This window comes from Prionailurus viverrinus, chromosome D4, assembly GCF_022837055.1.
Source record: "Prionailurus viverrinus isolate Anna chromosome D4, UM_Priviv_1.0, whole genome shotgun sequence".
Taxonomy (NCBI): Eukaryota; Metazoa; Chordata; class Mammalia; order Carnivora; family Felidae; genus Prionailurus; species Prionailurus viverrinus.
The window spans coordinates 53,592,296-53,664,384 of NC_062573.1; the positions used below are offsets into that span (position 1 = coordinate 53,592,296).

General features: G+C 37.0%; 1 long non-coding RNA gene across 1 annotated transcript; it reads right to left on the reverse strand.

The window, feature by feature from the left end:
• Positions 1-20,192: 20,192 nt before the first annotated feature.
• On the reverse strand, positions 20,193-55,823 carry LOC125150541 (uncharacterized). The gene is made up of 3 exons (XR_007146371.1): positions 55,742-55,823; positions 42,337-42,525; positions 20,193-20,371 (listed from the first exon to the last, which is right to left on the reverse strand). It is a non-coding gene; the product is annotated as an uncharacterized LOC125150541 (long non-coding RNA).
• Positions 55,824-72,089: the final 16,266 nt, after the last annotated feature.

Below are 72,089 nucleotides of genomic sequence, written 5' to 3' on the forward strand. Positions count from 1 at the left end.
ATATAGCTGTAATATTTTTAGTAGCTATTGAACTCAAATACAGAATTCTAAGAACAAAACAATAAAACATGCTTATGTGGGTTAAGATAATGTTATAATGAGAGCCAATCCTCTCTCATTTGCTGACCTCGATGCATTTAAATTTGTAACCTCAACATCATATTAGGATGTTTTGCATATGAAATCTGGTGCATGATTTTAAAAGTTAGCAAGCTTCTAGGGACTTTTTCAAAGGTGTTATATAAACAGAAGTGATTATTATTTATGGCTAATCCAGACATATTTTTACTGGCTTTTCAACTAAGGCTTTTCACATAGGTTAGGCTATGACCCAAGGAGTAGAGTTGATGTCTCCATATAAATAAAAGAAAATAACTTCTGGGTGAAGTCTAGTCTTAATAATACAACATTTAATACCATAAATTATTTATATCTTTCTTAACATTTTACCAATTAGTTATTCTTTATGGAAGTGGAAACAAGTCTTATTACACTATTCTTATAAACAGTGCTCATGTTGGGGGAAAACAAAAGCAAAAACAAATAATCCACACCCTGGAAGCCTTGGCTAACCATATCTTTCTGTGACCCAAATTGCTTTTATCATGTCATCTGTTATCTTTCAAAAAACATCTCAGAATTGTTGCTTTACCCACCCTTTTCTGTTCCTTGAGTCACTTATTCCATAATTAGGTAGCATGTAATCTAGCAGAAATTGTGAAGGATACAAAAATTATAAATCCTATTAATAAGATAATTCATATTTTATGGCTTATTTTTGTGCCACTAAAAAGGTGTTCTCTAAAGTAAGTTCCAAAAAATTCCATTGCCACAATCAAGTAAGAGCTATATTATTTCGTTTTATCCAGAAAAAGGAAAAAAAAATCCCAATGGATACTAAGGGTAATCAATGATACCTTTGAAGATCCATGGTCATGGTAGTTACGACCCTGGTCTCTCTGGGTATACTGTCTGGACAGAACTCCCTGGTGCATATCCTTGGTCAATGATAATAGTAATTTTCAACTCATAGGTAGTTGTAAGGATTAGTTAAGTCAATAGAAGAAAAACACTTAAAATAGTGTCTGGCATATTACAATTCTTCCTTAACTATGAACTATTATTATTATTTTGCCAAAGGTGCTTCTGCTGTGCCCTGTCACAGCACCTTCTTCTTGAGATCCATGGAAAGAATACATAATATGTTCATACAGCAAACTGAAAATTGATTATCAGCTGAGAGATATACCACCTACCCACCCAACACAAACAAAATCACAAAAAGCACAGAACTCTAAGGAGTTCATCTGGAAAACATTTCCTATGCCAGCGCAGGGTGAATGTCCTTGGATATTAATAGGCTGAAAGTCATCTTGGTTACTTTTTCTAAAGCCAAATCCAGTACTCAGATCTTACCATACTGACTTAAAGATAAAACAAAATAAATCCACATGTATACTAGGGAGTAACAGAAGAAATGTCAGATGTAGTATAATAAAGAAGGATTAAGGGAATAAGAGAAAGAAAGAAACAGAGATGCATAAAAACAAACAAACAAAAAAGAAACAGGCATGTAAAGAGAGAAATAGAGATAGGAAAAAGGAAAGAAAGAGAAAGAAAGAAAGAAAGAAAGAGAACAGATGGATCTGAAGAGAGAGACATAAGTAGACAGAGATTTAGAGAGAGAAATACAGAAACCAATAGAGACAAAGAGATAGGATTGAGGCAGAAAGAGAATGATAAAGAAAGAAAGAGTCCAAGTGTCAGACACTGAGCATGAAACACAGGTCTATGCAGGACCTCAGCTAGTTTGCCTTCTCTAGGCTCCTGGAAGGGAGTAGACTAGGGATCTGTTAAGAACACACTCATATGTGGAATTTAAGAAACAAAACATATGAACACTGGGGAAGAGAAGGAAAAATAAGATTAAAAAACAGAGAAGGAGGCAAACCATAAGAGACTCTTAAATACAGAGAACAAACTGAGGGCTACTGGAGGGGAGGTGGGTGGGAAGATGAGCTAAATGGGTGATGAACATTAAGGAGGGCACTTATTGGGATGAGCACTGGGTGTTATATGTAAGTGATGAATCACCGAATTCTACTCCTGAAACCGTTATTATACTATATGTTAACAAACTTGGATTTTAACAAAACTTAAAAAAAAGAACACATTCCCTAGTTTCTTGCCCTTAAACAAGGCACAGTTAATATCGCCCTTCAGTAGCACTCCACTTCTTACAGTTAGAAGAAGCAAGAGTGGTCAGGGGTGAGCTTTGCACTTTCCTTGATGGCCAATCAGCTATCACAACCAAGCTCATGCTATATGGCAAAGGCCTTCCATGAATGACATGATTTAATCCTTTCTCACATTCAGTTTGAATACCCCCATAAATGACCTGAGTTGAATATGGGTTAAGTGATGTTCTTTAAGACACAAAGAGGAGATAGCACCCCCAAAAACTATACTCCACTGCCTCCTTGGAAGAAAATTTCTTCTTTGTAAGTTTTTTTTTTTAATTTTTAAAATTAATTTATCTTTATCCTTGAAAACTTCTTTTAGTTTTCTGACAGTGAGCACAAACTAACACCAAAATAAGGAACAAAAAGCAAGTGATATTGGTGAAAATTTAAGAATAGCTACCTGATGATATTGATTTTATATTTTTCTTGAACACATAAATGCACTTGGTTACTATTTTATATTGTGTAATAGACACATATTTAATCACTTTTTGCTAGAAAGTATATTATTAGTTTTGTATGAGCAAATTAAATCATTATCTCATGCTCTTTCTACAAGAGGAACATGACCTAGGAGTACTCTCCTAAAGGAACAAGTTTGAGAAACCCTGAAATATCTCTAGGCTAGAAGAAGAAAATATTATAAGAATTAAGAATTTTAACATAAACCTGTAATTGTTCACTGGCTTACTTGGAGAAGGTTTCTTGAAGGGAATAGGTTGAACTAGACGTTTAAGAAGATATAGAATTTTGCTTAGCTGAAGAAAGAAGACTGCAGTCCAGGTGGATGGGACAGTATGTCCAGATGTACAAAGGCAAAGATGAGTGGGGTATATATGAACATCAGCACAGATAAGATTGTGGAATCATGTTGCTAAGTAACCATGATCAAATTGGAAAGATAGAGCAAGGTAAACTAACAGAATTTGAATGCCAGCATGTGGAGCATGGATCTGAATCAGTTACTAATACCTTTGCAAGAGAGTATCATAATGAAACTGTGTTGTAGGTAGATTCTAATGCATATAGTGGATTGCTGTGGATGACTAGGTACTGAAGTGATATAACAGTGAACATGGAGAGGAAGGAAATAACTGGAAATACAGAAAAAAGAAAAACAAAGGAACAAAAGGACAAGTAACAGAGCTGGCAGTGAGAGTCCAAGAGGGAAAAATATTTTTTTAAACTCTCTCTGACAAATTATTCATAATAAAGCTAATGCCCAGAATCTAAATATGCATATTGATCAAGGACAAGCATAAGGAGATCACTTATATGTAGGGGAAAAAATGTCAAACTCATAAATAGAGAGTAGAAAAGTGGTTAAGTGGTTGCCATGAGCTTGGGATCAGGGAAATAGAGAGAGGTTGGTGAAAAGGTACTACTGACTTTCAGTTATAAGATGAATAAGGTGTGAGAATATGAGATAAAACATGGTTACCATGGTTAATAACAATGTGTTGCATGATTGAAGTTTGCTGGGAAGTTGGAACACAGATGTTCTCCCCAAAGGTGGGGATCAAAGAGAAGGAGTGGATACTTAAGGTCATAGATATGTTAGCCTAGAATCCTTTCACAGTGTTTACCTGTGTTGGGTTACCATGTTGTGCACTTTAAATAGCTTACAATTTTAGTTGTCAATTATACCTCACTAAAATTAAATTTGAAAGAAAAATAAAAGAAAGAAAAAGAAAGAAAGAAAGGAAGGAAGGAAGGAAGAAGAGAAAGAAAGAAAGAGAAAGAAAGAAAGAAAAGAAAGAAGGAAGGAAGGAAGGAAAGAAAATCAGGGTTATCCCAAACCATTGACTTCTAAATTATTTTCTTTTTTTTTTTCCTTTTAAAAAAATTGTTTCAGGGGCGCCTGGGTAGCTTGGTCGGTTAAGCATCCGACTTCGGCTCAGGTCATGATTTCATGGACCGTGAGCTCGAGCCCCGTGTCAGGCTCTGTGCTGATGGCTCAGAGCCTGCAGCCTGTTTCAGATTCTGTGTCTCCCTCTCTCTCTGCCCCTCCCCTGTTCATGTTCTGTCTCTCTCTGTCTCAAAAATAAATAAACGTTAAATTTTTTTTTTAATTTGTTTCAGTTGTATGTTGTTGTGCTCAATCAAATTGGAGATCTTCTAATAATAGGGATGGAATTTTCTTGCTTCTTGCCTTCCCTCAATGTTAATTTGTAACCACTGTTATTTTCATTTTTCTCTGAGAAGGATTTGTCCCTCACTACATTCAGTAATGTGTTTGATCCCGTCACTACCAGCAAGTATAGGTGGCTGATGGAGGCTGGTTAGTGACCAGCCCTCTGTGTGCCAGATCAAGATTTAATGTCCATGTGACCAACCAGGTGAAACACTAATGCTGTGTCCCAAAAACAATTTGACACGGTTAGGCCAGAAGTGATAACTTGTACCTATGTTAGACTAGCTGTATGAAAGAAGTTAAACTTAACAGTTGCAGGAGGAAATATATTGATAAAATATATTATTAGCAATGGGGAAAGTGGGCATCAGATTTTAATTTCAGCAATTGATCAAAGTGATGACAGCCAGTTGAATTAAGACCTTTATTATCTGTTTCCTATTGAACAGTTAATTAAGCAAGTCCTATTTTTGCTGTGGTCTTTGTCCAATTTGTAACATTCACCTTAACTCACTGACAGGTAGCTTTCCTTCAAAATTGTTTTAGCTGTATTTATTTTTCCAAATGAAATATTATTGCTGTTCACTAGTATATTACTTTGAATTTACATTTTCAAATTTAAGCTCAGTCTTCACAACAACACTGTAAAGAAATATTTCCCTCATTTTATAAAAAAAGGAAAGAAGTTAAGTGAGGTTAAGCTACTTATCCAAGGTCTCACAGCCAGGATTAGCAGCGCCAGGACCTAAATACAGCTCTCTTTTCCTAACCAATATATTTAAAATTATATATAACTATTTTATTAATAATTGTACACGTATCCTTTTTTGTTGGGTGTTAAATCTTTTAATAGATGCTTCCTGATTGATTTAACAAGCTTAAATAGAAAAATGTAACCAGACTTTTATTTTAGTTTTAAATTTTATTTTAGCATAACAGAGATGTTTATGAACAAAGAAAACATAAAAGGCATGTGCAGCCCAGCCAGGTCAGGTAAAATTCTACAAATGACACTCTCAAGATGGATTTATCAGGAGTTCCTGATGAGTGACCACTGCTGTGCTAAGATAATGTCTAAGTCTTCAAGCTGAAAGCCATACCTTCAGTCTATTAGTATTCATTTTGTTTTGTTTTGTTTTGTTTTGTTTGCTTGGAACTAAATCTTATAATCAGTGTAAACTGGCATGAGGAATGTTGACACTAGGAGTAGAATTGGTCACTAAGATAGGGCTGGCTGATGGAAATCATCAGGATCATGTTATTGTTATTGTTAGTATTTTGCAGTGGTAGTTTTGTGAAGAGACAGCAAGATCTGTCCAAGGCATGGTGCCAAAAGGGGTATTGAAGTGAAGTGTATTCATTGTCAAGAAATGTCGACAAGCATAAAGTGAACAGGGTCTCCAACCAGCTGGTCCACCACCGTTTCAAAAAAATCCTTGTTGGGGGTGTCAGTGGCCTTCCTAAGTCAAGGTCAGCTACTGAAGTGTTGGATATAACCTGTTCAATAAGAAGTCTGCACTTGCTCTTCACTAATATATTACTTTGAGTTTACTCTTTCAAATTTAAGCTCAGTCTTCACAACAACACTGTAAAGAACTATATCCCTCATTTTATAAAAAAGGAAAGAAGTAAGTGAGATTCATAGTCAGTGGCTATACCTATGAGGAGTAAATTTGTCTTGGGGAAAAGAAACAGAGGCAAAATAAAATATAAGAGACTAAGCAGATGGCCTGAGGTTGAGTTTAGTGCCCCAGCTCTTATGGACTGAGAGTGGGATATTGGGCTTTCTAATTCCTCAAAACCTTTGTCTTTACAAAAATTAAATACTCTTTTTTTACAAGTCTATTTGTAATTACTCAAATACAGAATCGATCTAAGTTTAAAACTCTAATACTTTAACCTATTCTGATTTTTTTTTGCTGCCATATTTAAAAGAGGCCCAAAAAATGCAAACTGGTATAGCCACTCTGGAAAACAGTGTGGAGGTTTCTCAAAAAAATAAAAATAGAACTACCCTATGACCCAGCAATAGCACCACTAAGAATTTACCCAAGGGATACAGGAGTGCTGATGCATAGGGGCACTTGTACCCCAATGTTTATAGCAGCACTCTCAACAACAGCCAAATTATAGAAAGAGCCTAAGTGTCCATCAACTGATGAATGGATAGAGAAGATGTGGTTTATATATACAATGGAATACTACTTGGCAATAAGAAAGAATAAAATCATGTCATTTGCAGCAATGTGGATGGAACTGGAGGGTATTATGCTGAGTGAAATAAGTCAGTCAGAGAAAGACAGATGTATTATGGTTTCCCTCATATGTGGATCTTGAGAAACTTAACAGAAGACCATGGGGGAAGGGAAGGGGAAAAAATAGTTACAAACAGAGAGGGAGGGAGGCAAATGACAAGAGATTCTTAAATACAGAGAACAAACTGAGAGTGGGTTGGGGGGGAGATGGGCATTGAGGAGAGCACTTATTGGGATGAACATTGGGTGTTGTATGTAAGCCAATTTGACAATAAAGTATATTCAAAACTAAAATAGAAGAGGCTCAAAGACATACGTGTTAAATAACATTTTTTCTGAAGAAAATTTTTTAAAAAAATGAATGAAAAGTTTAGGAAAACTATTATTGGGTACATACCTAACTGATCCTCAATCTCCATATTATCAGTATTTATCATATTGGTTTGCTTTAGTTTCTATTTAACCTAATCAAATTTTTGGGTATTTATAATGCAATATGAAAATATTCTTAGCTATCTTCCACAATCCTTTGCCATAGAAAAGAAATATTCTCGTTTTTTTTTCCAGATTGCCTTTTAATTAGATTTGGAAAGATTAGCTGTGCAGACATAATTGCGAATAAACAGGTGCATATTAGTATTATTATTTATATATCATAGCACATACATAGATAAACAGAAGAAAAGCAAATACATAGATTATAGATGAAGTAGGGCAATATAATGTATTATCTTCACCAATTCTATGTATTTTATTTCCATAGTTCTTGATGAAGGGAAAAATGTTTCTTGGTCCCAGTAAATAATAGAACCATTTTTGAATATTACAGAAATTTTTAACTTTCAAAATGAAGTTAGGAGTATGCGTCAGTCTATCTGTTCACTTAACTAACCGCCTATCCACTTGATGTACTTACTCCCCCACCTCCATCTAAAAAGGCTTTTGAGTGTCTCCAGAGCCTTAAAAAATATTCTAGGTATTTTCTTCCTTGCAAGCAGTGAAGAACACAGAACCTAAATGAGCTGTTCAAATAAATATCAGTGGCAGTAAGGGAAAGTATCTCCATTCTTAGAGGATGACAAAGAGTTCCAGTGGCAATAAAAGATAAACTTAAATCATCACCAGGTACAGTAGCAACATTATTATACCTATTAAGAGATTCTGAAAGGGGCGCCTGGGTGGCGCAGTCGGTTAAGCGTCCGACTTCAGCCAGGTCACGATCTCGCGGTCCGTGAGTTCGAGCCCCGCGTCAGGCTCTGGGCTGATGGCTCAGAGCCTGGAGCCTGTTTCCGATTCTGTGTCTCCCTCTCTCTCTGCCCCTCCCCTGTTCATGCTCTGTCTCTCTCTGTCCCAAAAATAAATAAAATGTTGAAAAAAAAAATTAAAAAAAAAAAAAAGAGATTCTGAAAGACCGTGCAGTATTCTAAATCCTTAATCATATAATGTACACTCAAAATTCAATTACATATTCAAAAAATAAATGACGACCAGGAATGCTTAACATACTTCAGTAATTTTAGGGCAGTACTGTGAGAACCAGCAACCTCAGACAGACAGCTTCTATGTGATGTAACCATGTTGGACAAATGTTGAGTGTGTAATAATTATATAACAATGAGGGAAGAGGGCATTTGAACTTGTCTTAATTAATATGCTAACTAAGCTAATGTCTTTACTGAAAGCTTAGGCAAGCTTAGCTCAAATTTGCTTTGTTAAAAATTTGTCCACAAAGACAGTGTCTTGGGAAGAGATTAGAATCTTCAGAGTAAAGGTACTGATATTTTTAAATTCATAGTGGACTCTAAACTGAGAGATGTTGTCCCCTAAGAAGGATCATTTTTGTCCTCCACTTAAATGCTGTCAGATTAAATAGCAGCATTTTACCAATTTGCAATTATGAGGTAGTATGTACCTAAATACTTTATGCACTATATTAAATATTATGGTAAATGTATTTCCAAACTATAAATCAAGACATATATCCTCACAAGTTCAGGGATACTTATGAATCAACAGAGAAGATTCCTAGATATTGAGTTATTGGGATAGATTTGGGCAGCATGACTGCTGTATTTATTATGTGATTATAATATATGTTATACCTCCTATATTACATATCCTAGTAAATGGCACTATCTTTCACCTAGCTCAGCAATCTAGCTGTGTTTTTAATTCATTTCTTTGTTCTCTCCCTCCTTAGCTCCCTTCACTCCCTCTCATTTCCAAAATCTAATCAGTTACCAACTCCTACAGATCCTTCATCTTTAATGTATTTCTCATCCAAATACATCATAGTGTCTTGGCATTAACACGTTGATTACCCTGGACTTTTGTTAATTCTTATGAATGTCCTCCTCTTTTGCAATATGATATATTATTAAAATTGTTCATTTGTCTGCCTCCCCCTCTATACTGTGAACTTGTTGAGAACCATATAAAATTAAATATAAACTTTTCTTTTTTAAAAACTAAGTATATTCTAGGGTTGCCTGAGTGATTCAGTCGATTAAGATTCTGACCCTTGATTTTGGCTCATGGTCGTGAGATTGAACCCCTCATGGGGTTCACTCTGGGTAGGGAGGCTGCTTAAAATTCTCTGTATCCCTCTCCCTGTTTCCCTCTCCAATTCACATGAACACGCATGTGTACACATTTTCTCTCAAAAAATAAACTAAGCATATTCTAATAAGGCTAAGTTTTATTTGTTCTGTATGTCCATCACAAAAATGGGCATATAATGGGAAGTCAGGAAATGAATTAATGAAAACAGATTGTACTTAATTTCAGTGGAAAATATATGCTTAGGTCTGTACTCATCATTTGAATCAAAGAGTAGGTTAACATAATATAGTTCTTTAATTTTCCTCTCCCAGTATTCTAAGACAATACACAGAAAGAAAACAAACCACACAAAACAAAAATAGTTATTTAAGTGTAATCTTTTGAGGAAAAGTAGAGGAAAGAGCCAAGGTTCGAACATTTACATATTGGTACTTTGAGTCTTGTTTGATTAGCAAGGTTGAGGAGTCAAGGTTGGAGAAGGACAGTTCAAAGTAGCACAGGTAAAGCTATAGAGCTGGAAGGACACAGGGTCTTGTTGAGAGATAAATATTGCTAAAAATACTAGACTATGAGGTACACGGAGAAGCAGATGGAAAGGAAGAGCATTGAAACTTGTCTGTAGTAGTCACCCAAGTGTTTTTTTTTTTTCTACATGAACAAGGCTGTTTATAAATGCAGACCATAGGTAATTTCAAAACCTAATCTCTGCTTACTTGTATCATGCTCACTGTGATTCTGAAATGTGGCTCTGTAAGAAAAAGAATCTGATATGAACTTAAATTAAATTCAACACATCTCTGTATGTGACTAAATGTAAATTCCATGCATGGTCTTGACTGTTTTATCCTGTACTTTCTTGACTACTGCAAAAGGTAATTACAGTAAAGTTATAGCGGCTTTCTCAAATTTTGGAGGGGGGACTTTTTAAGATATTACTCCACACAGTATAGCTAATTTATGTTTTCCTCAGGTAGCCCATAAATTATGATAAAGTAGAAAGACCATCATCCCTATTCTCTGATATTGGGAGGAATATCTATCATTGGAAAGCAGTGATGTATGTAATATATATACAAGTATTTTACTTCTTGCCTATTACCAAAACAAACAAAAAGTGCCACTCTCACTAGCTAAGTTGATAAAAATAGATTAGTAAGTAAAATTCAAATTGCCCAATCTCATTCTTATTATGTATTTATCATTCCTTTAGATTAATGTGGATCCCAAAGAACACTGTGTTCAAGAAACCATTTTTAACTGTCTCATGTTTAACACATAACATTTATCCTTTGAATATCTAGCAAAAAATTGGTTACAGCAGAGGTCTTATAAGAAAACTGGATTAGTCAGTGTTATAACTGACCCATGAAATTAAGCCAATGTTATGTGATTATCAATATTTTACTACAGGCAAGTTAAGCTTAACATTTTCATTTCTGTCTCTCAGTGATTGTTTCTATTTCATGTGAAGGGTCAGTTGAGCTTTTCAGTTCCTCAAAGCAAGACTGTCTTAGAGATGAACTACTGAAAACTAAGCCAATTATAATTGCCACGTATCCGAAACACTAAATTGTTTGTCTTACACAATACGGATTCGATAGCTCAGAAATTATATGAAACTTTTCTTTTTCTCAACCTTCCATCAATTGATTTGAAGAAGCCTTCTGTCATTCCTTCTGTCAGAAGCAGAGGGAACAACAAACATCTCTCTGAGAATTGATGGAGTGAATGTCAGACCATGTAGCCAAGAGCTTGGCCCCCACCAAAGCTCTATCTTACAGCTTTGAGAGGAAACAAAGGTTCAAGATTCACATCATGTAGTGAGGCTGCCAGTAATATTTGGAGACACAAAGATTGTGCATCATTATTCAAATTGGTGGTGGAACCCCAAAGGGCAACTATTTACCCACTTTTTGGAAAGAAAGGGAGTGATTATAAGGAGAAGACTTAAATTACTCAGAGTAAGAATGATTACCCTGTTCTTTGGAACAGCTTTTGAAAAATATCTTTTTCCAGCTTCTCATTTCATACAGCATTAAGCCTCATGCAATTTGCCAATGCTAGGATTTTCCCAAGTGAAGCAAACAGTAGACTCAGATGCCTTCTCCTCCAGGGCTTCCTGTAAAGATAGAGCTGGTTATGTTAAAGGAGCATTCATTATCTAGGCTTCCCCAGAGTCTCCCAGTAGGATTGTAAGGGCATGAAGAAGAATAGACAGACTTTCTCTTTTGATGATATTTTAAATATCTATTATTTGACAATACTTTAAATTCTCAAAGTATTTTACTTTAAAGATAGGGACCAGCTAGACTTGGTGTCTGTAGGGCCTGATTTGGGTAAGTTTAAGTTGGAACTCAATTTAAAGGGTTGAGTCTTCTCTTAATTATACATTTTATTTTTCTTAAATGGCCTAGGCACCAAAAGCTTTGTCTCTCCATTCGTTTTTCTATATTATCCTATCATCTCAGTCTATAATATTTTATTTGTAGCCAATTCTCTCTTCCTCCCTTGAGGAAGGAGACCTAAGAAATAAAATCATTGACCTTTTTAAGCTTTCCATCTGAAGCTCCTTTCATCTCCTTTCCAAGCCCTTTGTTAACATAATAAAAATCTAATCCTGCCTCACCTGCCAAAGAAACATTCCCCTCCTGAAATGAAATGCAAAACCTAAATATGTAGGCCTATAACAGTGAGGTAGAGAACTTGCCACAGGAACCCTATGTTTGTGATTTACTATTTTTAAAGTCTTTAAAGCTTTTGACCATTAATGGTAGAAGTAAGCTTGCATCAATTATTTTTTCCTTACAGATGGTCAAACTGCTACCAAGTATCGAGTTCTTATCTCCTTATAAGCCCCTGGAATTTTCTGATGTCAGTGTATCAAGCACAGAAATAGACTTGGCTGAAAGATCTAGAAGTAGCACATCAGGTGATGGCTCTGAGCCAAATATTCCTACAGTTAAAAGCATTAAAATACTTTGTATTCACTTTAAAAAAATATATTAGGATAAGATAACTATATCAGGTATCCATTAGCTCATTGGAAATCAGTCCCATGAATTAAAGAACTGACTCAGCTCATTTTTTCCCTGTGAATCAGAGACGCATGTTTTTGGTGTCAATGATAGAATACACTTATGTAGGCTACAGCTAATGCTTTTGAAGTCATTCAGAACAAAACTTAAGCTTGCTATAACAAAGGAATACGTAATCATTTGCATGTTACCCTAGAGTCTTTTTACGGTAAAAGAAAAAAAAAACACTATTGAAGTACTTAGTCTTAGAACAAGGAGGGTAGTGTTGCTTAAAATTGCTAAATTATAATTTTGTCATGTTTCTGTGTTAAAAGCAGGTTTAGATATAGCTACTAAGTCACTCTACAACCTTGAACAAATCATTAAACCTCTCTGGACCTTGGTCTACTCCTTTAAAAAAGGTGGGGGGGAGAGAAATTGGATGATGTGGTTGCATAGCTGTCTTCAAACACCAAAATTCCATGTTCTGAAAGAAAGGAATCTAATCTGATTTATTATTCATTTTCTGGTTCCAAATAATGTTTACTACCTTAGATAATGTTAATACTGAAAAAATTTTAAATACCAGAAAGAGAGTATTTAAATGGACATTAGAACTTGAACTCCAGGGTTACCTGGGTGGCTCAGTTGTTTAAGTGTCTGACTCTGGATTTTGTCTCAAGTCATGATCTCATGGTTTCTGAGATTGAGTCCCATGTCAAGCTCTTCACTTCACAGTGCAGAGCCTGCTTGGGTGCTCTCTCTCCCTCTCTCTCTGTCCATCACCTGTTCTCTCTATCACAAAATAAATAAACTTTAAAAAAAACACTTTGAATTCCAAAGGCTTTGGAAGCTGCTGAGAGATATTGTAAGAAACGGTGTTAAAGAAGGAGTCACTCAGTAACTGCATAGAATGAATGAAGGGCAGCCAAATTATGTGTGTGTATATATATATATATATATATATATATATATATATATCAGCATATCAATATATATGAAAGTATTTAATATAATCAAGGAAGGAATGCAAATTCTATCAAAATGAAATTAAGACTTGAAAGTGGTTGTTTCTAGCAGAGAGAATCAGGGAATTTCACAAAGAACAGTCACAGACTTTTAGAATATTCAATCATTTGGGGTGCCTGGGTGGCTCAGTCGGTTGGGCATCCTACTTTAGCTCAGGTCATGATCTCACGGTCTGTGAGTTCGAGCCCCGCGTCGGTCTCTGTGCTGACAGCTCAGAGCCTGGAGCCTGTTTCAGATTCTGTGTCTCCTTCTCTCTCTCTGACCCTCCACCACTCATGCTCTGTCTCTCTCTGTCTCAAAAATGAATAAACGTTAAAAAAATTTTTTTAAGAAAAATAAAAATAGAAAAATTAAAAAAAGAATATTCAATCATTCAATAAACAAGGCTCTGATTTAGACTTGGAGAAAAAGAAACATTCATCAAGATACAGAACCTTCTTCTTTAGAGTTTAGAATCTTATTGGAGAAACCATTAAGTTGGCAGACATTCTCTGTAAAGTATTAGAAACTGCACAAGGCAAAATTTATAAAATGCTTATCACAGTGCCTGGAACCCATAATTCACTCAATAACTCTTAACTTTTACTATTATGACTATTACTACTATTTTTTATTGAAGTAAGCATAAGATGACCTCACAGGTTGTAGAAAGGGAAACCAATCCAGATGGTTTTGTTCAGGGAGGGCTTCCCAGAGTTGGTGACATTTGAAATGAGTTTGAAGGACATGTAGAAGTCAATTAGGTGAAACCTGGCAGCAGGGACAAGATGTTAGAGGATCCATTCAGGGCTAAGACAGTATGATGAAAGGGGGTGCATCATGTTAAGGAGCCTGCTGGAAGCTTGGAAATGACCAGGAGGTATGAAAGGAGGCAAGGTGAGTGGTGGAGTCCATACCAGGGCCAGGTCCAAAGTTGATTTTATGTCATTCTAAGTAGTTTGGGTTAGGGCTTTAGAATGAAAGAGTCTTTAAAATAATTTAAACATAATTATTACTCTATCATATAACAATGGACTCAATAGGGACAAACTTGTAAGCAGGAGGTTAGTTTTTAGTCCATTGGACACACTGAGTAGGACTTGCACTAAGGCAGTTGTTCTCTAATGGTGAGAATGGTGGGGAAGAAAGAGATATGAGAGATCTCTAGAGGTAGGAGGAATAGGACTTGGTGCCTTGATACATGGGGAAAGGAAAGGGAACATTAAGAATGACATCCAAGCTCTTGGCTTAGACATGATATATTCCATGCTGACTTGCAGTTTTGTGGATGTCCATGTAGAGGTAACCATCCTTATTAGATGAAAAATATGTTGAAAAGCACAGGTTGCCTAAACATGGTAGTGGTAGGGTTTTTTTTTTTTGCTTTGTTTTTCTTCATTTTGCCTTTTGTTGTTGTTGTTGATTGTCAGTACAGATACAATTAAGTCTTATGCTTCAGAAATTAATGTAAGTGAATTTATGCACTTTTGACTTTTTCTTCTTCCTGACGTTTGCATTTTTTAACCTGGGAGATCATAGAGAGGGGAATATACATTCCCCAATCTCCTAATTGCCATTCTACACCACCCTGTTATAGGAGCACCCTTTCACTTAGAGAGATGACCAATAATCAGTTGTGTATATGTGTGTAAGTCTCTAGAAAAAGCCTCAGCCTAGAGTTGAAGGCTTTGGCTGCATCATCACATAGGAAGTAATCAGAGCTAGGGAGGAGACGAGATTACTCAGAGTAGCAGTAGTGTGAGTATAGAAATACACAAGGACAGAAAGCTGAGAGAGAACCAATATGTAAATGGTCATAAAAAGACTGAACAGGAAGGGTTGCTCTCCTTTTATTTCTTGAACTCTCAAGACATCTTAAAGTATTTCAGGAATATAAAACACGCAACCTAGCAAGTCACAGGTTTCACGTTCACCACCACTGTCAACAACATAAGCAAATGGCAATTATGTCATGAAAGATAGCTTCAAAGGCCCATTCAGGTGATCCAGCTTTTATAAATTTCACGAAAGCTAAGTATTTTTACATTTCAAAAAAATTAGACATTTCAAGAAATATGTGTTCTGTCCTCTTTCACATGTGGCTGGCTGACTTATGCTATGCTTTACTGAATAGCAGGGTTTGGGATGATGAGGCGGAATGGAGCGAGGAGTCATTCAGAATTTATTTCCCCAGGAAGATCAGTTCTGAAATTACAAGTGAGGAGTCCATGAGTTTGCTAATGATGGACAGTCCTCCATGGATCCATCTGTCTAGGGAGCTGAAGTGGTGAAAAGCTAAGACAAGAGAAAGGGGCTAACAATTCTGTGAAATTCAAGTAGCCTGTTTGACTCCCTGGTTATTAGAAGGGTGTATTTGCCTCCCTAAATAAATCCTAAATTACACAAAATAATGCAATGTTCTGAAATCACTGGACAGTGAATTTGACACACAGAAAGTACTTAAGAAATGACTCCCCTTTCTATCCCATGGAGGACTAGATTATTGCTGTTGTTGTTGTTTACTACCTCCCCTTGTACCAAGCAGAAAGCTCAGCAACTCTTAGGAGTTCAATGAAAACATGACTGAAACATTGCTTGTCAGGGAAAAAAAATCAAGAACAATTTTTGCATTAGTGAAATAATTAAATGTGTTTGACTGGTAGTTTGCCAATGTTAATCCTTTTTAGCACTATAGACTTAAGAAACTCCCTTTCTGAGAAGGTAGTGAATCATAACAGTGAGGAGAGTGTGCTGGATTTAATAGCAACTTAGACCCCTGGGACTGAGCCTTATTAAGACAAATAGTAGACATAATAATAAAATTAAAATATTTCTACTGTTCCAAATTTAGAAAATGACTCTCTTCTTTTTATAAATGATAATGACTTATAAACAGTTCAGTCTTTTAGCTATGTAAATGGTATAATGCAGTTTAAAGGATTTTAATTAAAACAATTGGAGGATTCAGATATAGACTATATCTTCCAAATTTTACAATGTGTTCCTTGAAAATGCAGGACTTCACATCACATATGACCCACTGAGTTGTTGAAATGGACTCAATGACTAATTGGAAATGTGTTCCTTCATCCGGCATGTAGAGCTACATGTGCTGACATTCATTCCTCCTCAGCAGGTACCATGTGTTTAAAAACAGACTACCAAAGAGATTGACAACAATTGTAAATCTTGCCTATGTTTTATTATTATTTCAAAAAGGCTTAGAGTTGTTAAGCCATACTATTATTTTAAATAGTTGTAAGCAATAAGATGAAAGTATTCAAAAGGAATATTGCTTGTTCAGGGACCATTGTGTAAGGAATGCACTTACTGATATTGTTTTTCAAAAGGTCTTAGTCCTGATGAAAATTAGTTGGTGTGTCCACCCATCTTCAGAAAGATTCCTGTAACAATTTTAATTATGGACTTATTATAGAGAAAATAATCAGTTGATAAAAATAATGCACAAATGCATGTTTGTAAGCATATGTTAACATGAGGATTGAGGATTGAAAATAGTATACTATCCATGAATTATCTGCCAGTTTACAGTATGAATTTCATGTGAACTACTAATCTCTTCTTATTAGTACAGTAGTGATTGTCCCATAGCAAAGAGAGACTGGGTTTTAATCTGTCTTGGTTTCTGGCCAACTCTCTGTTTTATTGTTCTAATTATGCCTCATATACTTCTTTGTCCAGATTTAGATCCACATCTCACTTTTGTCCATTGTAATTCACTTTGAACTATTTAATTTTACCAAGTTCCCATATCAGTTGAATAAAACAGTGGCTCTCCAAGAGCAGGCTGGATTTACCACATCAGAATGTCAAAGGATAATATTTTATTTTAATTTTTAAAAAATGTTTATTTTTGAGAGAGACAGACAGACAGAGCGTGAGTTGGGGAGGGACAGAGAGAGAGGGAGACACCGAATCCAAAGCAGGCTCCAGGCTCTGAGCTGTCAGTACAGAGCCCAATGCGGGGCTTGAACCCACAGACTGCAAAATCATGACTTGAGCCAAAGTCAGATGCTTAACCAACTGAGCCACCCAGGCACCCCAAATGATAACCTTTTAAAATATGGATTCAGGAATGCCTGAGTGGCTCAGTCGGTTGAACATCCAACTCTTGGTTTCAGCTCAGGTCATGGATCAGGCCCAGTGTTGGGCTCCATGCTGAGTGTGGAGCCTACTTGGAATTCTCTCTCTCCCTCAGTATCTCTCTCACCAGCTTACATTATCCCTAAAACAAACAAACAAACAAACAGACAGACAAACAAACAAATAAGTTACAGGTTCACAAGCCTCAAACCCATATGCTCTTATTCAAAGGATCCAGAAAGAAGTGTATTTTAAACTAGCCACTCAGGGGCACCTGGGTGGCGCAGTCGGTTAAGCGTCCGACTTCAGCCAGGTCACGATCTTGCGGCCCGTGAGTTCGAGCCCCACGTTGGGCTCTGGGCTGATGGCTCAGAGCCTGGAGCCTGTTTCCGATTCTGTGTCTCCCTCTCTCTCTGCCCCTCCCCCGTTCATGTTCTGTCTCTCTCTGTCCCAAAAATAAATAAACGTTGAAAAAAAAATTTTTTTAAACTAGCCACTCAAGTGAATCTGATAGGCAGATATGCACAGCAGTCATGGGACAGTCTTCTGTGTGTGTTTCTATGAGCAACTTCAGACTTTAACATAGAATCATTGCCCAGATACAGTATATTTCTATTATACTTTTATACTTTATATTCACCTTATTTCCTCCTCCTAGTTATTTGCTCAGTGATCATACAAGCACTCCCACCACACACTACACACACACATGCACACACACCCATACACACACACACACACACACACACACACACACTGCAGTGACTCCAGTTAGTCTGTTCTATCACAATAAAAGAGGTGTAGCTGTTAGTTTTCCAAACTACAATTTTACAACTTCACTTGTGTAATAAGAATAAAGACTAAAAAACACAAGCAACAGAATTTTTATCCACAGAGATATTAAGTAAATACATACATATGTACATACATACATACATACATAAAGTAGGAATAAGTGAGCAAATAACTTGGTTTTAATTTCAGACATCTCAAGAGTCTTAGCGTGGATCATTTAGATGCAGGTGATATAGACATACTGATTAGTTTTAGGACAAGCAAAAAGGAATATCTTAAAAACTCCCAAGAGTATCACATGACAGAATAATACCAGAAGTACAGTCAAGCCATACAAGGGGCAATGCAAGGCCTGGAAAAGTATTTGGGTCAAATTCTTTCTCTCTCCATTTCTTATTCTGGGGCTACATGGTTTCTCAACCCAATCTCTCTACACTTCCCAGCAGTCTTCTCTTTCTCTGTACACAGGATAGTCCCAAATATTTCTTGCATTCAAGCATGGACAAGAGATTAGCATGGTGGTGCCCAAATTCGAAATATCTGGGAGAAACAATTAGATTGTCCTACCTTGTATCTATTAACTGAGGCCAGAGAAGTGAAGTCCCAAACTGCATTCATCAAAGCTGTTGGAGTATATTCTCTGAGAAGAGAACACAGTTGTGTTTTATCTATTTATTTTCATTTGTTTTATGGGTTTTTGTTGTTGTTGTTGTTGTTGTTGTTTTTAGGAGGGAGATGTAGGAAGGAATGGAATGAATGACAGAGGGAGTTACTGGCATCATTTGAATATTAAAGATCAAATATTTCTGTATCCAACATTTATCTCTAGATTCAAAGCTCCTAGTTCTCTGGAACCAAATTTAGCAAAAAATAACCACTTGTTTGGCAAGTGGAACTTAAGCCTTAATATCTAGATAGCTAAGTGCAGGAAGATATTAACATTGTCAGCTAGCTACAGTAGAAACATTAAGGCAACAATCAAAATTACGCTCCCTTAGCTGTGCTAGCTTTCCACATAGATACTGACATTTTAAAGTCCTGCTAAGACCCATCTTACACAAGTATCTGCGCAGGGTTATGTAAATATAGTCCATGATTCTGTGCACCCAAGAGGGCAATTTATTGTGATGTGAGATGCTGTTTTATTACACATACTACTCTTCATACTTTGGTTTTCCTTTGCATTGTTCAAAAATGCAGCAATAAATATGTGTTACTAATGCTCACAGACTAATATCTTAGCTGGTGAGTCTATACATGTTATTTCTTTATATTTATCTCCCTTCTTTTCCATTTAAAGAAGTTTTGCACCTTTAACTAGTAGTTATTTCAGTGAAGGAAAAAAAGATTTTGTTTTCACAGGTTCTCTAGCTTCCTTTAGCAGCTGGCCATTCCTGAGCAGCCAATCAGAACCTCCATTTAGTCAAAACTGACAGTGATTAATAGATGCCTTGGAGATCTACTTACTGATTATCTCCATCAGAAAACAGAGAGGCTTGCTGAGAATTATAGGCTCTGTTGTAGCATGCTTTAGTATTCTTTCTTATTCCAACATATCAATTGCATATAAGTGCTTAGGGGAAGGCTCAGCTAGGTTATTAATCATTTTGATTCAACTATAAAAACTTGACCAAGACAGATATTTTTAAAGTTTTCAATATTTTCCCTCATTTCAAATACATTGCTTCCTTAACATTTAAGGGAAAATATTCTCATTGCCTTCCCTGAAGCATTATACACACATATACACACACATGTGATTTAAAAAAATACTATAACTGTGGTTATATGTAAAGTGAATCCACGTATGAAAAAAGTAAAATATTTCCATATGTTTCATAAAACATCTTCAATGCACACAATGCTCTCATTAGTCAGGATGTTTAATTGAGCCAGTTTGCTGGGCTAAAACTTGAAAACAGCAAGTGTATATCTAAATAGGCAGAGTGAACTGGAAAAAATGCTTATTCTTATATTGAGTTTTAACAACAAAATTTAGAAAGCTCATAATTCAAACTATAATTTCTCCTTGATCTTCTATACCTAGATAGCTGTTCTCATCCTTTCTTAACTTTAGAGTGTTACAGAGAAGAGCACAATAAAGCAACAGAAAGTATCTGCATGCATCTGTGTTTAGAAAGCATCAGAAATAAAGATCTTGTTCCTTAGGATGTTTTTTGTTTGTGTTTGTTTGTTTTGGGGTGGGTTTTTTGGGTCAAACTTCTTAGATTTCTGAAGTTTGTCCACAGACCAGCCCTGAAAAAAAAGAAAATAACAATAAATATGATGAAAAATAACAGTGCAAGTAGCTGCAGTAATGCAATCCATCAAGAAAGTTTGATCTATAGTACTGTTATAAACTACCCTTTGTCTGATACTTTTACAACTTGTGAAATATATACTATTCCTTCCCAACAGTTGGCATGTAATTAAGCATCATTTTGTGTTGTAAGAAAAGAACTGTTCATGCACTGAGAAAAAGGAAGATGTACAATACAATTACAAAATAGGCTAAAAGAAATCATTAAAAAATTATGTACGTATGTGTGTATGTACATACATTTGTATGTATTCAATGCTGCTTAATCTCACTCTTTACAAATCAGGCTATTATTTGGTCTGATTCAAATTACATACTATTGTTCTGAAAGTGAAAAGGCTGAATCTTTTTTCAAGGATAAGCGTCTCTCAAATGCACTGTTTAAAGAACAGTGGAACATGTTAACTACAGGTCCCTGAGTTAATGCTGATTTCCTGACAATTCATTAGGTACTCCCAGTCTTGGATCTTTTCTTCTTTGCTTGTTCGGTCTCCCCTTCTGGGCCAAGGGGGGATCTGCTTTCTGTCTGTTTTAGGAGTTTGATTTCAGTATGTTTTGTTCGTCTGGGGAGGTCAGCAGGTGTGTATGCACATATTACCCAGGTGGCCACTTAATGCAATATGATTGAGATTGGAGGAAATAAGCAGCCTTTCCCAGTGCATGGGGCTGTCTGGCTGCTGTGTCAGGTGAGCATGATTAGCGACTGACTTTGGGTGGAGATTCCTCTCTTTCCCAACAGATATCCCCCTAATTGAAAGCTTGTTGTGACTCTCTTGCTTCTGAGAGGCCCCAAATTCCCTTTAATGTCTCTTGCTCATTAAAAATACACTTCCAATCCTCAAAAAGAGAAGCTTATTTAACAATTGCACACACGTGGTGGGAGAGTGTGCCTGAACATGCACACACATGCAAAATCACCCTTTAAAGTAAAACTGTAAATCCCTTTCTGCCTTTCCATCAAATGAGCTCTAGCAATAAACCCTGAGGTCTGAATCATACCACTTTGCCAAATGTTCCATTTACAGGAGTGAAATAAAACCAACTCTGCATTCTGGAACAAAACAGTGCAATGCACTTATAGGTACATCCTTCTGAACTGTATAGACTGCCGGATTATTTGTTTATTATATGTACCCTGTTATAAGAAGAAAAAAAAACAAGGACATATTACAAAAATCCATAGAACACAAAAAGACTTTTTTCAGACCAACTAAGAAAATTGGAGTGATGAGAAAATAAGATAATGAAAAAAGAAAGCAGGGATGAGATATGTAGACAAAATCATGCTCTTGAGTTTCCTGTCTCTGATTGATACAAATGGACCACAGCTTAGCCCTGAGCTTCCTTGCACCAAAGAAGAAAACACAGCCAGTTGTAGGAGTCCCATTCTCTAAACAATAAAACAAGTCTATTCTTTGTGCAAAGAGAGGCATTTATCCCACGAGGCCTCATAAAGAGAATGCTATTACATGCAGAATCTGCCTGAACCTGGTGGTTTATGTGTACAGTTTGCCTTGGATACTTGATACCACAGGAGGTTTTATGCAAAAGTTTTAATCATATGGTACATGTGTTGAGATATATATAAATATTTATTACAATTCATTATGTATAATGGATTGCATTTTATAGCCCAACATTTCTAATAAGAATAGTAAAGCCAAGAGTTGTGAATGGTTTTCCAGAGAGAATGATGTCAGACATTCAAGGATATATTCATTCAACAGATATTTATTGAGCACTAGGTGAGTTATCTTGCTACTCTCTGATTATATTAGGTGGCTCATTTCACTGCGTTCTAAGGAAGGAAAATTTTACAACTGTATCCCTGAGAATCTTATAATCTATAACCCTATTTCTCTGCTCTCATACTTTTCTAAAAGCTCTCTATACACACTTCCTCTAGTTCGTCATCGATTGTTGATATTTCCCCCTTCTGCATATTCTAGGAGCAGCACACCTCACCTCAGCTCCTGCCCCCTTCACCCTACTGTAAGCTCAATTACACAACACTCTCCATGGTGTGTCTGCTACTTTTCTGACTGAGATCTGTTCTGTTTGCAGGATCATCCTCCTGATCTAGTCATTAAATGCCAGAATTTCCTAAGGATTGATTTTGGCCTTCTTCTTTGTCTCTCTACCCTTTATTTTTTTAAGTTTACTTATTTTGAGAGAAAGAGTGCGTGTGCATGAGCGGGGAGGGGCAGAAAGAGAGAGAGGAGAGAGAGAGAATTCCAAGCAGGCTTCTTGCTGTCAGCGCAGAGTCCAATGGGGAGCTCCATGTCAGGAATCATGAGATCATGACCTGAGCTGAAACCAAGAGTCTGACTTAATTGAGCCACCCAGGTGCCTCCTCTCTCTAGCCTTTACCCTTTGCCTTCTTTTCCTGTCTACCTGTGCTAGTGGCTTCCATTGACATCTATATGTGCTGTTGACTCCCATGTAATTCTTTCTAAACCCAATTTGTCCTCTGAGTCTTAGACCATATATCCATTGATAGACCCACTTAGATGTTGCTAAGTCACTTCAAACTCAGCAAGTTCAGAATAAAATTTCTGACTTTGACCTAAAATCTGGTGCTTTTCTGGTGTTCCTAGCTTAGTGAATACAACCACTAGCCTCCAGATTGTCCAAAATAGAAATATAGACATCTTGCTAAACACTTCCCCCTCCCTCAGCCCTATGTTCGTGTGATGGTTAATTTTAATGTGTCAACTTGACTGGGCCACAGAGTGCCCAGATGTTTGCGAAACATTATTCTGATATATCAATGAGGGTGTTTTTGGATGAGTTTAACATTTGAATCTATAGTCTGACTAAAGCAGAGTGCCTTCCCTAATGAGGATGGGCCCCACTTAATCATTTGAAGGTCTGAATAGAACAAAAAGACTGACCCTCCCATGAGTAAGGGGTAATTTCTGGCTGCCTGACTTCACTAAGCTGAGACATTGGGGTTTTCTCCCCCTGACTTTGGACTTGTACTAAAACATGGGCTCTTTCTGGGTCTTGAGCTGGCCAGCTTTTGGACTGGAACTACATCATTGGCTCTGCTATATCTCCAGCTTCCTGACTGAAGATCTTGGGATTTGTTAGCTTCCATAACTGTGTGTCAATTCCTCGAAACAAATCAAACTTTCTCTCTCTCTCTCTCCATATACATTATATATATCACTAATCCATCTTGATCTTACTTCTTACAAGTTCTTCTTTTCGTGAGCCACCTGGTATTAACTCAACTGTCACCACCAGAGTCCTATCTTCTACTTGTTCCAGTGTTGTAGAATCTTTGACCTTCACTGATTTCTATTCAATCTGTTCTCTATAGCTGGAGTAAAGTTTTCAAAATGTTTATCTGATTATAATACCTTCTCACTACCCACTCTTATTTTTGCACCAATAAACCTTTCAAAGGCTTTCTGTTGTTTTTAGGATAAAATCAAAATCCTGAGTATGATGTATGAGTCTCCACATAGTCTTGCATACATATTTCTCCAAATTGCCTTCATATTACTCCCTTGCTCTTCTAGCACTGGTTCATCAAATATTTTGCGCATTCTTAAACATGTGTTCTCAGGTGTCTGGAGCATGCTTTGTGACTGAGTTCCTTTTGTGATGTATATTCTCTTATTGTATCTGTGGTGTACCAAGGAAAGCCTGGTAGAAGTAGTCTTCCAAGGTGGAAGCAATAAAGGGGTGTGTTTTCTGTAGAGAACTTAAAAGCAGTAATAATACACACTAAATGCTAGTCTGCTCTTTATTAGTACCTTGTGTCAACAATTCTAACAATGTATTTTTTAAAATTTTTAATGTTTGTATTTTGAGAGAAAGAGAGAGAGAGAGAGAGAGTGCAAGCTGGGGAGGGCAGAGAGATAGAGGGAGACACAATCTGAAGCAGGGTCCAGGCTCTGAGCTGCCTGCACAGAGCCCAACACACGACTCGAACTCGTGAGCCGTGAGATCATGACCTCAGCCAAAGTCAGACACTGAACTAACTGAGCCTCCCAGGCACTCCAACAATGTCTTTTTGAATACATCTTTTGTTAGACTAAGTTCTTAACAATAGAAGTGATTGCTACTGAGTTTTAATATTTATATATGCTTCCATTAGTATTAAAAAAATTTCTTTCCATAAGCATAATATTCTATGCGGAAGTTAATTTGGAGAACTCCCAAATACATTACCAGCCCTAAACCCGGACTCAGCTACAAACTTTTTTTTTTGAGAGTAAATTCTTAATGTTTCACAATCATTACAGCTTACCTCAGTTACAGGTTTGTCTCAACTCCTATCATACTACATACTTCTGAGTTTAAATAGTAAATTCTAAACAATGATAGCACAGTAATTATAGGTAGAAGAAACAATTTGAATTATCTCAGTTCTGCAATCCTGTATGATTCCTTGGAGTTTTTATTTCTGTTCAAAAGTTGAAATGGCAAAACAGGGACAAATGGCAAAGTGTGATGGTATTTTTGTTTAGAAAGAATAGTTTTAACACACATATGAAATATTTTCCTTAATTTGAATAATATCTCCACAATTAAAATGTATTCTTTCATGTTTATATCCAAATTAAAGAATGACTAAAATAGCAAATAACTGACCACTACCTGAGTATAACATCATAAATATACGTTTTTACTTCCCATTGCATTGACAGAACTTAGCACAATGTCGACATGAAGTAAATACTTAATAATTGCCTGTCAAAGAATGGCTAAATGAACAGGTAATACGTAGAAGGGCCAGGATTTAATCCAGTCTCTCTAACTCCAAGTGATCATAACCAGTATGCCTGACTAACTTTTGTCCTCCCCTCTTCATTGCCCACCAATAAGCCTACCTTAGCTGCATAGGGAATGGGGCAGGGAGAGTGTGCCTTAATGAGAGGCTCATTCTTGCTAAACATTTTTCTAAATTTGGGGCAGAAGCTTACCAATATAGAGCAATTAAATGGAAGACACTCATTATAACACTTATTCATTTAAATTAAAGAAAAATATGAGCTATACCAGATGTATGTAGACTCAGAATAGAACCTCTCATGTGTAAATAATATACTTCACTTGATTTTCAAGGCTTGATAAAAACATATTGATGTTTCAAAATGTTTTAGTTATTTGTTTACTTTTTTTTTCTACCTTTGATGTGTTTATGAACATTCACTGGAGTGATGCCTTCAGGAATATGTTGCACAAGGGTGGATTTTTAGCCTAGTAATCACTACAAAGGCAAAGAAAGTGGAGCATTTACATTTTATCTCCCAATTTTTTATGAAATACATGGTATTTTCCTTTTTATCTCTTTGCTAATTATTTGCAACCACATACCTTGTAAATTTATACTACATGTTGTGCTGTAGAATGATCAAATCATGTTCATAAAGTTTTTTTTTCTTTTTTTTTAAATGAAAATTCTGCAGTATTTACTTTGAAGGAGGGGAAAGTGAATTACAAAGGCGATGTCAGTAAGCTTCTGAAAATGGCATGTTGTATGACCATGAAGGCTTTAAGCTAAAGAATAAAACAGATTATTCAAAACTGATTCTTTAATAGGGAAGGTCATCATCATCATAATAATAATTAACATTTGTTTAGAGTTTTACGGCTTACTAGGAACTTTCCTCTCTCATTTGAGTTGCATAACAATGATTTCAAATGGGAATGTAGGCATTAACATCCCTGATTTTACCAATTAGGAAAATAAGCTTTAACCATGGTAATTTAACCAGATTTTTACAGAAATGTATTGAACCAAGATTTAAATTCAGCTCCATATCTAATTCTTATTTTATTTAACTAAATGATATAATTTTTTTAATTATACATTTCCGGAATTAATTCATTTTCTTGATTTTAGCAGCACTTTTCCTTTAACTTTAACAGCCTTATTGGGGTATAATTTACATACCATACAATCCATCCATTGAAAGTATACAATTCAATGTTTTTTCATAAATTAGTAGTTTTTCATCCATAACCACATTAAGTTTTAGAACAATTTCCATCACTTTAAAAGCTCCTGATTTGAGTCAATTCCCATTTCCATCCTGGCTCCAGACAACCCCTGATCTGCTTTCTATCTCTACAGATTTGCCCTTTCTGGAAAGTTCATATAAATTGCATTATAAAATATGTGTTCTTTTGTATTTGTAACTGGCTTTTTTTCACTCAGCATAATGTTTCTGAGGTTCATCCATGGTGTAGGGTTTATCAATAGTTTGTTCCTTTTTACTGATGGATAGAGTTCTATTCCACAAAGATACCACATATTGTTTCTCTGTTCACCATTTGATGACTATTTGGATTGTTTCCAGTATGGCCTTTTAAAAATAATGCTATTATGAACATTTGTATACACATTTTTTGTAGGACCATGTTTTCATTTTTCCAAAGTAGACACCTAGGAATGGATTCCTGGGTCATCTGGCGAATACATTTTTAGCTTTTTACAAAACTGTCAGAATGTTTTACAAAATTACTGTTCCATTTTTCATTCCCACTAGAAATGTAGAGTCTGACTTTCTCCATGTCCACATCATCAGCATTTGCTATTGTCTGTCTTGTTTATTATAGGCATTCTATTGGGGCTTTCTTAGAATCACACTGTAGTTTTAATTTGCATATCTTTAATGGCTAATGAAATTGAACATCAATTTTTACTGGGCATTCATACATCTTTTTTGTGAAATGTCTCTTCAGGTCTGCTTAGTTTGCTTGAGTTGTCTGTTCTGAGGGGAAAAGCATTCAGTTTTTCATCAAGTATTATGCTAACTGTGGCAGTTTTTGTAAATGCCCTATTTCAGGTTGATGGAATCTGTTTTTGTTCAGTTTCTTGAAAGGTCTTATCTGGAAGGGATGTTAAATTTTCAAAACTTCTTCTGAACTTAATGAGATGATCATATGGTTTTGCCCTTTTCCTATATTATTCATTGCATTAATTGAATTCTGAACAATTGAATCAACCTTGTATTCTTTGGTTAAGTTCCGCTTGGTCAGGGTGTATTCTCCATTTTTTTTTCAGGTAAGTGAATTTAGTTTGCTAATAATTTGTCAACAATTTTTGTGTCTACGTTCACAAGGGATATTGGTTCATAGTTTGGTTTTCTTGTGATTTGTTGGTTTTGGCTTCAACATAATACCAGTGTCATAGAATGAGTTGGAGAGTATTTTCTCTTCCTCCATTTTTTGAAATAGCTTATTTTAAAATGATAATTTGATATTAACCAGTAAAGCAATCTGCCTTTGGCTTCTCTTTCTGTGAAGATTTGTAATTACCGGCTTAATTTATACACCTATTCAGATGTTTTATTTCTTTTTGAGTCAGTTTTGGTAATTTGTGTCTTTCTAGGAGTTTATCTTTTTTTTTTTTGTATAAGTTGTATAATTTGTTTTCAAAGTGTTCACAATTATATATTTTATATTATATATAATTACACATATTGTTATATGTAAATGTGTAATTCATGGTTTATATAATTATGGCAAAATATAAGCCCTTAAATTTCTATAAGGTTAGCAGTGATAACCCTTGTTTTCGTTCTGATTTAAAATTTTTTTTTAATGTTTTTATTTATTTTTGAGACAGAGAGAGACAGAGCATGAGCAGGGGAGGGGCAGAGAGAGACACACACACAGAATGTGAAGCAGGCTCCAGGCTCTGAGCGGTCAGCAGAGAGCCTGACACGGGGCTCCAACTCATAGAGTGTGAGATAATGAGCCGAAGTCGGACGCTCAACTGACTGAGCCACCCAGGTGCTCCATTAGTTCTGATTTTAAAAATTAATCTCTCTCTTTTTTTCCTGGTCAATCTAAAGGTTTTTCAGTTTTGTTGATATTTCCAAAGAAATGCCTTTATGCTTCATAAATTTTCTCTATTGTTTTCCCCTTTTATATACCGTTGATTTCATTCTGTTCAATATTATTTTCTTCTTTCTGCTTGTTTTGAGTGCGATTGCTCTTCCTTTTCCAGTTTCTTTTTTTTTTTTTTCTTCAACGTTTTTATTTTTGGGACAGACAGAGACAGAGCATGAACAGGGGAGGGGCAAAGAGAGAGGGAGACACAGAATCAGAAACAGGCTCCAGGCTCTGAGCCATCAGCCCAGAGCCTGACGCCGGGCTCGAACTCACAAACCGCGAGATCGTGACCTGGCTGAAGTCGGATGCTTAACCGACTGCGCCACCCAGGAGCCCCTTTTCCAGTTTCTTAAGATGGATGCTTAGATTACTGTTTTAAGACTTTTCTTCTTACCTAATATAGGTATTTGTAGCCATAAACTATCCTCCAAACACTACCTGCCTCCCATAAGTTTTTAGTATGTTGTACTCTCATTTTCATTCAGTTAAACATGTTTTTAATTTCTTTTTTTTTATGTTTCTTTGCCCCATGGGTTATTTAAAAGTGTTTTGTTTAACCTCTACAAGTTTACGTATTTTCTAAATTTTGTTGATGTTAATTTCTAATTTAACTCCATAGTAATTGAAGAACATTCCTTGAATAATTTCAGTTTTCCATTTAGTGTCTTCATTTCTTCCTGTACTTTCTTAATTATCCCTTGGTGTCATTTCCTTTCAGCCTGATGAAATTCCTTTAGTATTTCTTGTAGTGCAATTCTGCTAGCAACAAGCATCTTAGTCTTTGTGTGCTTTGGAATATCTTTATTTAATCTTAATTTTTCTTTCTTTTTTTATTTTTTTAATGTTTATTTTTGAGACAGAGACAGAGCATGAGCAGGGGAGGGGCAGAGAGAGAGAGGGAGACACAGAATCTGAAACAGGCTCCAGGCTCTGAGCTGTCAGCACAGAGCTGGATGCGGGGCTCGGACTCACTGCGAGATCATGACCTGAGCTGAAGTCGGACACTCAACCGACTGAGCCACCCAGGCGCCCCTAATCTTAATTTTTCAAAGATATCTTTGCTGAATATGGAATTCTTGGCAGACAGTTTTTTTCAACACTTTGAATACTCGATTCCACTGCCTTCTGGCCCCTATTGTTTCAATGAGAAGTCATCCATTAATTACACTATTGTTCCCCAATATGCAATGAGTTATTCTTCTCTTCCTGCTTTCAATACTATTTTTCTTTATCTTTAGATTTCTACAGTGTGACCGTGATGTTTCTAAGATAGAATCTCTTCATGTTTGTCCTATTCTGATTTCTTTAGCTTCTTGAAGCTGATTTTCTTTTTTTCAACAAAATCAAAAAAATTTCAGCCATTATTTATGTTCCTTTCCTTTGCTCTTTTCCTTCTGGGATTCACATTGCATATATGTTGGCTGTCCTTATATTATCTCACAGGTCTCTGAAGTTATTCATTTTTCTTCAATCTCTTTACTTTCTATTCTTTAGATTGAAATTTTTCTATTGATATCTCTTTAGGATCACTGATTCCTTCTTCTTCTATTCCTCATCTTCTATTGAGTCCATGTTGTGAATTCTGATCTTTGTTACTGTATCTTTCAACACAAGAATTTCTATTTATTTTTAATAAGTTATTTTTTCTTTTATTTATAATTCCAATTTAATTATTCAGTGTTATATTTTCCAATAATTCTTGAAGCATTTTATTCTTTGATTGTTTTTGTCATAACTTCTTTGAAGACTTTGCCTGTAAATTCAGTATGTAGGCTCATTCAGAAACAATTTGTATTGGTTGCATTTTTTTTCTGAGTATAATACAGATTTTCTTTCTGTTTCTTTGCATATCCCAGAATTTTTTTTTTTTTTTTTTAAATTTTTTTTTTCAACGTTTATTTTATTTTTGGGACAGGGAGAGACAGAGCATGAACGGGGGAGGGGCAGAGAGAGAGGGAGACACAGAATCGGAAACAGGCTCCAGGCTCTGAGCCATCAGCCCAGAGCCCGACGCGGGGCTCGAACTCACGGACCGCGAGATCGTGACCTGGCTGAAGTCGGACGCTTACCCGACTGCGCCACCCAGGCGCCCCACATATCCCAGAATTTTTGTTGACAACTGAAGACCTTAATGTATTGCAGTAACTCTGGATTCTGATCCCTCCTTCTCCCAGAGCTATTTTTTTTTCTGTTTGTTCATATATTGGTTTGTAAGCAATTTTCCTGGGCTTAATCTGCAGACTCTGTCTCTATTGTACTGTGCAGCTGTTGATATCTCTGCTCAGTTATTTCATCCATATTTTTAGTGTTTAGCCTAGCTTCCTAAGGACTGCCACTGTGTCTACTTAGCTTAAGTCTCTGCTTGGCTCAAATTTGTTCTCAAACACTTCAAGTTAGTAAGGGTTCCACACTCTGTGTGTGTGTGTTAGGGAGTGCATGCAAAGGTCAGGCAATTTTCAATTATGTCCTAACATTTACTCTTCACTGCATCCTTCCAATTCTCCCCCACATATGCATAGACTTGTAGACATCCAGAGATATGTGGAGATCTTGGGTCCTCTTAAGTCTCCCCTACCCATGTGCAGCCTTCCAATCAACCAGTAGTATGTCGAGAGTTTATCAAGCTCCTCTATGCCTCTCTCATTTTCAGGATTTCTTTGTCAAATTTCTGGATAGTCGTAAAGTCTGCCATTTGCCCTTGTAGAACTCCAACCTAAGATAGGAGAACTGCAGGCATTTTTCTTCAATTACTACCATGCTTGCTACTTCTATTAATAATTCTTTAGGCATGAATTTCTCAATTTAAGTAAAGCTGCTGATTTTAACAGACAGCCCTGCCCTAGCAAAACTATCATGCTGACCAAACTGTGGGAGTGGAGGAGGGAGGAAATGGGCGGAATGGAAGGAACCCCAGACATTAACACCACCAACTATCATTGTTCTTCCCTGAAGTTCAGTAAAACTTTTTACTAATAATTGCTTATCAATTGGCTGTTTTCTTTTATATTTTCATCCAAAAACTTTGTTTTATAGCTGTTTTTTATGGAGATGACTTGTTAATCCCTTTACATTTTTGTACCTAGAAGTCCCATTTTATTTTAAAGAGAGTGGTTCCTGTCATCCAGTTAGAATGGTGATGGTGTCTTGATAATTTTGTAAACATTTCCTCTAATATTAGTGGGGGAAAAACACAATGTAATAATGATAAAAAATAATAACAATATAAATTCCTACCATTTATTGGTCATTTATTTTTGTTGATGTGTCATAGCATTATCTCATTTACTTCTTTGATCACTTCATAAGGTAGATAATTTATTCCCATTTTACAGATGAGGGAACTGAGGCATATCAGGACAAGGTAACTTCCTCAAAGTTATAGTGCTAGAAAATGATATTGCCAATTTTCTGTCTTCCATGTGTCCTCTTCTTAGTTCACTCAGATGAATTGCAAAACTATTGTGGAATGAGGTAGAGTACTTACTTTGCTCCATCAAGTGCCGAAAAATAAAAGACAAAAAGAATGCTGAGGTCTTTTGCAATTCAAACTTTTAAACTTTGGTAAGTTAAAAAGTAAACTTTATTTTTAAAGAAAAATAAAAGATGCTATTTTAACAGCATTTTAGATGTTAAAAAATTGTCACCTGATCAAGAAATCTCCAAACTCAGGGCATAGGTTCTTAAAAATACAGAATTTAGGGGCACATGGGTGGCTCAGTCGATTGAGCGTCTGAGTTCGGCTCAGGTCAAGATCTTGCGCTCTGTGAGTTCAAGCCCTGCGTCCGGGTCTGTGCTGACAGCTCAGAGCCTGGAGCCTGTTTCAAATTCTGTGTCTCCCTCTCTCTCTCTGCCCCTCCCCAGATATTGCTCTGTCTCTCTGTCTGTCAAAAATAAATTAACATAAAAAATATTTTTAAAAATAATTTTTTAAAAAATACAGAATTTATGGGGTTCCTGGGTGACTCAGTTGGTTAGCCATCCGACTTCAGCTCAGGTCACGATCTCACAGCTTGTGAGTTCAAGCCCCGTACCTAGCTCTGTGCTGACAGCTCAGAGCCTAGAGCCTGCTTCATATTCTGTGTCTCCTTCTCTCTCTGCCTCTCCCCCAATCATACTCTGTCTCTCTCTCTCTCAACAATAAATAAACAATAAAAAAAATTTAAAAAACCAGAATTTATCATGCCCATGTTGTATTCATTGCATTTTAAAAATATACACCATGTGACTCTCTAAAATTCAGACGTAAAGATTTGGTTACATTTATCTACACATATGAAAATAAAATATAAGCCTAAACTATCCACACTTAAGACTAAAGTTAGAAAACTTAAACTTTGGTATTCCAATGAGACTGGACCAGAGTAATACCTATTCTTACATTCTTACATTCTATAATGCATGGTATACATTAGCAACACAGACTTGATTTGTTTCCTCCGAGTTATTGTGAATAAATCCATTGGGCAACCCACCTGCACAGTATGTGCTATATCTCCTGTGACAAGACAAATTATTCTAGACCATCCCAGGGAGGAAGAAAGATAGACTTATTCTTTATTCTCTGAAGAGTGCTCATAGTTCTCTATTTTTTTTGAACATTCAAAGGAAACAGTACATCTGGAGGGCCATAATATATACTGAAAGAATAATATTTCTGAGGGCAAATAGAGAGTACCCAGGAGAGAAAGTCCAAGGGAAAGGCCAATTGCATACATATCTATGAAAACAGGAACAGAAATGCAAACTGTGGCCAAATTAAAATCACCACTAAATTCTTTACTTTGGAACTGCTTGATTTGTTTCAGTCATAAACATTGGATTGATTTGCATGTTACATTAAGTTCTTTAACTTCATCTTGACTTTGGGCCACCCAATCAGAAATCACTGGTAAGAATGACCATGGAGATAGACAATGTTTTATTTCAATTTTCCATACTCATAATTCTAATCTTTCATGTCACTTAAATATGTAAGAGTTTTTCTTCTAACCCTGGTCTTATTTTCTTATAGACTTGCCAAGTTTCAAGTTTTCATCTTCAGCCAATTTTGATGTGTGTACACACCAAAAATGTCCAAACATGCTCATTTCAGTGGGGGAAAATGTGTGTGTGTATTTATGTACCAGAAAAAATTTAGTTGAATTGATTTTTACCTCAACTTTGTGGAAATATAAATTGTAAGTGTACAAACATGGAAGTTTCCCTAGAACTGCAATTATCCTTAAGGAAAAATGTCAACAAATCACAGTAATACATGATCACTTGTATTTTTTACAAATTAACATGACCAATCAAATGTTTTAATGCTTAGCCTTTTATTGCATCCAAATTTGGAAAATAAGCAGTGACAAAATTGGAAATTTTAATGTGGATAATGCATTAAATAATAGCATCATGTCCATGTTAAATTTCCTGAGTTTTATAATTTTACTCTGGTTATATGAATGTCATAGTCTTATGCAATACATACTGAATTATTGAAAGATGAAATGTCATGATGACTGCAACTAACTCACGAATGATTCAGAAGAAAGGAGAGAAAACGTGACAAAATAAATGTGGTAAAATATCCATAATTGGTGAAAAAACGTGAATGTTCATTGTAGTAATTTTGTAGGCTTGAATTTTTTTCAAAATAAAAAAGTTGGAGGAAAATATAATAATTGAAACAATGTTACAGACATAAATAGACAAGTCTATGCTTGTTGCTTTAAGGATTTATCACTATAAACTGCCTTCAATTACAATTATTTTTTTAAGAGGAGGGACAGAAATACATAAATAATTGAAATATAAAACAAGACTTAGGTCAAATATAAATCTCAGGAACTTTACCTGTGACATATTGCTTTAGAGAGTAGTCATTTAAATAGTAATCAAATTTCAAAAGTTTCTTTTTATTTTATTATTTTAATAATGTGTAGTTTTATTTATTTTTAAATATAATTTATTGTCAAATTGGCTTGCATACAACACCCAGTGCTGATCCCAACAAGAGCCCTCCTGAATGCCCATCACCCACTTTCCCCTCTCCCCCACCCCCCATCAACCCTCAGTTTGTTTTCTGAGTTTCTTATGGTTTGCCTCCTTCCCTCTCTGTGACTAACTCTTTCCCCTTCCCTTCCCCCACGGTCTTCTGTTAAGTTTCTCAAGATCCACATATGAGGGAAACCATAATACATCTGTCTTTCTCTGTCTGACTATTTCACTCAGCATAATACCCTCCAGTCCCATCCATGTTGCTACAAATGGCATGATTTTATTCTTTCTCATTGCCAAGTAGTATTCCATTGTATATATAAACCATATCTTCTTTATCCATTCATCAGTTGATGGACATTTAGGCTCTTTCCATAATTTGGCTGTTGTTGAGAGTGCTGCTATAAACATTGGGGTACATGTGCCCCTATGAATCAACACTCCCATAATCCTTGTGTAAATTCCTAGCAGTGCTATTGCTGGGTCATAGATAGTTCCATTTTTAATTTTGGGGGTAACCTCCACACTGTTTTCCACAGTGGTGGCACCAGTTTGCACTCCCACCAACAGTGCGAGAAGGTTCCCCTTTCTCCACATCCTCTCCAGCATCTATAGTTGCCTGATTTGTTCATTTTAGCCACTCTGACTAGTGTGAGGTTATATCTCAGTGTGGTTTTGATTTGTATTCCCCTGATGATGAGTGACGTTGAGCATCGTTTCATGGTTCTGTTGGCCATCTGGATGTCTTCTTAGGAAAAGTATCCATTCATGTCTTCTGCCCATTTCTTCACTAGATTATTTGTTTTTCAGGTGTGGAGCTTGGTGAGTTCTTTAGAGATTTTGGATACTAGCCCTTTATCCAATATGTCATTTGCAAATATATTTTCCCATTGGTTGCCTTTTAGTTTTGTTGATTGTTTTCTTTGCAGTGCAGAAGCTTTTTATCTTGATGAGGTCCTAATAGTTCATTTTTGCTTTAAATCCCCTTTGCCTTTGAAGATGTGTCAAGTAAGAAATTGCCTCAGCTGAGGTCAAAGAGGTTGTTGCCCGCTTTCTTCTCTAGTGTTTTGATGGTTTCCTATCTTACACTTAGGTCTTTCATCCATTTTGAGTTTATTCTTGTATACGTTTATTCTTGTGTATGGTCTAGTTTCATTCTTCTACATGTTGCTGTCCAGTTTTCCCAGCACCATTTGCTAAAGACACTGTCTTTTTTCCATTGGACATTCTTTCCTGCTTTGTCAAAGATTAGTTGGCCATATATTTGTGGGTCCAATTCTGGGTTCTCTATTCTATTCCATTGGTCTATGTGTCTCTTTTTGTGCCCAACCCATACTGTCTTGATGATTACAGCTTTGTAGTAGAGGTTAAAGTCTAGGATTGTGATCCCTCCCGCTTTGTTTTTTTTCTTCAACATTACTTTGGCTATTCAGGGTCTTTTGTGGTTCCACACAAATTTTAGGTTTGTTTGTTCTAGCTTTGTCAAGAATGCCAGTGCAATTTTGATTGGGATTGCATTGAATGTGTAGATTGCTGTGGGTAGTATTGACATTTTAACAATATTTATTCTTCTAATCCATGAGCATGGAATGTTTTTCCATTTCTTCGTGTTTTCTTCAATTTCTTTCATAAGCTCTCTATAGTTTTCAGTATATAGTCTTTCACATGTTTGGTTAGGTTTATTACTAGGTGTTTTATGGTTTTTGGTGCAATTGTAAGTGGGATCAGTTTCTTTGTCTTTCTGTTGCTTCATTATTGGTGTATAAAAATGCAACTTATTTCTGTACATTGATTTTCTATCCTGAAACTTTGCTGAATTCATGTATCAGTTCTAGGAGTCTTTTGCTGGAGTCTTTGAGTTTTCCATGTAGAGTATCATGTAGTCTGCAAAAAGTGAAAGTTTAACTTCTTCTTTGCCAATTTTGATGCCTTATATTTCATTTTATTGTCTGCTGATGCTAGGACTTCCAACACTATGTTAAACTACAATGGTGAGAGTGGAAATCCCTGTCGTGTTCCTGATCTCGGGGGAAAGCTCTCAGTTTCTCCCCATTGAAAATGATATTAACTATGGGGTTTTCATATATAGTTTTTATGATGTTTAAGTATGCTCCTTCTATCCCAACTTTCCTGAGGGTTTTTATTAAGAAATAATGCTGTATTTTGTCAAATGCTTTTTCTGCATCTATTGACAGGATCCTATGGTTCTTACCCTTTCTTTTATTAATGTGATGTATCACACTGATTGATTTGAAAATACTGAACCAGCCTTACAGCCCAGGAATGAATCCCACTTGATCATGGTGAATACTTATTTTTATATGTTGTTGAATTCGATTTGCTAGTATCTTGTTGAGAATTTTTGCATCCATGTTCATTAAGGATATTAGCCTGTAGTTTTCCTTTTTGTGTAGTCTCTGTCTAGTTTAGGAATCAAAGTAATGCTGGCCTCAAAGAATGTTGGAAGTTTTCCTTCCATTTCAATTATTTTTTTTTTCTCCAACGTCTTTATTTATTTTTGGGACAGAGAGAGACAGAGCATGAATGGGGGAGGGGCAGAGAGAGAGGGAGACACAGAATTGGAAACAGTCTCCAGGCTCCGAGCCATCAGCCCAGAGCCTGATGCGGGGCTCGAACTCACGGACCGCGAGATCGTGACCTGGCTGAAGTCGGACGCTTAACCAACTGTGCCACCCAGGCGCCCCTCCATTTCAATTTTTTGAAACAGCTTGAGAAGGATAGGTATTAACTCTGCTTTAAATGTCTGGTAGAATTCCCCAGGGAAGCCATCTGGTCCAGGACTCTTATTTGTTGGGAGATTTTGATAACTGATTCAATATCTTTGCTAGTTATGGGTCTGTTCAAATTTTCTATTTCTTCCCATTTGAGTTTTGGTAGTGTGTGGGTGTTTTAGGAATTTGTCCATTTCTTCCAGGTTATCCAGTTTGTTGGCATATAATTATTCATAGTATTCTCTGATAATTGCTTGTATATCTGAGGGATTAGTTGTAATAATTCCATTTTCATTTATGATTTTGTCTATTTGGGTCCTCTCTCTTTTCTTTTTGAGAAGTCTGGCTAGGGGTTTATCAGTTTTGTTTATTTTTTCAAAAAGCCAGCTCTTAGATTCATTGATCTTCTCTACTGTTTTGTTCTTTTTTTTTTTTTTTGATTCTTTTTTTTTTTAACGTTTATTTATTTTTGGGACAGAGAGAGACAGAGCATGAACGGGGGAGGGCAGAGAGAGAGGGAGACACAGAATCAGAAGCAGGCTCCAGGCTCCGAGCCATCAGCCCAGAGCCCAACGTGGGGCTCGAACTCACGGACCGGGAGATCGTGACCTGAGCTGAAGTCAGACGCTTAACCCACTGAGCCACCCAAGCGCCCCTTGATTCTTTATTGTTTATTTCTGCTCTGATCTTTATTATTTCTTTTCTTTTGCTGGGCTTGGGCTTTCTTTGCTGTTCTGCTTCTGTTTCCTTTGGGTGTGCTGTTAGATTTTGTATTTGGGATTTTTCTTGTTTCTTGAGATACACCTGGATTGCAATGTATTTTCCTCTTTGGACTTCCTTTGCTGCCTCCCAAAAGGTTTGGATTGTTGTGTTTTCATTTTCATTTGTTTCCGTATATTTTTAAATTTCTTCTTTAATTGCCTGATTGGCCCATTTGTTCTTTAGTAGCATGAAGGATATTCTTTAACGTCCATGCATTTGGAGGTTTTCTAAACTTTTTCCTGTGGTTAATTTCAAGTTTCATAGCATTATAATCTGAAAGTGTGCATGGTATGATCTCAATTCTTTTATATTTATTGAGGGCTGTTTTGTGACCCAGTGTGTGATCTATCTTGGAGAATGTTCCATATGCACTCCAGAAGAATATATATTCTGTTGCTTTAAGATGAAAAGTTCTAAATATATCTGTCAAGTGCATCTGGTCCAGTGTATCATTCAGGGCCACGCTTCCTTTATTGATTTTCTGTCTAGATGATCTGTCCATTGTTGTAAGTGTAGTGTTATCACATTCTTACCAATAAGATTGCTTATGTTTGAAATTTCACCAAGTTTTTAAAGACACAGAATTTTAAAAGTATCAGCTAGGTTTACTGATAAGCAAACTAAGCTTGAAGGAGATAATTATTCACTATGATTTATTAATATGTAGCGTTGAACTATTTTTTGCTTGTTTTTACTTTAAAAGAAGGTTATAAAATAGTCTTCAATGTTTGGGGATGCTTAATATTAGAACTGTTATTTTTACTCCAACATTCATGCTTAATGTTATTGGGAATTTGTTGTGAAACTACAGGTTTGAAGACATTAAAGTGATTTATATAGAACAAATACACATCCCTTCCAGGAGAATGTATAACTTGGAAAAATAATCACTTAATGACTGCTAATACTTAAAGAAAAGGAATAGATTAATGAATAACAAAAGTTGGCTCCATACTTTTTCTACCAATAATGGATCTTTTCCTTGTACATGTTTCTGATGTTAACTAGAAGTCAGTTGCCTATTACAATAGAATGTGATTAGGTTTTGGAATCAGACTCCTAAAACACTCACTAACTGTGTGACCTTAGGCAAATTTTGTCATGGATGTGGTTTCATGCATTTGGTGAGACTGGTTCATTATTTGACTTCCCATTTTTCAAGACAGAACAAGATGAGATTTTGATCATCATTCTAAATTTAAACTTTTTCAATTACTTCCCCCCAAAATGTGAAGCAAGTGATAAAAAATTAGTAAAATATCGAACATTTTCATTACAACTCTAACCTTCTGAAAAATCTTGATAGAGGCAGAAATTACACTTGCCTTTAAATGGGTTTTTAAATCACACCCTACTGCATGTTATATACACAGATACAAAGTCTTGTTTCTCCTTCTTCCTAGAAGCTTATGATCTATGGCATTATTTCTCAAACTTTGAAGTACATGCAAATCACCAAGTGTCTTGTTTAAAATGCAGGTTATGGTTTAATAGAACTGGGATGGGGCATGAGGCTCTGAATTTTTAATAATCTCCCAAGTCACAGTGAAGTTACTGGACCACCAGTAACTTTTGCTTTCAAATTGGTCCATAGTTTGAAAAGCAAAGGAGTCTCGCACACGCCAGTGCCGCGCACAAGCACACTCCTAGAAACTTTGGTGGAAGGCTAAGTGATGTTAAAATTAATATATAATATATGAATAAATACAAACATGATATGTAATAATATAATGTTTATTAATTAACAACCGAATGGAGAATGTGTGTGTTTGTGCAGAGAAGCACTAAATCTGAAATTGTTATTTTTCAAGAAGGAAAATAGGGATTCAGAGAATTTAATGGACTTACTCAAATATGAAGCCATAGAACTGGTACTGAGGCCCAGTTTAGTTACTGCCTCCAACTTTAGTTTCTGGAAGGACTTTCTAATCTTTACACCTATGAAAACCAGCAGTATGACATTTTTTTAATACGAAACTTATTGTCAAATTTGTTTCCATACAACACCCAAAAAGTAAAAGGAATGATAAAATCAGATCAAAAAGAGTAATGAGATGTATAATGAAAAGGTGTCTGCATATCTGTAACGATGAATAACATGAAGTAGTTACAAAGTCATTCCAAGTACTTTGTTTTCTGGTTTAAATTGTGCAAGTGTGGCCCATTGATTAGCAGTGACCTGAGAGGTGAGGGAAAGAGCGTGGTTCTGGGAATCAGGATGCCTAAGTTCCAGTGTCAGTTCCCCCACTGTTCCTTCCAGGAGCTTGGACAAATTATTTAAATTTCTTGAAGCATTTTGTCTTTGTTTTTCATCTGTAAATTGAAGATAAGAATCATGGCTGTACTTCTTACCCCAGGCTGCTGTTGTGAAGCAACTGATGTAGAACAAATATGTGAAATTAACAATGCTCTACAAGTGTATCATTGTGTAAACCATTATTATTAACACGTATACTGACCTTTCCACTATCACCATTGAGGAAAGGGAATTTTGAGATAAACTTATGCCTGTCTTTTCTGAAGCTACTTGTTTCTCTTTTGGAAGCTTTTCCCAGCCAGTTTAGGTGGGTCCCTGAGTTCAGTTCTTAACTACCAGAGACAATTGAATGTATTCAGGAAATACAAATGTTGCTTCTGACTCATGGTATACAATGGTCTCTAACCAGAACATGTGCAGAGCTATTGAGTTCCAGTGAAGCCATCAAGATCACCGAACGCTTCTCTTTGGCTTCTCTCTTCCTATTCCCCCTTTTTCTCTTTCTCAGCATCTGCTCTAATTCCCGCATTTATGTGCCTCCTCAGGTTTTCCATTTCCTATCATACTTCTCAATCCCCTTTTCCAAGCTGATAGTGCCTGCTGATATCAACACCATTAATTGTCACTTATCTGTACTTATATCAACAGCACATTTTTTTATTTAAAAAATAAAAATCAGAGTTAGAATGAACTACACAAAACTGTCAGTTTCAGCTTTCATGGTCAAAAGTTGAAGTTCAATCAATATAGTTATTAAAAACCATTGCTGAAATCATATGCTGAGCTGAGCATTTGTTTTACAATTAAGACCCTATTCAGTGATGGATTCTTTGAGACTCTATCCCCCATATTGTCATTCAGTACTGATTTGGTTTATTACCTACAAACATGATTGTCATTTCTCAACATTTTGAAAATTCTATAGGAATTCCGTGTAGCCACATACTATGCTATTGTTACCACGTCAGTCGATTTAATTCTATTGATATCATCACAAATGGAAATTGGTGGAGCACCACCACTCAGGGTCAAACTCCAACCAAACAGTGACCTGTACCAAGGGCTGATTATTCTGAAAGTAGTAATAGTATGACTCTCAAAATAAGCAGCTTGAACCACTCAGTTTATAACATGAAATTTATGTTTGCTTTTTATTAGACTAAAAAGTACACTTTTAAAGTTATTATTACACTGTCTTCAGATAGGCAATTAGGAATCTTGAAAATCCTAAGCAAAATCCAAAATGTTCTTTTGCTGTTCTTTTGAAAGTCAATATCTCCTTTACTGTGCACATTTTAAAGATATGAAAACCTGTTACCATCTATAAGAATACATTTTTGATACATTATAAGAAATATTTTATTATCTGTTAATAATGGGTGTTCTCCACACTAATACCCTTGAGCCTAATTATTTTGCTTAAATGACATTCTTAACAAACTACTTACATAGCACTGTCACATAAGTCACTCTCTGTACTAGAGGTAAAAAAATGGTGAATAGAATAGTCCCTTTCCATACTTAGTCATGGTTTGATACCCATCTACATTTACCAAAGAGCTTTGTGAAACATTTCAAAAAGAAATAAAAATGTACTCAAAAAAAAAAAAAAGATGTGCTCAAGCATGTTTGCAATAATTTGGATTTGTTTATCACGAAGTTTCATGTTTCCAAATCTTTTGTTTGCTCCTGTTCTAAAACCTTTAGCAAACATTTATTGCTCTTTAAGTGTCTAGATTTTAACACAATGAACTTTTCCCATTTTACAGTCTAAGGCACCATGCTGACTGCCAAGCCCTCACCCACAAGGACACCTAAAGCATGTACACACTAGCATCTGGGCGAGATTTTGCAGTCCCCATGGTGACACATCACAAATGCTAGTAAAAGGAGAAACGCTCTCTTTTGTGGGTTCCAAGTATCTACTCCAGTCTAAACACAGGCTGTTTCCTTTAAACCACCCTCAACAACCTTCCCACAACTGCTTCTGGCCATGAAATTACCATCACTTTCAGGATGGAGAGAGCAAAAATGGAAACAATCTGTTTTGCAAGCACTTTTCCAGCAAATTTCTGCTTTGAGACCTTAATGCTACCATCCTCTGATTAGCTACAGTTGCTGTCTGTCCACACTCAGAAGTGGGGGATGTGCTGATCTATATTTGAACAACGACAGCAACACTGCAGAAACCCAATCCCATCCCTTGACTTGTACCACTGTTTGAATTAAAGTTTGAGAGCACGGTCAATTTTTAAATTACAGAAACACAGAGTCCATTATGTTCAACTTACTTTCCTTCAAGAAGGTCTCTTACCTTAAAGTGTTGTAAGTTAAAAGAGAGAAACACCATTCGAGGGACTCAAGTTCAGAATGATAATTATGGCCCTCTTGGATTAGACCGCTTCGAAGCATATGCCAGATGACTTTATAAGCCCTGCTCAGCAGATAAACAATCTTTCCATCTTACCGAGTTCTCTATTATCTCTGTACTGGAGAGCAACAGCTTTAAAGAAAGAGAGAGAAAAAAAATGACTTGACACAGAAGTTTATGGAAGGAGACATCTGATAGGTGGGTCACTGATGCAGATAATCCAAAACAATGAATTTTCACAAAGTGAATTTAAATGTTCTGTTTATATTACATTATTGCCAGTTTTCCTTTTTACACATTATATTTTCCTTTTTTTTCAATGAGTTGATTGAAACGTGAAAAGTTGTCTTCTTATATATAAAACAAATGCATCTTGTTAAATAGTAAAATCCAGCACTTTATTTCCCCTACTTAACATGACCTTTCACAGATTGCTTGTCTATCTGATATGCGTGGTTTTCTACATTCTGTATTATCATGCCAGCGTTAACAATAACTGAACAATATATGTTATCAGCGGAGGAAAAAGTAAGCTCGTTGTTTCTGAGAACTGGAAAAAAAAATACATCAAGATCTTATCCTTACTCAAGTCTGATGGATTATTCAATTAGTTTAAAGTATGTGATGCAGGGAGGTGTCTGGGTGGCTCAGTCAGTTAAGCGTCTGACTCTTGCTTTTGGCTCAGGTCATGATCTCAAGGTTCCTGAGTTCCAATCCCTGTTGGGCTTTGCACTGTCAGTGTGAAGTCTGCTTGGGATCTCTCTCCCCTCTCTCTCTGCCCCTCCCCATCCTCTCCCTCTCAAAAATAAATAAACATTAAAAAAAAAAAAAAAGCATGTGAGGAGAACCTGGGTGGATCACTCAGTTAATCCTCCGACTTCGGTTCAGGTCATGATCTCAGGGTTTGTGAGTTTGAGCCCTGCGTTGGGCTCTGTGCTGACAGCTTCCACCCTGCTTCAGATTCTGTCTCCCTCCCCCACTTGTGCTCTCTCTTCTTTCAAAACTAAATAAATATTTTAAAAATTTAAAAAGGCATGTGATGCAGAAAATATAAATCTCACCCAACCTCTGTTTTCATTTTTTATTTAGGTTTTTTAATACCATTTTATATGCATACAATGCAATGCAACATGTTTATTAACTGTATTCATTATTTTGTAATTTTTCAACTCATTTCATATTCAATTCATATACAATGGAGTTATGTAGTATCATCTTCATTTTATAAATAATTGTCAAGAAAAGAGCCAGAATTGCCAGGCTACCTGTGATGGGGGTCAGTCTGCATTAGGTTTTCGTCCCTGAATCCTGTCTTTCAACTTCCTCTTGCCTCATTTCTGTGCTTCCAAGTACATTTTTGGTGTCATTTTAAAAGTGAAAAACAAACTCCCTTTCCTTAAAGAGTTTATAATTCAATGGAGAGGCAACACGTCCTTTTATAAGAGAGAACACGAGTTAAAATGAATAATGTGATATAAATCATGCATAAAAGTTGAAGGCATGAGGAGTAAGCCTGACAAAGGACAAGTAGAGAGAGCTTCCTGAAAACAGTGGATCTAGTTCAGGGAAGTGAGAAATGGTTGTAGATGAATGCGGAAGAGAGTTTTGATGACCATGATTCAGTCAATGAATCAGACGAGGTGTCGTGGATGTTGACCACAAGCTTGAACACAATCAGCCTTAAATTAAATAGCGCTTTACATTTGACAAAGTACTCTGGCCTACATGATCTCATTCGCTCTTCACCGGGATTGTATGATACACGTTGACGGTAGGGGTGTCGCATATCCTCACGTGGCGAATAACAGATTTGAGGCCAGAGAAGCTTGGCCAAGCTCGAACTTTACACACAGAAAGTGATAGGGCTTGAATCAAGCATTGGGCCAGCCAGCGGGGCATTCTCTCCTGCACTGTCCCCTCTCTCAGGTCGCCAGCCTCTCCCCCACGTTCTCTGAGGAGGCTCTTCCATTCTCGGCCACGTCCCTCCTCAGACTCCCACAGAAGAGTTTTCAGCTAGATTTTGAGCTCTGGGTCCACCCTGAGGTGTGCCTCGCTAAAACAATTCCTTTCTATGTTTTTCGCCGGTATGCAATACCCCGTGGGCAAGGACCCCTTGGAGGATGCCAGGAATCTCTTGGGCCAGTCCACAATCTTTGGTATGTTTTTTTGTGTCTGCTTTTCCAGCAGACACCACTGGTGCGCGGCAGCTGTCCACGGAGCTTCCCTTCATGTTTCAAACCTCAGAAGTCCTTCCCGATCCCTTCAGTCGGCCTGTTTTCTCCTATCTACAGCCAGCCCACTCAGACCATACCTTCAGGAAATTCTAAGAAAAAACTCTCTCTTTTGAACCTCTCAAATGCTTACAGTCTTTTCACTCATTTACCTGTTAGTCTTCGAGTAGCTTGAGAAGAACGTTTGTATCTAAAATCTTTTATATTCTCCACAGCAGGAGGTCAAGAATGTTTAACCAATATTTCTTTTTTTTTTTTAAATTTTTTTTTCAACATTTTATTTTATTTTTGGGACAGAGAGAGACAGAGCATGAACCGGGGAGGGGAAGAGAGAGAGGGAGACACAGAATCGGAAACAGGCTCCAGGCTCTGAGCCATCAGCCCAGAGCCTGACGCGGGGCTCGAACTCACGGACTGCGAGATCGTGACCTGGCTGAAGTCGGACGCTCAACCGACTGCGCCACCCAGGCGCCCCTAACCAATATTTCTTAATTGGTGGATTGGGGTCTATGTTTCTACTTCAGCCAAATGAAACAGTATGGTTATACTGCGTGAGTTTCATAATAAAATTAAATAAAAATGACTATCAGCAAATGTGATTTATTTTCATGCATTTAATAGGATTATATATATATTAACGGTTCTCCTACTTAAGACCTTTTATTTTGTTTTTATCTTTTTAGAGAGTGTCATTGTTTAATTCATTGTACTTAATTATACAAGATTGGAGCTAACCTGATTTGATCTCAGAACAACTATGCCTACTAGCTCTTTGTTTTCGCCAAGTTGATTAGAATGATCAGTTTCGTTTTGGGGAAAAATTCTAAATCTATAATGTAGATTCTAAAGAAACTAAAGAAGATGTCTTATGTGCCTGTGGGAAGCTTTAGCACTGTACAGATTAATTGTACCCTTTCATAATCTTTCAGGGAGTTACGTATACACAGTCCACTTGAATTATGAAATTAAGCCTAAAATGATTCAGGTCACAGACTATGGGGTGATATTATCTTAAGATCACCTACTCCTTCTTCTTCATTAATCTATTGCTAAAGCAAATAGTTTTATTACCTTTTTCCCCAGCATTTGTTCATGGGGATAACTAGTTCCAAAATTTTTACTGGAGTTAGATATTAGATTATGATTCTTTATAATGAAATTTCATTCATCACTGAGCCATTGTTAAATTTCTAGTGTTCCAGGTGCTATTTTAGGATTGGATAAAATTTCTGCCGTCGATATTAGTTTCAGCAAATGAACAAACCACAAGTCTGTACTCTTCTACTCTATTATTTTAAGCTTAATGTTATTAGAAGCTATTGTGCTTGGAGACCAAGGCAATCATGTACCACAACCAATTCGGAAGGCAATAGGAAATTGAGAAAGTAGTTTAATAAACAGATGCTTCCTTTGTTCTTTTAAAGAAAATCATATTTATTTGAGCAGCTTTTTTCATATAATATAATCTGCATGCTTAAAAGGCAATCATTTCCCCCAGTTTATTCCCTTAAATGAAATCACAACTGCTCATAGATGTATTCTGCCTCGCCCCATGTCCTCGCTCACTCTGATGTGTGGATTTGGACTGAAAAGAGACAGAATGAAATTCCACAAGTGCTTAGGATTTAGAAGAGAGCAACTGGAGTTTTAAATAGCTCTCCTGATTTTTTAAAAGGATTTTTACAAGAGCAAACTATAGGGGGCAGCAGATATTAACAGGCTCTCAGGATCATTCTGAATTTAGAAATTAACAAGTGCTGGGGTGCTCAACCTCTCTCTGATGGAAATGCCCACCTGTAACCTGAAACGTTTCATTTTCTCATTTCTTTTGCTTCAAGATACACAAGAGTTAAATGTGGAAGGCTTTTCCCCACCCATCTTTACAGAGTAGCTAAAGCCCAGAGGCATCCCTCCCATTTCTACAGTGTTCTTTGTCTTCTTTAAATTCTGCAATTAAGTGCAATGTGCTGAAGTGACATGGATTAAACGCCTGGGGATAATCTGAGCATTAAAGTGAGGGCAGTGGCACAAGAACTGCACAGAGAGGGTAAGCATTGTGCTAGAAGGGACACTGTGTCCTCTCTCTATTTTATTTACTCAGAGAGAGTTGACTACTATTGGATCTTCCTGAAACATATCCCACACTCTTTGAGGGTTTCGTTATCTGAGAGACGGTTTACAAATATTTGATGTATTTAAAATCAAACACACTGTAACTGAATTCCCCACCCACCAAAAAAAAAAATTCAGTGTTTTTCATAAGGTCAGAGAAAGTGAATGCATATTACCCATCAATAGTGTTGAACCTGACTTATTCTTTTATTTTGAAGACCAAAGAGGGTGAATGGCTTTCATCTTACCCTGGTGCAGCTTAAAAAATAATATCTAATAGGGGTGCCTGGGTGCCTCAGTCAGTTAAGTGATGGACTCTTGGTTTTGGGTCAGGTCATGATCTCATGGTTCATGAGTTCGAGCCCCATGTCAGGCTCTGCCCGAACAGCTTAGATCCCGCTTGGAATTCTCTCTCCCTCTCTCTCTTGCCCCTCACCTGTTCTCTCTCTCTCTCTCTCTCTCTCTCTCTCTCTTCCTCTCTCAAAATAAATAAACAAACATTAAAAAATAATACCTCTTAAAGACTTGGTATAGTCTATTCACCCTTTTATGAGAAAATTGGAAAAGCAGAGAAGGAAGCATTTCTCATTCTTTCATCTAACTCAAAAGCAGTGTTTTAAAATATCAGCAGCTACTGGAAAGGTTGCAAAGTTCCTTCACTGTGGATAAATACAATTACTGACATAGAATAAGGGAACTGTGCAAGACTTAAAGGCAGAAGCTGGATAAGTTTCCAATATAAAAAGAGAACATGCATACATGCAAGAGGACGCCACTGCAGTGGAATGACAGTGCGGAGAGCGGACTGCTGTTTTGGTTTTGCTGTCCGCCCATCTTCTGTGATCTCCGAGCCTCAGATTCCTTGTTTTCTATCACTGCCAACTCGTAGCTTCCCTTATCTTTAATTCTTAATTTAAGTTGGTTCCTGGGTTTCTTTTTTTTATAATGAAATATTACAAGTAAACAGCAAGGCACAGGAAATGTATAATCACCTATGAACCCATCAACTCAGAATAAATAATTTTTCCCCTCTGTCGAATAGCATTGCTACACTTTTTATTGCAGTATAGCATGCATTCAGAAAAGTAAACATTTACCAAGTGTGCAGTTAAATGACTTTTAATAAACATAAAACTGAAAACACTTCTATTAACAGAACCCAGATCAAGAAAGAAGACATTGCTAGCACCATAGAAGACATGTTCTGTGCACCTTCATAATCTCTACCCTTTGCATAAATGTATTATCCTAATTCCTATCAGGATACATTGGCTTTGATTTTTTGTTGTTGTTGTGTTTGTTTGTTTTTATATAAACTGTACAGTACGCACTCTTTACTGTCTGGTTCCATTTGTTCAGCCTCATATTTGTGACATTCATCCATATAGTTGCTTGTAGTTATACATGGCTTATTCTCATTGCATTGTTGTGTGCATTTTTCCCAAATTATTCACAAAACTTAATGTTAGAGATAGTAAGAGTGAGCTGTGTATCCTGTCAATTATTTTTTACTTATTCCACATATGTAAATGTATCCATTTATACATACCAATCTATAACTTGCTCTCTTCCCTCAATATTATGCTACAGATAATGTTTCCACTTTGATACATATATACTTAGTCCATTTTAACTTCTGGATGGTGGCTCACCGAATATGACACATTTAAAAATGTGTATTCAATTGATGGCCACCTAGATAATATCCTTCTTGTACCCGTGCATAGTGCATACCTGGAAGTATAACCTGGTCAGACAATGTGCACGCTTTACCTTTACTCCTAGTGCCAAATTGCTCTCATACCAGGTGTAGCAGAAAGCTGTATGAGCCCCCTTTGCTCTTCACAAGTCAACACTTAGAAGTATCAGATTTCTATTTGTTTGCTTGTGGCTTGTTGGTTTTTGCAAATTTGTTGGGTAGAATGATATGTCCTGGTCATGTTAAACATTATAGTCATTATAATTCCTGTTTCTTCACAAGTCTTTTCCACACTCAGATCCCTTCACTCTCCCTACAGATTTTGCAAGTGCCAATACTGATATTTATCTCTCTTTGTTAATTAACAAAAGGGGCCTGTGGTTCAATATAATGCTAATCCATCCAATGCTAATCTGTCTGCTATTCTCTTTATCATCTCCCTCCTGTCTCACTGTAGTTGGCCTCTTACATTCCACTGAAAGGAATGTCAAGATTATCAATGACATCTTGATTTCTATGATTCACTTTATTGTCCTCATCTTATTTCAATTCTAGGGACCTCGTGCCTCTACCTCCACCCTTCCCTCATTTATTAAATACTGTGTGTCTGTTTCTTTGGGTCTTTGCATGTTACTACCTGCTAAGATTTCTCCCTCTTCCCAAGCTCAGAACTAGTGGTTCCTTTTCTGAGCTCCCATAAAACTTTGGCAGGTGTGTGTGTGTGTGTGTGTGTGTGTGTGTGTGCATACCTATACCTACATATACATATACAGATTTAATCTTTGTATCATTATTTTTTTAAGTTTATTTATTTATTTTGAGAAAGGGGTGGGGGAGGAGAAGAGAGAGAGAAGGAGAGAGAGAATCCTAAGCAGGCTCCACACTGTCAGCACAGAGCCTTATGTGGGGCTCAAACTCATGAACTATGAGATCCTGATCCGAGTCTAAATCCAAGAGTTGGATGCTTAACCAACTGAGCCACCCAGACACCCCTCAACCTTTATATTATAATTACAGTTAACTAAGATACAAGAGATTCAGAAAGACTAGCATTTCTGCATCCCCAGTGCCTAACAAGTAGTCTTGGTAAATGTTTGGGGAGTTAATCACTAAGTCAGGCAAGCATTTCTCTGGGGGTTCTTCCAGTTCTAGCACACTGGTTCAGAGTGTGTGGAGATGAAAATGGGTCTCTTTCCTCCTACACTGCCTCTCCTACCCATTTGCATAAATTGTTCTCTCCCTACTGGAGAAGTCTTATGCCAGAACCCAAGGGGTTCAATGTGCATTCCTGTCACATGCTGAGAGACAGCCAGCTGGGTGGAAGACCTTGTCTCACTAAATCCCCCCCTGCACTTAGGGCTGGGGCCAGCAGAGTTGCAGATAAAACGTCTTGTGGAATTTCATTCCTTCTCTTCCATTCTTTAAACACCATATACTGAAAAAAGGAAACTAGGAAGTGAGGGAGAAGAAAAGGGAGTATATGAATGAATAAGAAGAAGAAAACAAGAGCTCACAAGGGAATGTTCAGAAGTGAAGATAACCACAGGGGATTTTAGCCCACTCACAAGAGTGGGTATAAAATTACATACACATATGAGAGGCCTGGACTTTCATTTTATCTAGATACCTAAGTCTACACAGTTCCAAGATCATTGAATGCCAAGGTATTTTTAAGCTGTCATAGAGTGACCTTCTTTTTGCAAGCAGTTCCTAGAACTCTGTGCCCATCACTGATAAATGTTTTCAGGGCCTCTCCTGGTAAAAGGCACCACTAACACATTACTTGGCCTGCCCAGTCTTGTCCTATAAGATGTGTTACTGTATTCCACTCTACCACTACATGTGAGAAGCAGGGGGCAAAATTCAGTCCATTGTATGGCTTTCTTACTGAGAAGACATTGCTATTTTCTAGAATCATTAGTTGCTAATTTTAAATTTAATTGTGTGCTGCTAATTTATGCATATAGCAAATAGCTGTTTTATGTATTAGCATTGTATTGTTTCAGATCACACTTTTCCATGTACATTAAAGAATGCTTACCTAAAAAAAGAATGTTAGACTGATTCAAGGCACTGAAGTTGTAAGGGAGGTGCACTGCTTGTTCAAATATGAGGGCAACTGATTTCCCAAAGGTGTTGATCTTTATCCTTAAAGTAATAAATTTCACTTCAGAATAACCCTTGTGACTTATTTACACTTTAAAATGATAAACTTCACCCCATCAGTAATCCCAAAAGGCTGTTGAACTGGGTCGAAGTCTGAAAGGCCTCTTTTGCCCATTTTCTCATGGAGACAGGCAGCTGTTGAGTGTGGCCTCCTCACTCCCACATTTTATCCTGTTTCACAATGAAATAGTAAATGTAAATAGGTAATTAAAATAGAACTTTGCCTTTTAGTGCCCAAGGTTCCTGGAAAAACTGCTGTGCCTTATGAATAGCAGATAGATTATCTGCTTACCTACAGTGGCATTGAAGACAGAATTCTTTTAAAGTCAAATGCAGCACAAAATGGGAATGGAGATAGCTCTAGGAATAGAGATGTTTAATGGCATTTGAAAATACCTAATAAGGACATGAAAATAAAGACCTTTCCATGCAAAGGTCCAAGCCACCCATTATTTGACTTTTTTTTTTTTTCACAGCCACACTGCCATGCTGATTTGGTCCTGACCTATGAGATAGATTCTACATAGTGAAGTACCCTGTGTCACTTTCGAGTTTTCAGGTAGAGGTTAAGGGAAGCACTAAGAGCTTTTGGACACTGACAAGATCTCTGATAGAGATTAATGATGCCTGATTTTGAATTTAAAAAAATGTTATTAAATTTTGATTTTTAATTCCAGTATAGTTAACATACAGTGTTATATTAGATTCAGGTGTACCATATAGTGATTCAATACTTGCATACAACACCCAGTGGTCATCACAACTGGCCTCCTTAATCCCCATCATTTATTTCACCCATCCCTCCACTCACCTTCCTCCTAGTAACCATCAGCTTGTTCTGTAGAGTCAAGAGTCTGTTTCTTGGTTTCTCTTGTTCTCTCCCTCCCTCTCTCTCTCTCTTTCCCCCTTATTCATTTGTTATGTTTGTTAAATTCCACATGAGTGAAAGCATGTGAAATCATGTGTTTGTCTTTCTCTGACTGACTTATTTTGCTTACCACTACACTCTCTAACTCCATCCATGTTGTAAATAAGATTTCATTATTTTTCATGACTAAATAATATTCCATTGTATATATATATCAATTATATATTATATAATACTCATATATATATATATATAGCCTCTTTATACCTCTTCTTTTTAAAATTTTTTAATGTTTATTTATTTTTGACAGAGAGAGAGAGAGAGAGAGAGAGAGAGAGAGACAAAGCATGAGCGGGGGAGGGGCAGAGAGAGGGGGAGACACAGAATCCGAAGCAGGCTCTAGGCTCTGAGCTGTCAGCACGGAGCCCAACGTGGGGCTCAAACTCACAGACCGTGAGATCATGACCTGAGCTGAAGTCAGACACTCAACCGACTGAGCCACCCAGGTGCCCTGTCTTTATACCTCTTCTTTATCCACTTATGTATCGATGGACATTTGGGCTGCTTCCATAATTTGGCTATTGTAAACAATGCCACAAAAAAACAATGCACCAGTTTTCAATCCCACCAACAGCAAAAGAGGGTGCTTTTTCTCCACATCCTTACAAATACTTGCTGTTTCTCATGCTTTTTGTGTTTGTTTGCTTTGTTTTGTTCTGTTTTAGCCAATATGAAAAGTGTGAGGTGATATCTTAATTGTGGTTTTGATCTGCATTTCCCTGATGATGAGTGATGTTGACCATCTTTGCATGTGTCTATTGGCCATCTGGATGCCTTCTTTAAAGAAATGTCTGTTCATGTCTTCTGCCCATATTTTAACTGGATTATTTGGGGGATTTTTTTTGTATTAAGTTGTATAAGTTCCTTATATATTTTGGATACTAACCCTTTATTAAATATGACTTGCAAATGTTTTCTCCCATCCAGTAAGTTGTCTTTTACTTTTGTTGATGGTTTCCTTTGCTGTTCAGAAGCTTTTTATTTTGATGAAGTCCCAAAAGTTTATTTTTGCTTTTATTCCCCTTGCGTCTGGACACATACCTAGAAAAATGTTGCTACAGGTGATGTCAGATAAATTACTGCCTATTCTCTCTTCTGGGATTTTTATGATTTCAAGTCTCACATTTAGGTCCTTAATCTGCTTTGACTTTATTTTTGTGTATGGTGTAAAAAAGTTTGGTCCAGTTTTCCCAGTACCATTTGTTGAAGAGACTGTCTTTTTCCCATTCCATATTCTTGCCAAAGACCAATGATTTTGTGTGCATCCAAATAAGAATGTAAAATGGTGTAAAAAAAAAAAAAAAAAAGAAAGCAATGCTTCTAATCCCTAGCATATTAGACCTAGAAAAGAAACAGTTTCTTAATCTTTCTGGGTACTGTTGATATTTTGTATGTTTTCATTCTTAATCCATTTTATTTGAAATACTATGAAAGTTTTTGTTTGACCCCTGAAAGAGGGCATATATGCCACATTATATATTTATACATTTCTGGTAAGAATATTCTCTGAGGTATATATTTTTTTGATCATGCATCCAATTCAAATATGGTCATTGAGTTAGTCTGGGTTACCTAATTATGTCAGTTGCTGCTAAGTATTTGTTATTTGCTATGTGATTTTCTTATCATTATTACCTACTCTGTTCCAAGGACCTTGTTAGGATCTGGGGACTCAGGAGTGAGCAGGATAAATGTGCTGTGCCATATAATCTTACCTTCTTTCTCCCCCACAAGTTTTCTCATTCTCTCTTTCCCTCTTTCTAATTTTATTGAATATCACAATCCAGATACCCAAGCCACAATCCAGGAAACCATCTTCACTAAAGCTCTGTCCTCCTCTTTATTCACTTACATTTTCTTATTCTACACCCTCTTGGATGTCTGCCTATAACATTGTAGTAGTAAGGAAACAGGCCTAATAATAAGGAAGCAATGAATCTACTTATTATTTAATATCTTGGGCACCAGCTAAATATTTACAGTCAATATTAAAGTTGATATTCACAATAACCCTATGAATAATAAAGGATATTACCATCTTCATTGCAAAGGTAAGAAAACTAAAGCTCAGATAGTTTACATGAGCTGTCCAATGCCTTTGAAGTAGTAAATGGAATAGCCTGGATTTTAAGCCAAGGCATTTTGACTTCAAAGTCTCTGTCTCTTCATTCCGCCATGCTGCTCTGCAACCACCATGATATTCCTGATTGTGCTTCTCACTCATTAAGGTTTCCAGTAAAAGTTCCTCCAGGCACACCATTAGCTCATCCCTCTTAGGTGATATTTTACATCTAAGGTGAGTCACCACAGTTAGAAGCAGCCATTAAAAAAAAAAAAAATCAAGGTGAAGGTAAAGCACTTAATCTTACAAGACCTAACTGTTAAGTTGTACTCTGGACCATTTGGGAAAAATCCTTTAACAAAACCCCTCTTGTAAATTTCACTGTGGTTTAACAGTGAGTAAGATACTGTAATACTGTTGGGTTTTTTTTTTTTTTTTTTGGCTTTGTTTTGTTTTTATCTTTTTGCTTCCTTGTCTGAAATCCCTTTGGGACTAGAGCAGTATTATTTTATGTTACCTTTTTTAGTCAAGGCAGTCCCAGAAAAGCATATCTACCTTGAATTTAGTGTTCAGAATGCAGTTATTGGACTGTATCTGGGGTATAATTTCAAGTGTTCAAATGATATCACCCAATTATGTAATAAATGTAAAAGCACTTTGGAAACAACAAATGGCCACATAAATGAAGGGTGTTATTATGTTGGTGGGTAAACATAGACTTTTACATAGTATTTGATGAGCATTCTTTTCAAAGAAAGCAAAAACAACCTAAATAATGTCACTCGATGATTCTATTAAATAGTAGCATAATTATCTTTCCTTTTAAATTTTCACTCTGAAAAAAAAAATGCAACCATTTGGCTTAAAATCCCTGACTCTGTGGGTATGTACAATAAAATTTCTTAATGTGCTACCTGCTTAATACACCAAAACCTGTGGTTTTCTAGGAATTGGGATGACTCTTCCAGTAAGCTCCACTGAGTTAAGAGGAGACTTAAGATCAAAGAGCTGACACACTATTTTTCCAACTTGTTTGCATACATAGTTGAAATTAGCAGTGGGATAGTCATAAAAAGTGGATACCTTATTATGTGTATTGTGAATTTTTAAATGGCAATTGCAAAAAGTGAATGATGTAACAATCATTAAAAAACCTTAAGGAGGTAGTTTTGTGTTCTACAAGTGTAGGTTTCATAGCTGCTTCCTTTGAAGTAAAAACCTCATCTCTTTGTAACTGGAATAGGTTCTGAAGAAACAAAGCTTCAAGAGGTTCAGATGGGCCATAAAAAATGTTGTAATCTCCTACAGGAGAGATGTGATTTATAAGGTAACGTATTTTTTATGACACATCGATGTTTGCAACAGACCAGGTCAGTTAAGTAAGAAGTTCAGATTTAAAAGGAAAGAGCAGCAACATAACTTTCCTTTACAGGTGTCATTTGGCTTAAAACAACCTTTGCTAACCCACTGACTGAATCATTTTGAATGTGTGTAAGTGGGGTTTATGTACCAAATGTGTACTTTTCCCATCTATGTGCAGGAGCTAGGACCTCCCCAACAAAATGTTTTTTAATGAAATAGGCATAAAATGATCTGTGCATGTCTGTGCTTGACAGTGGTCTTAAACCAGTCTTGGGATTCTTAGCAAATCTAGGTCTCTGCCATCAGATACTCACTTCAAAAAGAGGCAGCAGAGCATAATGGTTAAGGGGCTAGACAATCTGGGTTCAAAAGCCACTTCTGCCACATGCTAGAGTGATACAACCTGGGTGAGTCACTTGCTTAACATTCCTGCACCCCAGTTAACATATATTTGAAATGGGGATAATAAAGCCCCCCCAGAGGATTCTTTTGTGAATTAAGTAATATTATATACTTTATATGTTTAACTCTGTATTCAGTGCATGGTAATGAATTAGTTAAGGCTTGATATCATTTTCAGGCATTTATAAAGCATTTATTGAATAGCTACTATGCACCAGACAAAGTATACAAGTAAAGTCTGTATGTGTATATCTTCAAGTAATGAAGCCAACCATATGCCACCTCTGCATTATCTGAAAATGTGTAATTAGAGTTTTTAAGCAGTTTTTAACCACTAGCCCATTAGCAAACAACAAACACTGTGACACGGTGCAGAGTTTACTTACTTGGCCAAATGCAGATAATGCAGCTGCTCCCACAGCAGTCAGATGGGGGTGTGCTGATTGCAGGGCATACTGAACCCTGGGACCATCTCTAGAATGTGACATAATTTCAAAGTTTGAATTATTTGAATCACTTCTAAACAAGCCTTCAATAAGTTTGTTTAGTTATTTGAGAAAGTCCAGGCAATCCAGTAAATGTCCTCCATTTTTCCTGCTTGCATATAACCAATTAGAACCCAAAAAGAAAAGGGCTATAAAGTAACTAATTTCAAAATCCATAACGTCTACATCATGGCTTGGCTATCTGGGTCAAAATACATGTCCTGCAACATAATAACCACATGCTATAAAATATAATTGATATAACAGTATAGGCCAATAGGGTGAGTCTTCATTCTGACCACAAACATTAACATTACAAAAGGGTTCTCTATGGCAATTACACAGTGAAATACCATTATGCGTATCTTTCCATGTGCAGTTATAGCAGTGTCTAGATGACCCTGAACATCCATAAGAAAATAAAAAAAGTTCAGTCAGCTCTCCAGATGTCCCCAAATAGCATCGTGTTTGGCTTATGGACAAAACAGCTGGAGTTTCATTTTTCACTTTATTTTCTTCCAGATGTTAGTCTCTTGAAGACACAACCTCTTTTTTTTTTTTAATTTAATTTATTTACTTTGAAAGAGAGACAGAGAGAGAGAAAGAGAGAGAGAGAGAGAGAGAGAACCCCAAGCAGATCCCACACTGCCAGAGCAGAGCCCGATGTGGGGCTCAGTTCCACAAACTGTGAGATCATGACCTGAGCCGAAATCAAGAGTCAGATGTTTAACTGACTGAGCCACCCAGTTGCTGCAACACAACCTGTTTTGGAGTTCTTTTGTACCACTTAGTGTTGAGGTTCTAACTAAATCTGAAAAATGAAAAGGTTTACTATATATAAACACGTTTCTCCTCTGTTGAAAGAAGCTGTTAGTAAAAGATATGTTAGACCATACAAAGGGATTAGTGGTTGAGACAAAAGCAATGAACAATTTAACAGAAGAGATGGCATGGAAGTTATTGATTCAAGAAATAAAAACTTTGTCATGCTTGTGTGTATAGAGAATATGTGATCTGAGAGGCGCCTGGGTGGCTCAGTTGGTTAACAACTGACTCTTGATTTCAGCTCAGGTCATGATCTCATGATCCTGGGATCAAGCCTGGAGCCCCGCCCTGAGCTTCACACTGGGTGTGGAGCCTGGTTGAGATTCTCTCTCTCCCTCTCCCTCTGCCCTTTTTCTGCTTATGCTCTCTCTTTCTCAAAATAACAAAAACAACAACAAACAAGAAAAGAAAACAGAAAAGAGAATATGTGGTCTAATATTTGTAATTTTGGGATTTTTAAATATTGAGGCAATGTGCTATAGTGGAAAGACATCTGGAAGCCTTGGGCATGAGTTCATATTCTGTCTTTGACTTTCGACTTTGTGACCCTCAGTTTCTTCTCAGGTAACCAACCATCCCAGTTTGTCTGGGTCTCCCCTAGCTTTAGCACTAAAAGTCCTCTGCCAGGGAAACCCCTCAGGATGGCTGGTCATCCTACAGCTCACCAATAAAATGAGGGTAATAACTTATTCACAGAGCTGTAGTGCAGACTGGTGAATAAGCAAAGCATCTAGTACAGCCAAAGTACAGGGTCCCCAAATAGGAACTATTATCATCATTATAAATCTCATCCACATTTCCTATTCTGTTTCCTCTTAAAGTGTAGGCTCTCCTGTTTCCATTTTATTCAACACTATCAACACTTCACTTGTACTAGGATAGTCATTTTAACCCCATCTCATTCTCAAAAGCCCTTAAATTTCTATGGTGAATTTTTCCTCATTGATTCAATGGTCATCAATTTTATGTCACTGTCACTGGAATGCAAGAGATAACTTTGTTTTTCCTCTGGGCAGACCTGATATGCTGCTGTAGTTCAGGTATACATTGTGGAAACTCCTGTGACCACAGCGAGCCTGACACACAGTAGGTACTCAGTAGGTACTTGCTAAATGAAGGAATGATGCATGACAAACACAGGTTGCGCTATGGCAACCCAGTTGTGGCCTTTCTCTTCTCTACAAACTCATCTTTTCTGTCATGGATCTCATCTACTGTGGAAACATTGTTACTATCTTTCAGAAATCAAAGAGGTGTATTTCCTTTCCAGAATCTTCCATATACCTATTGATCTTTAACAAGTGACTAGTGTAGTCTGCTCCCACTCTCTGGCTCCCAGATTGTTCTCTGGTTCTCAAGTATCCAGTTGCTCTCCTGCTGTGTTGAAACAACCATTGGCTGTCTCTAGCCTCATCACTGGGTCCAGCTCCAAACTCAGAGAATATTCTTTTGAATCCTTCACATTCCTCTTTTCACTCCAGTTTATTCTACCCATATTGTAGCCATCAAGCCACTTGTTCTTTTTTCTCTGTCTTCCAACTCAGGACCCACCTCCTCCAGAAGCTTTTTTTTGATGGGTTTAACCCAGCATCTAGCCTTTCTGTGACCATATCAGAACAGCCATCCTCCCAGAGCTCTGGCTGCCAGAATCAGACAGAGCTGAATTTTGAATAATAACTCTGCCATTTACTGTTGCATGGCATTACATCTTTAAGCCTCAATTGCTTCTTTGATAAAATGAGGATAAGAATTGTACTTGTGATGAAACGAGGATAATAATTATGAAAATTAACTGAGGTAAGATATACAAAGCTTGGGATAGAGCAGACAATTCACTCTCATTCACCCTAATATTCCTATCACCTCTAAGATTGCTTACCTCCCTTTATTAAAATTCTGTGGAGGAGATTAATTGTGAGAATTCTCGAATATGTATCCCCAACTACTTTGTGATGTCCTTCGTAGGCTCCTAATATCCATCACAGGACTGATTCTAGAAGCTATAGAACCTGAGTATGTGAGGAAAGATATGTGTTTAGGATGTATAGAGTACCAGAACATTTAGGTTCCCCAAGTGACCTTAAAAGTGAAAATATAAAACCTGAATAAAAAGAAAGTCCTCAGTGGGGACTTTTCAGAACCACAGGAGAGAAAAAGGAAAACTTATACTCCTGACCTCTCACCTTAGCATTTTTCTTCCTTCTGCTTTCAAGCAGTGAATAATCAACATGTCAGAGTTCATTTGGATCTAAATCCAATTAAGTCTGACCTTAGGGATAGTTACTCATAGCTCTCAGCAGGTGTGTGCTTGGAAGAAATCGTCATCTATGCCCTTTGTTCCGTCTTTAAATTACCCAAGTTTATGGTCCTGACCTATCAAGCCTAGCAACAGTGCCCATTGAATATACAAGGAGAGCAGCTGCTAGTTTAAGTGTCTAGGCATCTGTGCTGGACAGGATTTTAAGAAATCACCTCTAATTATTCTGCATGAAACAAATCTGAGAGTTGAAAATTTTCTATAACTTTAATATCATTCTGATGCTAGTTGTGGGACTCAATGACTCGGCCCTTGGTTTCATCATCTGTGAAGTGATCTGTTAGATTGCTGCCAGAATTAGCATTAATGTTTGTAATTGAAGTGGGACAATACCTGCCACATAGTAGGTGCTCAATTAGTGGTATTCACGATGAAAATAATTGGTATTATTAAGGCATTACCAGGAATTTCAAATATTTCAAATTTCACACATTATTCACTGTGGGAGGAAACCATGTGTGTGCAAGTATACACGAATGTACATATATAAATTCTTACATTTATCTTCCATTAGTAATGTCCATGATTTCAGATTGGCTTCTAAAGTCGTGTTCTAAAATACCTTAATCAGATCTCACAGTTTCTGCAGCATGGTTTTTCTTGGGTAAAAAAGGAGAAAGAGGCTGTAAAGGTGAGCACTCACAATGAATCTGATATTCTGCTAGGTGCTCTTCATATATTTTTCTCATCTATTTCTCATAAGTTCCCTGTAAATTATTATAATGTCCCTTATACAGAGGAAACAGATACAAATATAAATCAGAGCACAGATGCAAACCAGGTCTGACTAATTCTAAATTACTCTCTACTTTGGGGGGCACCAGAAGATTTGGCTTCAGGTCTCAACTTTGTCCCCTTGGTAATTGTGCTCTTGAACAAATTATCTCACCACTCTGGTCGGTAATTTTTTAATTCATAACACAAGGGGGTTGGATTAGACTTTTTAAAAGATCCTTTCCAGAACTACAAGTTTAAGATGAGATACTCTAAAAATAAATCTCAAGGCAAAATAAAATAAAGGGACCAGGTTTCTGTTTTTAGTCAGTGTGTTAACAATACTTCTTCCCAATATCATAAAGAAAAGAAGGAAAGCAGAAGAACCTGTTGGTCCTTGCCTTAGGATACTTTTTTTCCAGACCACTTTTATTTGTACTCTGGTCTGACCTTTGAGATATCCTCAGGATACTGAGGCTATTCTCTTTTCCCTTATTTTTCTACCAGCCTTTTAAATGATAGTCAGCCCAATCCCATACAGTGGGACAGAACTTCGTTTATGGTGAGAGAGCTGAGTGGTGCCTCCCTCCTCTTTCCCATGTTCTTTTGAGTCAAATGACAGGAAAGAACACATTAAGAGTCCAGGAGAATGGGAAGGGAACTGAGGCTTTCTTTCCATGAGAGGATGACCAAATAACCACAGAGAGGATAATGGCTAGGTGTCGTTAATTCTCTGTTAATTTATTCTTTTTCTCCACCATTTCTTCCTTTCTTTAGTTAATTCTATTAATCCTTAAGAACCTGGACCTGGAAGGTTTTTTGTTTGTTTGTTTGTTTGTTTGTTTGTTTGTTTTAAACTCTGTCTTCAATAGCTCCACCCCTTATTCCTTTCACTATGCTATGGTCTCACATTTTTAGTAGAGCACATACATTGAATTGTGCTTATTTAGTTGTCCATGTGTCTGTTCTTTATTTAAATTTATACTACTGTAATTATATCAATACACAGTGATGCATACCATGGCTCCATCATTGTCCTCTACTGAGCAAACTATATTATCTACATCATTGTGATCCTTTGCAGAGACATTGTAGAAGGAAAGCATTCTCATGTTCAAGAGGAAAATTGTGCCCAGCTTTAATAAAGCCTGATATATCTGGCCTAGCCAAATAGATACATTAAAAGCCATTGCTTTGCCTTACAAAAGTATTAAGGAGAACTTTGTTTTAAGACCATATTACCCTATTGAACTTTAATATGAATGTATAAAGATTTGATTAATATACAACTGTTTACAGAACAGTCTCTCTCGCTAGACTCTTAGCTCCATGAGGACAAGGAATATATTTCTTTTCCACTCTACCCCAAATGCCTGACATGTAGTAAGTGCTTAATAAATATGATTGAAAGGAATGAGTAACGAGAGAAAGGATAAACAATTACAACCTGATTTTTAAATGAGGGACCAGTGTATTGCCAATCCTTGCTGCATATCAGAAATGACCTTAGAAATATTATTTTAAGCTAAAGAAACAAGGTGTATTAAAATATTTTAATTATCTTTTGAGGGGAGGTTGAATAAATTTGTTGTTGTATACATGAATAATCACTTCTTGTTGATGCCATAGGATGAGAGACAGTAGGCATGAGTGGATGAAGAGAGAAAAGTGCAGGTACCGGGTTCATTTGCTTGTTTCTGTCTTTGTAATAATAACATTACTCCTAGTATGTGCCCTTAGATTGAACAGTAACAGCTCTGAGAAGTTAGAATTTTGCTCAATAAAAATAATAATATTAACAGCAGTGAGTAGGAGATGATTGTGTGCTGTGCCACATCATCATCTTTATTGAAGGGAAAAAGCAGAAGCAGGTGACTGACGATTTCCACAGATAAAACTGAATGGGGATGAGCCAGGCTTTGAATTGAAGCATCCCTCAGAAAAGGTGACTTGAGGATCTGAAATCCCTCCTTATCTTTCAAAACAGTTGCCATTAATATGCTGTTTATTCAGCCATTATCAATGTGGCTACCATCCCAGTTTATACCAGATACAACCAGGTCGATTACTGGCAGAAGACAATGAGCTGCTCAGGGTTAAGACAGAAAAATGACTGTCTTAGTTTCCCTACAGTTTGACCTCCTTTCACCCAGGAATCCCCCTGCCTTTATTTTGCAGGCTACATTCCAGCCCCACAGTAAACACAGGGTGTATTTTCTCTGTAAACAGTGTTACAAGTGGAGGGTTGAAATGTTTGCTTTGAAAATTCTTACTTAAGCAGTGAGACCAAAAAGGTTCACTCTCTGTCAATAGGTTTCTCATCTTATGTGATTTGGAAGGATCACTCCCCTCTCATTACACACTTTATAATACCTGGAAGCACATCAGGGGTATTTGGAGCAGTCTCAGAAAATGAATGACCAGAGCTTTGGCTTCTGGATTTGGTCCGGCCTCGCTCCATCTCTGTCTCTTTGAGTAAAGTTGAAGCAAAGTCTAATAAACTTTAATGCTGGGAGGTTGTCATGACAAATTAGAAGAAGTTAGCATCAACTCCAAGATGCATGATCCTATTCTAAATTACTGAAATTAAATAATATTCTCTCCCCTAAAAAAAAGTTTAGACTATTTTAACAAGTCTATAACTCACAATTTGGATAGGAAGGTGGACATTAATTATAAAGGGACATCCAAAACTAAAATAATAATCAGGACTGACTGTTACTGACCAGTGAGCTCCATGATAATAGACCAGTGACCCAATTACGTCTGTTTTCACTCATCCATGTACTCTTAGTGTTTTGCAGAGTGCCAGGCACATAGTGGGCTCTCAGTAGATATTTTAGTAAATGAATGAAAAGGAGGTATGATGGGGCGCCTGGGTGGCGCAGTCGGTTAAGCGTCCGACTTCAGCCAGGTCACGATCTCGCGGTCCGTGAGTTCGAGCCCCGCGTCGGGCTCTGGGCTGATGGCTCAGAGCCTGGAGCCTGTTTCCGATTCTGTGTCTCCCTCTCTCTCTGCCCCTCCCCCGTTCATGCTCTGTCTCTCTCTGTCCCAAAAATAAATAAACGTTGAAAAAAAAAATTAAAAAAAAAAAAAGAAAAGGAGGTATGAGTGAACAAATGAATGAATGCAGAGCCAAGTCTACTAGACCTGATCACATTGTTTGTTCACTATTCATGGACCAGCCACACCCAGCACTTTTATTTATTGTAAAAATAAAACAGGAACATCCAAGACAACTTTGAAGGGCATTCTCCCTCCCTACCACTCACCCATCTTGAGGATAATGGATCTTATTTATCTGAACCCATAATGAGTCCAGGAAGGGATAGCAATTCCTATAGACACTTGGAGACACAGGCCTCTTTCTGGAATACAGAAAGATGCATTGTTTTAAGGAAGTTCTGAATGTAGGTACCTTAGGCCTCTGATTCCATCCTTGCCCAGGGTAAAGGAAATTGCTCTGCATCAAAACCAGACATGTTTATGTTACTTACCAGAGGAGCATAGTAAACACAGAAGTACAACCAACGGTGGCCTGGAGGAGATGTAGGATTGGCATCTACCTAGAGTCACCAAGGGCACAGCTATGGCCATTCTTTCTTGCATTGTGAACTCTACAAGGGATTATAAGGTGCAGAGAATTACATTAGTAGTAAATCAGATAATTTCTCTTTTCTTCTTAAACATTTACAACACTTCTTTAGTATTCTTCTTCTATCTTTGGATACAGTGGTCATTTTATTTCCTTCCATGTATTGTCTGTGCCTGAAATGAAGAACTACACAGAAAGACATAGAGTGGAAAAAGTCCACTGCTGTCCCATCTCATAAAGTTATCCAGCTATTAGGGACCCTGAGACACAATGTTTCATAAACCTCCTTCAGATGATTTCCTGAAAACAAGTAATACCTTACAATATAAGCTAACTATTCTCCTCAAGTATGATTAGTATATACCACTTTCAGTGACCACAAAGCACTAAATTCCAGAATATCTGGTCAATCTCCAAAGCTAATCATAAAACTGTCAACTTCCTTTAAGATGAAGAGTATCAGGGGTGGCTGGGTGGCTCAGTCGGTGAAGGGTCTGACCACTGATTTTGGTTCAGGTCACGATCTCACAGTCCCTGAATTGGAGCCCCACCTCGCTCGCTGTGCCTGCTTGGGATCCTCTCTCTCACTCTCTCTTTGCCCCTCCCCTGCTCACACTCTCTCCCTCTCAAAAATAAATAAATAAACATTAAAAGTGAAACAACAACAACAAGATGAATAGTATCAATAGCCAAGGAGGGATTTAACCCTCTATCTACGGTACTTCAAGGTGGACCATGGGCAATATTTCATGGGGTTCTGTCCATAGACACCTTTATTTCCAACCAGCATCCTTCACAGGCTTCATGTTTAAGAAAGTGAGAATGGGATTATCTGAGAGGAGTTAGAAACACTTGTTTGCAGTGTTTAAATGTTAAAGGGCAAAGGACAAAAGAATGACCCCTGGAAACTTCATCTGTTGGCCTGTCTCCTCTGTGAGTATAAAATGTCACTGCGGGTTATCATTCTAGGCAAATGTTACTAGAAAAAAATGTCAAGTTTAATGGAGATCTGAAAGTTCCTTTGTATTTTTGTTCCTGATAAACTTCTATCATTTTATAAGTAGATGCAAATGCAAATTTTTATAATTTGACCTATTGTCAGAAAAAAGTCATAAAAAATACCAAAATAATAAAAGATAGCTTGCTCATTAAAATATGTTAATCTATCTAGATATTAATTTAAAAAGCTAATTTATTTTTGCTCCGAAATCCTTTACAACAAGAGAAATAAACTGCCACTATAAAAATTCCCACATGTCAATGTCTCATAAAATTTTCAAAACAGCTAAAAATGCGATGTTTACCTCCTCAGGTAGATTATGCAATGTTCTAATGAACCATTAATTCGACATAGAAGTTACCCTGGATTCTTTCTGTTTGACTTCTTGGAAGAAGGTCCAGATTATCTGTCTACTACTTTGACTGATACAAATTATTTAAAATGGGAAACAGAATAGTAAAAGAAAAAGACAAGAAGGAAACACTTAAAATAAGGACAGATTTAGAACATAATTGACTCTGGTCATCTATGAGCAGAGATCTTGAACTTTGTAGCTTTTAAAGATGTATGTAAACATATTTGCATCTTTCATTCAAGTATTTAAAACTAGTCCTTATTTGCAAAGTGTACCAAGTTACTCAGGGAAGTTTTACTACAGTCCTTAAGAACAACAAATATGCTGAGTTATTTTTGCAAGTAAATTTCTAAGTGATTAGAGTGTATTAACTTAGAATTATAAACCAATGAATTCTTCCTGACTAGGTTTCTGCCAGAAGCAAATAATGAAACCTTTAACCAGGAAATGACAAACCTCCAAATTCTTCTGAGGATATTGCAGTAAAATGATTATCCTGTAATATTAGAGTGCATGAACATTACAAAGGAGGTTTAGAGGCATAAGGAGTTTTCAGGACTCATAACATTTTTTTCCCACAGAAAAGCAGGTTCTTGGTCTATCTCCAGAGGTTAAAGGGAAAGATAAACTGATGTTTAAAGTATGAGTTTTTAATCACCTAATTTGGTTTGATGACTATTCCCCAATATATACCTCAAGTGTATTGTTAATAAAACCAATCTCAGAATTTTTTCAGCTATGTCTTGTGAATTGTTTAAATAGCAACTCATACACACACACACACACACACACACACACACACACACTCATACTCACATTCACATAGGCTCTCTTGGGTTAGGTAAAGAACATTAGAGCATATGTGGTGGAAGCCACAAGATCAGGCCAGTTCAGTGTTTGGTTCTCTTATACATATGGTCACATACTGAAGAATTGAAAAAAAAAGATGGACCAGTTAAGATGCTTTGAGCTCCAAGCAAGAGGAAATCCACCAAAAATGTTACTGAAACCATGAGGATACTTATTATCTCAAAAAAAAAAAATCCAGAGATAGGACTTTAGGATTGGCTAATTCCCTGGATCAGCATCATCAATAATCTGTGCTATATGTGTCTCACACCACCTGTAAAAAGTGTGTATGTTTTTTCCTCCTTTCATGAGGACAGTGAGGCTCAGAGAGCTTAAGGCGCATGTAAAATGTCATCTGTTTATGGCTGAGCCAGGAGTTCAGCCCACTCTGAGTCTTGAGCTTATTCTTCTGATCACAGTAAAAACATAATACATTACAGATGTTAAATATCATTAAGAGAGTGAGATAATACTTATTAGTAAACACAATAATATACATTAGCATCCATACAACTAGATTTGTTGATTTTACAGCTACCAACTCCCTGTCTTTGCTACACACTTTAGAAAATATACTTCGAGATGTTCACCTTATGCTTGAAATATTCATCCCAAAAACCTTTAGTTTTTTTTTTTTCGCACCTTCATTTTTTTTTTATTCATTTCATAAAAGTGTCTACTTTCTGTGTGTCCATGTATGGTTGTATAGCTTGGGGACTGACCAACTGTCATCATGGCCCTAAATCTTCCACTTCCTCCCCATACCACCCTCGCTCCATCTGAAGGAATCCTCTCACCATCCATTAGAAGAATGTCCTCCATTTTTCTGTTTTGAAAGTTTCATTAGAATTACCAACTTAGGTCAGAACAAATATCTAGACATTGTATCCTAACATTTTCCAGGAGATAGGCTCTGAGTGGAAGTTTCAAGTGTATGATTTTATATAGTCTGTGCAATAGCTCTGTGAAATAAATATTATTATCTCTGTTTTTACAGATAAAGAAATGAGGACTCTGGGGAATTTTACAGCTCACCCCATTACACACAGCTATTAACAAAGTTAGGGATTATGTTCGCTCATCTCCCATGCAATTTCCACTATAATAAATTAGGGGAGAGACAAGATTCATTAAGTGAGCAAGACAGCTGAGTGGTTGGACAATCCAGAGTACGTAAGGCATTGGGATCAAGGTGGAGAGAATGAGATGCTCAGAGGAGACCTAGAGTGGAGAAAAGGGGCAAGAGTGAGAAGGCCAATGACAGACATTTCCTACTCATTGTTTTTTCCAGACTTAGACTCTGCAGCTAGGCCACTTTCCTATTTATTCTAGTTTCATTTGGTGATACCCAAATTGGGAAATTGCAACAATAAGTATGTTCAACTGACATCACATATTGTGGACATCTACAAGGAAAAAAAGAAATTCCTATTCCACATTGGTTTGAAAAGAAATAAATAATATCTGGAGTTTGCAGTTGAAAGTCTTATATTTGGAAGGATGACCAACCACATGTAAGTCACAGGCAAGGCACTGAGCCACCCACTCAGGGATTTTATCCACCATTCAACTGGGAGGTAAAATGGGAATTTTATTAATGGGTTGGGACTGTTATTCATTTACACATGAGGACAATGCAGAAATGTCCAAAGGAAACAAATATTATATTATATTATTAAAATGTTGCCCTAAGCTATAAGTGATGTTCTAAAGGAACTGAAAATCTAGAGAAGATGTAGTTTTATTCCTCAAAGACTGGAAGCACATGAAAGCCAGTATGATGAAGAAACTAGTCATATGTTTTTATTACTAGAATCTGGGAGATGGTTCACAAATGTGTTTTACTATTTACATGAGGTAGCTGGTCAGCTCATAGGGAGCCCACCCACCACTGATTGCTACAGGAGAATATTTTGTTTCTCCCCTTCCTCTCATCCTCATTTCTTGTCACTCATACTTATCGGCAGGTTTGTAGACACTTATGCCAGAGATCAGCAAGACCTGGTCTCCTTATCCTTCCATTATTCAGAACAAGCCATTTTGTAATGAAGAAACCCTGTTTTGTTACTATTTACAGATATTTATGTTCATAGTATAATTTTCTGGCCTTATTAAGATGAGATAGATGAAAGTGCCTGGGTGGCTCAGTCAGTTAAACATCTGACTTTGGCTCAAGACAGGTCTCACAGTTCATGGGTTTAACTCCTGCATCAAGCTGTCCGCTGTCAGCACAGAACCCACTTCAGATCCTCTGTACCCCTCTCTCTGCCCCTCCTCTGTTCATTCTCTACCTCTCTGTCTCCCTGTCTCTCTCAAAATAAATAAACTTTTAAAAATGAGATAGATGAAAATGAAGAGGAAAGAAAAATAGAGGGGCATTAGACAATAGAATAGAATAGACAATAGAATGCCATTCATTCTTTCATCATTCATCATTCATTCATTCAAAAGTCAACACATATTTATAATTGCCTGTTATATAACTAGATACCCCCTTAGGAACTAGGGCTATCCAATTAATCAAACCTGTTCAATTTACCCTCTGGGAACTCTGGTGGGGAAAAAAAGAAATAATAAATAATAAAAGCAACCACATAGCATGACAGCTGGCATTAATTGCTCAAAAGAAAAGTAAAGCAGGGCAACAGGATTGAGAAGATGGCGTGTTGATATTTTATGCTAGGGATCAGGGAGTGTGGTCATGTATATAAAGATTCATTCATTCAATATTTATCGACTGCCTTTGAAGAGTTGGGTACTGTGCAAGATACAAGATGAATAAGACATGGTTCCTGCCCTCCAGGAGCCAACAGCTCAGTAGAGAATCTCACCACCTGCTCCATTAGGCAGACAGATTAGAAGTCTCAGGGCATATTGCAGCAGGAACATTGTACACAGTGACCAATCTGAACAGATTGTAAGTATTCCAAAACTCACAGTGGTTTTCCATAAAATAATTCTCACTTCAAGTAAACATTTTCAGTTGGTGAGTAACTCTGTTTTCCACCGACAGCACTCATATTTGAGGGCTTCCTTAATGCATTGATGACTTGTTTTTCTGATTGGTTGCCAAGGTTTGTTTGGGTCCTTATTGAAATGTACTTACTTAACTCCTCCAAAGCAACTTGGCTGGTTTCTTGTTGCTATACTGGCAAATGCTGCCTCCTGTACTGAAAAATTTGTTATTTCTGAAAAATGTGGACTGTCCCTGGACGGTTTTCATGAAAATCAAAGATAAAAAAGAAATACAGATTTAAAAAAAAATAAGGGATGGAGAACAGAACTTTGTTTCCACAAGATTTACATAAATGTAGGTCACATCCTGGATGAACCTAGTTTTATCATGCTTTGTGCAGATACCTGGCTCAGAAATTCCTGATTCATCAAGAAGACAGAGGAAAGTATAATTATGGTCAAAACACTAGCTTTTATAAACAAACTGCTTTTCTTTTTTTGTGTGTTATTAACACAGCCTCCTTATCCGGAGCTTTACAAAGGTTGTAATAATATAACATTGTTAAAAAGAAATCTCAATCATGTGAGAGAACAACACTGAGCTGAGAAGTCTTTGTTTTCCTGAAGACAGAGCCTTTTTTGATAGGGGATGGGAGATCATATCACACACAGTTGTTCCAGAGGACAGGAGAAAGAGTCGCTGAGCTCTCTGCTAGCACAAATGATGCTAATCCACTCGCTCTGCAGGCTCCACGTTGGAACCTTCTTCCTCTTCCCAGACTCTCCGACACATTCCTCACCCTTTGCCACACTTAGAAGACCCAGGAGAGGAAATTATTTTGGGGAGGCTGAGACACAAGCACAGGTGGTACCACTTGTTATAAACTTTTCAGTTTTTGTTGGGGCTGTGAGCCAACTTTATAGTGGTTTGTTCTGTCAGGAAACGGAAGCAAGAGTTTTTGGCCCTGGCTGTTGATCCATTTGTGCTGTTGCTGATTTCCACAGGTTGCCATTTTGCAGAGGACATGTTGCTTCTCAGTAGCACCTCAGGGCCACGGTGCCAGCCTGAATTACTGCCAAAAATCCTTATTTCTTTACTACTCCAAACAGTGCATTTGGGCAGTTCTGTCAATTCTGTATTGGAGAAATTTCACACCAAAATTTGAATTTTGTTGACATATTTCTTTTTTGGCCGCACCAAGGGAAAAAACAGTTTGTAGTAAATTTATTCTTTTTCCTACGCGTGGGAGTCCTTCCCATTGGTAAAGTGTTCACTCTTATCATGGCCTCATTTATAGCAGCTTCCAATGCTGTGATCCTGTCAGCTTTAGGGGTAAATGACAGACAGGAATTTTGCTATCAAAGTTAATTCCAAAGGCCATGAAAAGTCAATCATTAGATAAGATCAAGAACTTAGCTCTAAATATAAACTCTTTCTCAGCACTTGCAAAGAATACTACCAAAGTTTAACCCTGCCCTAAAATTCCCCATAGGAACTCTGCTCCTCACTAAATATCCTGTTTTCTAAGGATATCATTCACAGTGAAATTTACTCCATTGAATCTCCAATAACTGATTCTGTGGCTTATTTTCATATCTCACTCTTTTTTTTTTTTTTGGTGATAAGGTACCAACAGAAAACTTCCATTTTCAGCTCTATGAACTTTGATTCACAGAATATACTGGAATTAAGTAATTTCTCAGGGTGGCCTTCCAAACCAGGGATAGTGTCCAGTTATTGGTGGGTTTGGCTTAGGTTATGCTGTTTATTTGTTTGGGTTGTATGTTTTGAATATATGCCCAGGGCTTTTAAAAAGAGTGATGGGAACATTCATATAAGTGGAATTAAAAGCAAGAGAACAGACACTGCCAATACTTTAATTATGAACCTAGCAACATGTGTACTTATTTGGGGGTTTAAACAGTGTAAGACAAAATAGAAGGAAATGAGTGGGGACCTAGTGGTTTTGAATGGGATGGCTGCCTTTTCTTCTTAGCATGCAGACAATAAAAAGCATAAAGCTCTTCTACCCTTTCAGATCCCCAAAGATATGGCAAACTGCCTTGTGTCCATTTTTCCCAATATCCTTTGCACTTTGGGCATTATCAGAACAGAGGATAAAACTACAGTAGTCATCTATATTGGAGTATATCTGAGTTGGAGTGTATGGTCTGTGTATATCTCTGCCCCCTCCTGCCCATAGTGTTTTCTTCAAGGCCAAAAGGACCAGCACATCATGGGCTGCTGAATTCCAGAAGGAAAGGGAAAGATTGTGGTGTGTGTGTGTGTGTGTGTTTTCACGCTGGCATCTTATGACCCTCATGGTTTTCTATTGCCCAAGAGAAAAAAACCAAACTCTTTGGAATCTTTCTTCTTTTGACAAATTTCCCAGAAACTGTAACCATAATAGCTGGAGGGTTGTTAAACAAGGGAGTATAACTAAGGTTGGGGTGGTGAACCAAAGGAATTTGGAAAGTTTGAGAATTGGGAAGATTGGGGTGGTTGACACACACTTCCTTTTCCTTTAATTTTTGAGGATTTTTCCCTCTCACATCTTCCTTCCCAATCAAGTGTATTTCATTCCAGACATAAAATCAAAATCCTCTTCTCCCCAGTCTCTGTGTGGATTAGGAGTAATTATAAGGTAAAACTAACATTGTCTCCTCTCTTGAAATGCATACTTTTCTTCTAAAGGTTTATTGAGGGGTCTATTTGGCTTTTTGCCAGAGTTTTATATGAGATGGTATTTCCAAGGTAATATTACACTGATCCAATATAATGTACGGTGGGGGGCAGGGTGGCTAACTGAGAACATTTTACTTTTAAGTTAAAGAAAAAAAACTGATGGCAAAAGACACACACCAACACTAGTAGCTCATGGCAATTCTCTTCCTGAGTATAACAGCTAGAACTAGTTGGTTCCCAAATACAAGGCTGAAGCCGACTGAAATGTCCCAGCAGGCTGCTGGGTTTGCACTACAATGTCCAGCAAATTTCATGTAATTAGAGCTGCCTGCTGAAGGAGGCCTGTGGTCTCCATAGGCTGTTAAGACCTTAGTTATGGCCAGAAGGGGAGTAGGTAGGATTCAAGTCCTGCCACCAATGCCAGAAGCTAGGAGTGCCTTCATAGTGAGGGCAACTGTTAGAATGAGCCAGCTGTGCAAAGCAGAATCAAAAAGCTTGTAGATTTAGGTAAAATAGTGCCACCTGTGATTTTTTCCCCTTTTGAAAAGTATGGAAGAAAAAAGGCAAATCCTAGAAAAAGGGAACTAGCCTCTTCAGAAGTGCCAGAAACTGCTCAGCTGTACTGGGTTATTTTCCTAGGAACAATGCAAATCAATGAATTTGAACTGAGTTATCACTGCAGCTTTCAGAAGTACCTGAAAAGCTTTGCCAAAAATTCTGACTCCCCATAACTGGCCCAGAGGTCAATTCACGGGTCTGGGTCATGTGTAAACTGGGTGTTTACCATCCAAAGAATTATTAGGAGCCTTAAAAGAGGTGTTTCAACGTTCTCTGTGAACTGCAAAGTGCTGCTCACGTGGTCATATTGAATAACATGGCATGGAGAGCATTCTTTGCATTAGGTATGGGGTGCTAGCAACTCTTAGAGAAATAAAAGAAGGCTGCTCTAAGTT